At 36.3% G+C, this 72,089-nt stretch overlaps 1 protein-coding gene across 1 annotated transcript; it reads left to right on the top strand.

Moving 5' to 3' along the window:
- The first annotated feature begins 16,007 nt into the window (after window positions 1-16,007).
- LOC125872820 (vacuolar sorting protein 18-like) lies at window positions 16,008-70,406 on the top strand. The gene is made up of 24 exons (XM_049553619.1): window positions 16,008-16,342; window positions 19,636-19,799; window positions 21,955-22,167; window positions 22,291-22,430; window positions 22,619-22,714; window positions 23,742-23,809; window positions 30,503-30,604; window positions 30,778-30,922; window positions 32,339-32,482; window positions 32,573-32,692; window positions 32,856-32,912; window positions 33,433-33,492; window positions 34,524-34,631; window positions 43,173-43,315; window positions 43,713-43,791; window positions 48,202-48,264; window positions 48,568-48,698; window positions 50,841-50,946; window positions 54,492-54,680; window positions 60,643-60,870; window positions 64,470-64,625; window positions 64,880-65,041; window positions 69,564-69,680; window positions 69,852-70,406. Exons 2-24 carry the CDS (start codon window positions 19,637-19,639, stop codon window positions 70,023-70,025), a joined length of 2,964 nt encoding a protein of 987 aa, XP_049409576.1. The 5' UTR covers window positions 16,008-16,342; window position 19,636; the 3' UTR covers window positions 70,026-70,406.
- Window positions 70,407-72,089: the final 1,683 nt, after the last annotated feature.

Below are 72,089 nucleotides of genomic sequence, written 5' to 3'. Positions count from 1 at the left end.
CAAGTTTGGGTTGTACGCCCTTCAATGTGATTCATTCATTTTTTTTATTTTTGTTTTTGTGACTTTTTCTTTAATTAATAAAAAAATTTATCTTTTGTTAAGTTGGATTGTCCGTCCTTCAATGTGACTCATTAATTTTTTATTTTTTGTTACTTTTTCTTTAATTAATAAAAAAGATTTTTTGTTAAATTTGGGTGGTCTTCCCTTCAATATGACTCTCTGATTTTTTTATTCTTGTTAAGTTTTCTTTAAATATTAAAAAGTATCTTTTGTTAAATTTGGGTTGCCCGCCTTTGAATGTGGCTTATTGGTTTTTCATTCCCATTATTTTTCCTTTCAAAAATTCATTTGTTGTTCAAAATATAGGTTTTATGCCATATCTAAACGAATTACGCAAATATGACTCTCATCAATGAGATATGTAGGCAGCCCTTCTAAGGTTTGGTATATTCTTTATTCAAAAGATTCTTATAATTATTTCTTTTAATGTTTATATTTTTTGAAATCATTTTTTTTACTTGGTTGGTGCCAACACAGTTCATGTGTCATGTGAAAAATAATTTGTACAAAAGATTAACTTCTTGTTAAACCATAGATTCTTATGGTACCTTTCATCCATACTTTTGTTACACTTGACAATATTCTGTTGTATACATTCTAGATAAGAACAAAACCAAATTCATTATTTCATGTGCATTGTGTGGTAAGTTTTGAGTTAAATTCAATTGTGTTGCGGTGTTGATCTAGAACTTGGCCTAAATGTTTGTTGAGGCGAAATTATGAGTAAGGTTTGATTTTAAAAATGACCGTAGGTCTTCTTTGACTCGTTTGAGTCGTTCAAACACTACCAAATGACATCAACCCGTAGTATGTCCCCACTTTGAGCCTTAAGCATTTTCTTTGGATAACCACTTTTAGCTTATACCCTTTCTAAGTTCTTATACGCACTATCTCTTTTGGCCTGACTTTCTTGAGCACACTGAAGACATGCAAGTTACAAAGAAGATTCAAAGTTCAAGATTTTCCAAAGACAAAAGTTATCAAAGTCCTTGAAAGTTAAAAATATAAAAATGACTTCAAAAGAAAAAAGAAAGAATTGAAAAGTTTCCATAAGTTCAAACAAGCCAAGTTTCAACAAAAGAAGAAGATTACTCCAAACAATCTGGAGATAATTCAAAAGATGATGAGATGGGAAAAAGCTCAGACAAGCAAAGCTCCAAAATAAGTTCAAAAGTTCAAAGAGAAGGGAAAATAAAGAGAATCAAACACTTAAAGCGTAACAAATGTTGAAAGCACAAATTCAGTGCAATGCTCAAGAAATGATTAAGTCACTTGTATCCCAAATGACAATCCTACCCATCCTTAAACCTACATTACAAGATATTAACAAGACCTACATGATTTCATTTCAAATGTTCTCACATTAGTGGAGATTTACATGAAGGCCAAGCCTATGGTATCATAATTGCATGTGTTGAACATTATTTCTGAGTGTGAGTGTGCTTTTCCAAATGTTTCCAAATCAAAATACTTTAAATGTGTGCAAATTTGGACTTTTTTTGTAGTGAGGATACGTGAAACATGATTTTAGATCTAGTTCAAAGACTTTGTTTGTAGCAAGATGGACAAATCTTGTCGTTACTTGAGTACATTTGAGGTACCACTTCAATCCATAGGAATTACCTCGAAATCAATCTCAGTTGAAAGAGAAATAATTGTGAGAAATTTTTGTACAATACTCCAAGTTAAACTATGTTTCATTGTTCATAAAATAAAAATAGGTTGAAACCCACTTTTCTTATTTGTCCATACCAACTTTGTGGACCGTTTCATTGTTGATGTTTGTCCAAACCAACTTTGTGGACCGTTTCATCGTTGATACTTGTCCAAAGTAACTTTGTGGACTGTTTCATAGTTAAAATTGTATTTTTGGGTCGTCATACCCTTCAAAATGACACTTTTATAGAATTTGGGTTGTCATACCCTTCAAAATGATATTTTCTTAAATTTGGGTAGTTATACCCTCTAAAATGACATCTTTTTAAATTTGGATAATCATATCCATAAAAATGATATCTTTTTATGTTTGTGTAGTCATGATGAGTCCACAAATTGGACTCATTTAGGGATATATTTTAATAGAAATTGTGTCCTCAATTGCTTATTTTATCTCAATATCTGATGAAAACTCTTAAGTTTCAGATATTTGAAGTTTAAAGGAAAGCATGGACACCACGTAGCAAAAAGGGACAAAAAGGGTGAAAAGAACAAAGAAATGAAGGCAAGAGGATCGCCGAGTCCACTTGGCGAATCGCTGAAGGGTCTCACTTCACCTTTTGTTCTAGTATGCTGAGCATTGAAGGAAACGATCAAGTCGGCGGAGATAGGGAGTAGTCGATACATCGCCGAGAAGTTCTGTGAAGCAGTACTATGTCACCCAATGACCCAGAGCACGACGATGGTGAAGGCTAGTGCAAGACCGCGATGAACAAAGGGCAAATCCCCGAGTTTATCAGCGATTCCGACTAACAACGCCAAATGAATCGCTGCAGCACAAATCTATGAAAAATTATAAATACTAGTTAGAGTTGTACTTTTAAGAGTCGAACAATTATTATAATTTTCATATAGAAAAGTATTTTTTGATATTTTTACTCTGAGTTTGAGAGGGTTTTGAAGACTTGAAGATAAAAAGGGTTTCATCTCCAAGGATTTGGACTTGGGTCTTTTGGATTCTTCACTCTTGCCCTGTAAGAAGACTTAAATCTTCATACCCATTTGAATGCAAGCTCATTTAGGTATAAATTTTTATCTCTTTATGTGTGGCTAAAATCCCCAATTCTTGGGGTGTGATTTAGCCAATATGAGTTAAGATAATTGTTGGGTTTTATTTGCTGATAGTTTAATCGTAGTTTAATTATGATTTCGTTTAGTGGCTATGGATGAATTTAATGAATTTGTAGTTGCAAATACAAGTTTATTTATGTGTTTTTTACTTGCTCGAGAGAGAGAGGTCGTAAAACTAAGACCACTAGATTGATGGCCAGTGTGACTGGGTCGATATGAGGTTCAGCTCGAGAGAGTGAACCCTAGTCCCATGTCCATACACTCAGCTCGAGAGAGTGAGTGAGTTTAGGCGTATGTTGGTCTTCATGCGGCAAGTGGGTGTCCGAGAAAAATGCATTTGAAACGAGGTAAGTTGCGAGAGAGAGAGCTTATCCCATTTAAAGTCTAGCCTAGTCACAATTACTCTATGAGTCTTCTATCGAAAGCATGTACCTAATAATCTAGCTTAACCCGTATTCCCATCACATCCCAAGGATGCCCTCTCATTACTTAGAAACCCTTGTTTATTTTCCTGTTTTTACCTTACTTGTGACAAAACCCCACATTGTTAATTAACACTCTTGTGTCCCCCTTATAATTTACAATGTTTTTAATCGTTGATGTCTTTAGCTACGACTAGTTAAAACTAAATTTTATTTTTCTATTAATTCTCAAAACCACTCCCTTGGGAACGATCCCAACCCTTGGTTGGTAACTAAACTATTATACAATCGTAGACACTTGCATCAAAAGTTGTGTCTTAATCACACAAACATCAAAATGGCGCCACTGCCAGGGAGTGGTGTTATTTGAGAAGTTTTAACTTAATAAATTTTTTGTTTCTTAGTTGTAGTCTACTAATTTTATTTTATTTTTAGTTTCGTTTCCCATTGTGTTGTTGTTTTTAGTAATCAATCCAGATTATGTCTGGTAGAAATAGTGAACAACTAGATCTCTCTCTTTTATGGATGGTGTCTCTCAGGGATAAAATAATGAGTTTTAGACAAGTCGAGGGAGAATCCATTCATAAATTGTGGTTGAGATTCAAGGCACTCTTCCTGAAATGCCCAGCTCATGGAATCTTATAAAGTGTGCTGCTGGATTGGTTCTACAAAAGTCTTGGCTCGGAGAATAAAAAAATGGTGGACCAAATAGTACCTGGGGGGATCTCACGACTACCCTTTGCAGTAGTCACCCAACTCCTTGATCACATAGCAACGACTAACAAGGAGGCTGAGAAAGACCATACTCTGGCCAAACTGTTGACTCAATTAGATTTAGTGACCAAGAAAATTATGGAATTGGAAGCATCGGCTAAAAGAAAGGACCGGTATGTTCCACCTCACGAGCGTATGAAACCTAATGGAAGTGAGGACAGACAAATAAAGGAGATACTCTCACTCATGCTCAGTAAAGTCAAAGATCACGACAAAATGTTAAATGAGAACAAGGAGAATGTTATACTGCTAAATGAGATATATGCCTCCCAATTCATTGGAGACTCAATTGGGTCATGTGATGTTCCATATGTTTTTCACAAATCAAAACTAAGTGGAGAAGTCGTGCCACGACTATAACTAAGGCGCTTCTTGGGAGGCAATCCAAGGTTTTAGTCGATTTCAATTATTATGTAGAAAAATGGTGTGTTGATTTTGTAGGTTAAAATGAGGGAAGTGTTAAAAAGTGCATATTGGCGAGCTACAGGTCCAATCAGCGAATCATCAAAAGGTTCGGTGACCCCGAACCAGACCACCGTTAAACTCAAGACCAATTTACATTGGAGTCTGTAAAACTCGGCGAAGCAAGTGGCTCCTTGGCGAAAGGCTAAGTGGTTCGGCAATCCTGAATAATGTCGCCGAATAGGGGAAAACTGGACGGCTTCGCAGGCAAAAGGTTTAAAAGTTGAAAATCCATTCACTTTCCCCTCACTTTTTATCTGCCCAGACTCACACTTGCACTTTAGTTTGTATATATCTTGCATTTTTAGAGTATTATTAGTGTTGATTTGTGCTCGGGATTGGATTACATTGTCGCCTAGTGTTTCAATTTTCTCTTTGTCGACACCAAAGGTTGGTTTTCTATGCCCCGAGTTTATTTTATCAAAATCTATACTCATTTGCAATAGCATGATCTGGTTGAAGTGTTCTACTTCTCCCTGAGAGGATTAGATTGTTTACATGCATTATTTAATTTGATATCCTTGCTCGGGTAGTTGTGACTGTTTAATTCCCGTAATTGCATGCCTTAAACTAGATTAAAATTCGAGGGATTGTGTTTGAGTGTTATGGGTCTTACCTTAATTGTACTAGTGCATGTTTTGATTGTGTTTACGAGAGTTACTGGGTTGAATTCGAGAAGTTGGGCTGAAAATAGGCACGTTGGGCCGTTTGGCGAACTGGGTTGAGCTCGCCAAACCACTTGGTGATTCGCCTAATATCCCCCTCTCGCTTTTGATTTCGTGTTATATTTGATGATTAATTTTGTAATTTTCGGCGAGAAACTTGATGTCCCAGAAAGCATTTGATAACTCGCTGACAGTTTTCTCTTTCGCCCTTTATCTGCACCCCTGAACCTTTATGCACTTAAACTTTCGGTGGACCTGTCCTGGTTCGTCGAAAACTATCGGCGACCCGCCAAAGATGTTCCCCTTTCACCTTCTTGCTAGAGTTTTAGAGCTAATTCCTTTGGCGAGTCTGATCTAGCTCGCCTATGAAATTCGGCGATTCACTATTTGGTTTGGCGAGTTTGTCTACATAAGTTCTGCTTTGCTTTTGTTTTAGTTTTTCTAACTTCTCTTCAAGACTTTGCAGGCATGACTAAACCAAAAGTTGTGGAAAGAATAAAACCAGCCCAAGAGAAGTCAAAAGTGAGTGCGATAAATGAGGAGACAACTACGTCGAAAGGCAAAGCTACGAAACTGACCACAACTACTAGGAAAGGCAAGGGCAAAAGGCCCACTTCCGCCAAGAAGACCATTACCCTGGACCCTAATATTCCATATGGGCCACGGGATTTTGTAGAGCGGTGCATATCTTTCTGGCAAACACACACTCAACAAACCGTGGTGAATTCGGTACCGTTGTTCCCCCTGAGGTGACTTCGGGCACTGATGCCCATATTTAGAGTACTACATCAGGCACTGAGGCCCAGACAGATGGAGCGACTGCTTAGGTATGATCCCTTATTTACCTCCCTCTTGGTCTTCCTTTAATTTACATTCTGGATATTTTCTTAATTGCATTTGAGGACAAATTGTTTTTATTTGTGGTAGGGTGAGGCCCACCTTTGTGTGTTATTTGATGTTTGTATTTTATTTATATTTGGGTTGTTCTGTTTAAAATTGTGTTAAATACTGTTTTTTTTTTATGTTTGAGCTTATGATCTTTTTATTTTAAATTGCAAAATAATTTGGACCCTTCCAATTTTTTTTTATTTTTCACATATCTTCGCCACCCTCTATAATCTCTTGAATGTAGCTATTATTTTGCAAAAATTAGAGTCTCGATTCCAATCAATACCGATGACTTGAATAGTGCTCTCAATCGAACGAACATGAATGTACGACTATGATGAGGCCAAATGAAGTTGCATAGACAATATGTGAACTCTTTGCATCTCGTTGTGATTAGTTATTTATCAAATCGATTCTCTTGTGATGATTATTGCACACTAACGAAAGTGTGGAGTCTTGTTTGACTTATAGTATCAATGACTAGTATGATGAGCTTACGTGTGAACCATGTATGATAGATCCTAGAATTTGCCCCGTTGGTCCGGTCAACTGAGTGATGCTATCTCTTGATATGATCTTAGGCAACTTCTACAAGTGTGAGTCAATTTGACATATACCTCTTTTGTGACCTACCTTGTGAGCGTATGATTCTCTCTTGAACACCCTTTGAGACCTACCCTTCTTTGGAAGAAACTTGATGAAAACTAGACCTTTCTTAATCCATTACCTATTATCCTCTTGAATTGTGGTTAATTAAATAGCCAAAGCCTAAGTTGGAAGTGTGGTGAAAAAGAAAAAGGGAAAGTCAAGAAGTGCAAGGAAAGTCTCTTTTAACCCATGGTGTTGAGAAAAAAAAAATAAGAGAAAAAGAAAGGAAAAGAATGAAAAAGAAAGTTGTGGAATAAAGTACCAAAGAAATAGGGTTTCGAACAATCCATGGGAAGCGAATAATAGGATGACCTATGATGCACTAATGAAAATGATGAAGGAAAAAGAAAGGAAGTATTGAGAGCACCACATTTCAGGAGGATAAAAGTCACTGAACCTAAATGACCATACCTTTGCACTCAGCCCCGTTACAAACCTTGTTAAGACCTTTGTGATCTTGAGAAAGTCGAAACAAATGTTGATTGGAAAATACGGGCAAACCTATGGGTGAAAGCATGCATTGTGTTTATCTTTGTGAGTGTGAGCGTTGCATCTGATTCCTGAACTTTAAATTGATTATACCTTTGCGTGTGAAAATGGAATCATCATTTGTGTGAAGGCATTCGAAGGCTTTTGTTGAGCTTGAACTTGTATTTGAAGCAAGTATTGCAAGCTTGAGAATCTTTGGTAATGGTGTGTCACAACTTGAATCTTTGAGTACATAATTGATCCTTGCATAAGTAAATTGAGTCTTGTTGTGTACATTCATAATTGAGTCTTGTGTAGCACTTTTGAAACATCATATTTGAACGGCTAAACTTGAGTTTGCTTGAGGACAAGCAAAAGTTTAAGTTGGGGTGTTGATGAGTCCACAAATTCGACTCATTTAGGGCTATATTTTAATAGAAATTGTGTCCTCAAATGCTTATTTTATCTAAATATCTGATGAAAATTCTTAAGTTTCAGTTATTTGAAGTTAAAAGGAAAGCATGGACACCACATAGTAAAAAGGGACAAAAAGGGTGAAAAGAACGAAGAAATGAAGGCCTGAGGATCGCCGAGTCCACTTGGCGAATCGTCGAAGGGTCTCACTTCGCCTTTTGTTCCAGTGTGCTGAACCCTAAAGGAAAGGATCAAGTCGGCGGAGATAGGAAGCAGTCGGCGCATCACCGAGATGTTTTGCGAAGCAGTACCATGTCACCCAATGACCCAAAGCATGACAATGTTGAAAGCTGGTGCAAGGCGGCGATGAACTACACCAAAAGGCGAATGCCGAGTTGATTGGCGATTCCAACTAACGATGCTGAATGATTCGCTGCAGCACAAAAACTATAAATACTAGTTAGAGTTGTAGTTTTAAGAGTCGAACAATTATTATAATTTTCATATAGAATAGTACTTTTTGATATTTGTACTCTGAGTTTGAGAGGGTTTTGAAGACTTAAAGAAAAAGAGAGTTTCATCTCCAAGGATTTGGACTTGGGTCTTTTGGATTCTTCACTCTTGGCCTGTAACAAGACTTAAATCTTCATACCCATTTGAATGCAAGCTCATTTAGTTATAAATTTCTATCTCTTGATGTGTGGCTAAAAACCCCAATTCTTGGGGTGTGATTTAGCCAATATGGGTTAAGATAATTGTGGGGTCTTGTTTGCTGATAGTTTAATCGTAGTTTAATTGTGATTTCGTTTAGTGGTTGTGGATGAATTTAATGAATTTGTAGTTGCAAATACAAGTTTATTTATGTGTTTTCGACTTGCTCGAGAGAGAGAGAGGTCGTAAAACTAAGACCACTAGATTGATGGCCAGTGTGAGTGGGTCGACATGAAGTTCAGCTCGAGAGAGTGAACCCTAGTTCCATGTCCACACACTCAGCTCGAGAGAGTGGGTGAGTTAAGGCGTAGGCTGGTCTTCATGCGGCAAGTGGGTGTCCGAGGGGAAGACATTTAAAACGGGGTAAGTTGCTCGAGAGAGAGCTTATCCCCTTTAAAGTCTAGCCTAGTCACAATTACTCTATGAATCTTCTATCAAAAGCATGTACCCAATAATCTAGCTTAACCGTATTCCCATCACATCCCAAGGATGCCCTCTCATTACTTAGAAACCCTTGTTTATTTTGTTGTTTTTACCTTACTTGGGACAAGACTCCCCATTGTTAATTGACACTCTTGTGTCCCCCTTTTAATTTACAATGTTTTTAATCGTTAATGTCTTTAGCTACGACTAGTTAGAACTACATTTTATTGTTCTATTAATTTTCAAAACTACTCCCTTGGGAACGATCCCAACCCTTGGTTGGGTTACTAAACTATTGTACGATCGTAGACACTTGCATCGGAAGTTGTGTCTTGATTACGCAAACATCAAGTCATACCCTTCAAAATGCATCTTTTTAAATTTGGGTAGTCATACCCTTCAAAATGACATCTTTTAAAAATTAATTTGTTATCTCAAATAAAATGATTCTTTTTCAAATTGGTTTGTCATGCCGTTCAATATGACACTTTTTATTTTATTATTATATTTCAAATTGACATTTTTTTTATTCATGATGTTATTAAGTTTGAATTGTTGCATTGACTAATACCTTGTTAATATGAGGTCTTGTTTGCATAATTTATGTTGCATTTATGTTATATTAGTTGCTAGCATTGTTATTGCAGATTTTGTGATACACCGTTCATATTAAGTTCAAGATTGGGTTGTCATCTCCCTTCAAATGGCATATTAAGTTCAAGTTGGGCCGTGCGCCTTTCAAAGAGACACGTTGGGTTATTACTTCATTCAAAGTGACATGTTATATTTAAATTGGTTGTCCGCCTTTCAAAGAGACACGTTGGATCGTCACATCACTTCAAATGACATATTAAGTTCAAGATTGGATTGTCACCTCGTTCAGAGTGACATGTTATATTCAAGTTGGGTCATCCGCCTTTCAAGGAGACATGTTGGGTTGTCACCTCGTTCAAAGTGACATGTTATATTCAAGTTTGGTCGTTCGCCTTTCAAAGAAATAGATTGGGTTGTCACCTCGTTCAAAATGACATGTTATATTCAAGATTGGATTGTCATCTCCCTCCAAATGGCACGTTAAGTTCAAGTTGGGTCGTCCGTCTTTCAAAGAGACATGTTGGGTTGTCACCTCGTTCAAAGTGACAAGTTAAATTCAAATTGGGTCGTCTGCCTTTCAATAGACACGTTGGGTTGCCATCTCCCTTCAAATGGCACGTTAAGTTCAATTTTTTGTCATCTACCTTTCAAGTGACATGTTGGGTCCTCATCTCCCTTCAAGTGGCACGTTAAGTTCAAGTTGGGTCATCCGCCTTTCAAAGAGACACGTTGGGTTGTCACCTCGTTCAAAGTGACATGTGATATTCAAGTGTGTCGTCTGTCTTTCAAGAGACAAGTTAAGTCGTCACCTCGTTCAAAGTGACAAGTTATTTACATCCTCCTCCTTTCAAAGAGGTACACTACCTTCATTGTGCAATTTTGAAAGTAACATTGAAGGTATATGAATGTTGTTCTGTTTACACTTAATCCTTGTCTTTTGTTTGTTATTTTCAGCCCAATGGCGGATGTAGAGTATTGCTCAAAAGCTCTACTAACGTCTCAATTTGTTTTGTTCAAAGTTTATCAAACCAAATTTGGGTTCGTCAACTTTGTTTGACCAAGATCTCTTTCATCGATCCTAATCAAACAAAAGGGCAAGTTATTGACATCAAATTTTGGTCTGATATTTCTAAAGTTAATATACTTTTAAGTATTTTATTTTTTAAATAGTTCAAAATACATGTTTTGTCATTTTAATGCAATTTGTTGATAATTATCCTTATTCTCAAAGTATTAGGATTTTTATCCGTTAATTATGTTTATATTATTTTTTCACAGCCGGTTGAATACGTTCAAATATTTGTTCATTTTTTATAAAATCATTATATATGTTAAATTACAGTTTTTACATGTCATTGGTTACATTCATTACATTTTTCATATTCATTTTCTCTGTTACATTTGTTAATATTTATTTTGATATTTTTGCACAGTCCAGAAATTCATTCTGATATAGATAATATTTCATACATAGATATTTTTATTAACTTGTGGTTTTGGCCCATGGTTTTAAGATAGTGGTATTGTACTATTGGTAGTTTTCAATCCCCTATTTAAAGAATAGTTTGTTCATTAGGTTAAAGGGTGGTGGGTAAGAATTTAGGGGTAATTTTTTCAGATTTTTTAGTCTATTTTTATTGTTCCTCATTTTTTACGGCAAGTAACCGAAGTTCCACCGGAATCCGGCGAGTCCACCACCAAAACCCCCCTTTGTTTTCTTCCATTCTCTCCAGCAAAAAAAGCTCCATGAGCTCCGACCAAACCCATCAGCCCAACACTGCCAGATCTCCACCGGTGACAACCAAAACCCACCTCCGTTTATCACCTTTTTCCGGCCAAACAGCCCCCCTAATTTCCTTCACTGTTTCAGCCACCAAATCAGTAGCAAACCAATGACCAAACCACCACCTTTCCCACCCCATTTCACCATCGCCAGACCCAAAACAGCCGCACCAAACCACCCATTTTCCGGCGAAAATCAACCAGAAAACCAACCAAACGTACAACAACAAAACCCCATCTCCATTCTCTATTTTTCCGACCAAACCACCCCGAAACCCCAGACAATCGCGAGCTCTAAGCCCCAAAATCAGCCAACCAAACAAATCCAAAACCCCAAACCCATTTGCTGCCCAGATACAGCCGCGAGCCACTAGAGCTCGCACTACTGCTTGACACCATCTCTGGCGAACATAGAACTTCAACAACAACAACAGCTAAACAACACCAAACCCATGTCCCTTACCCCCTTTTTGATTTTTTGTTTGTTTTGTAGGCCGGCAGAGAGCTCAAAGCTCACACCATCAGACACGCATCATTGCAACGCCGATTCCGGCAATAACCACGCCAACTCCGACGAGTAGCAATGCCTTCTCTGGCAAAGCTCCAATAGTTGCGATGACCTCTCCTTCGTGGGTTTGTCATTTTATTTTCTTTGTTTTAAATGATTTTTGTTATTTTTCTGTTATACATATAGATTCATTTACTGTTTATTGATTTTTCTAGAAAAATTATGCTTATATTTATATTAGCTTTGTTTGGATTTATTGATTTATGTGATTGTTAANCTCTCCAGCAAAAAAAGCTCCATGAGCTCCGACCAAACCCATCAGCCCAACACTGCCAGATCTCCACCGGTGACAACCAAAACCCACCTCCGTTTATCACCTTTTTCTGGCCAAACAGCCCCCCTAATTTCCTTCACTGTTTCAGCCACCAAATCAGTAGCAAACCAACGACCAAACCATCACCTTTCCCACCCCTTTTCACCATCACCAGACCCAAAACAGCCGCACCAAACCACCCATTTTCCGGTGAAAATCAACCAGAAAACCAGCCAAACGTACAACAACAAAACCCCATCTCCATTCTCTATTTTTCCGACCAAACCACCCCGAAACCCCAGACAATTGCGAGCTCTAAGCCTCAAAATCAGCCAACCAAACAAATCCAAAACCCCAAACCCATTTGCTACCAAGATACAATTGCGAGCCACTAGAGCTCGCACTACTACTTGACACCATCTCCGGCGAACATAGAACTTCAACAAAAACAACAACTAAACAACACCAGACCCATTTCCCTTTCCCCCTTTTTGATTTTTTGTTTGTTTTGCAGGCCGCCAGAGAGTTCAAAGCTCACACCATCAGACACGCATCGTTGCAACGCCGATTCCGGCAATAACAACGCCAACTCCGACGAGTAGCAATGCCTTCTCTGACAAAGCTCCAACAGTTGCGATGACCTCTCCTTCGTGGGTTTGTCATTTTATTTTTCTTTGTTTTTAATGATATTTGTTATTTTTCTGTTATACATATAGATTCATTTACTGTTTATTGCTTTTGCTAGAAAAATTATGCTTATACTTATATTAGCTTTGTTTGGATTTATTGATTTATGTGATTGTTAAGCTCTTTTTTCTTCTTTACTTTTTCCTCTCTTTCTATTATGATTGTGAATTTACATTTTAAATGGATAGATTGTTGTTCCCTTTTGTTACTGTTTCTTTATGTTTTTCATGGATTTTGTGATTATTTTAGTTTATTATTTGTTTATGGCTATATTCTATCTTATTTAATTACGGTTAATGATGATTGTTTCTATTATCTTTTAGTTTATTATATTGTTAATATTTATGTGTTTGAGAAAAATTGTCTGTTAGTTTGAAATTTTTTGTTAAGAAATTAGTTTGCCTTATCTAGTAATACTTTTCATTGCAATTTGTTTGCCACTATATTGGAATGTTATTTATTTTATTCTTTTTGCTTATATTATTAAACTTGTTTGAACATATTTTTTAAATTGGCCGATGAAGAAATTACCGTCGATTTTCAACGCCTCCCATGTTAATAAGATGAGTTTTTATTTTTAAGTTATTCTTTGATTCATTCATTTTTATTCATGTTTATTTACTAGTAACAATTTTATTAAGTGTTTTTACAGGTACACATAGTTGCTTTCCATTGAAGCTATTCGAATGAAGTTCGAATTATACTCTTTATTCATTATTTTGTATATATCAATGTTAGGCAAACCTTAGGCCATTTCTTATATTAATGTTTTATTTTATTATTTGTGTATATTGGATGTTTAGTATACTTGTATATTGTTTTTATCTTCTCCTCAATTTGAAGAAAATGAATTCAGTCGAAACTCACAATTGTGGATTTCAAAGGATGCCTAACACCTTCCGTTCGGAATAACTTGAACCCCTTACCTAAAATCTATTGGTTTTGTAGACATTTCTTTTAAGTTAATTTGTTAATTGGTTTCCTAGTTTTCCTAAAAATTAGGTGGTCACTCCCTTTTACCCCTTTACCCTTTTTAAAATTCTTTTATTCTTTTAAAAGTGAATAACTATTATTTTTTGGTGAGTCACCGCAACATTGCACCCTCTCAAAGGATGTCAACAACACCTTTATGCATCGTTCATTCTATACAACGAATGTCAAGACCCAATGAAACTCCCCATTACAATTCACAAGGACATGAACCTCATCTGTGAGGTGCCAAGGCAGTCCAACAGGTATACCAAACCCTTTGATAGTGCCAACGATTTTATACTCATTTTCAGGAACAACACTGGCATTGTCAATGTATGTTTTGAAAAAATAATTAGTAGTGGAATATCGATATTTAGAATGACTCTATTAATTCGACTTCTTCCGCAAATAGTATAAAATGACATCCACATGCTGCACATATGCATAAACAAGTGCATTTATGTATCAATTTATTTGTATGTATTCATGTCTTAATCAAAAGATAAAATTGGGCATGGATTTACCTCATCAACCAACACTTATTGGGTTGAGACATTACGTAGAACCAGTCCTTCTTCTTTGGAAATGCAACTACAAAATCAAGTTGTTTGAACTCAAGATTCAAGAAATTGGCTAAGTAGTGATTGTCCTTGTCTCTTCTGCAATTGTGTAATCATTATAAATAATTATTTAGTGGACAACAAGAAAAAAATACTAATAATAGTTGAACGACTTTACTTTTTTACATGATGCTTGTAAAAACCCTCGTTTATCCATTGCGAGAAGGATGACATTAGTTCAGTTGGACCCTCGCCGTCAATGTTAAAACATTCAAATGGATATTGTTGCTTCACATCACAACTGACGACTTTCTTCTCTTTCTCTTTCGCTTTCTTTTTCACTTTCTCCTCCTCATTTTCCTCCTCCTCCTCCTCCTTCTCATTCTCCTTCTCCTTGCCTTTTGGGGTTGAGTGTGATACTGGAGCAATAGTCATTGATTTTTTTCTTTTACTAATTATAGATAGTGATTGGATAATCGATTTTTTCAACCTCCTACACTTCAAAGGCTGTGAAATCTTCTTGGATGTATGTACATCAATATTATAAGTCATTTCATTAAAAATATTAGTGAGTTCTTTAACACGACTAATCAAATAATCATGTTGCTACTCACATTTTTCGCATAGACAAGAAGAGCATTTGATGTTAGAAGAGGAAGCAACACCAACAAAAGATTGAGTTGTTGTCATAGATGAAACTTCTTGCATTAGTTGATCTACAAGGTAAATAAAAAAAGGTTGAGAGTTTACAATTGATTATAAAATAATAATGGGTAGCAATTTATACTTATGTTGCCACAGATGGACATTATGTTGCCATAGATAAATCTTCGTTCCCACAGATGAATCTTCTGTAGCCACAGCTGAATCTTCTGTTACTACAGATGACCATTTTGTTGCCCTAACGCATATGTGATATGTTCCAACATATGATAACTCTGTTGGAATATGTACCAATATATCACTAAAATATAGCAACATACGACACATCTTTCAACAAATGAAATATATGTTGGACAACTGAACAAGACTAATTTCTAAAGTCATATGAACAAAATGGTCACAAAAAGAACAATAAAAAACGACTCTCCACTGAATGTTAACAATACATATACATTTCCTCAAAATTAGGGCTTTTTTTTGGATTTGTTGATTTTCTTTCAAAAACAATAAATAATAGGTACCATTACACCATTGTTCAATTTTCACATCTATAGAACGATTTATTGTTCATTAACCCAAAAAAAAGACTTAGTATCAAGAATGTAAGGTTCGAAAATTGTAAAATTTTTCAAAAAAATGACTTACCCATTTTAAGTTGAACACGATCTTCAGTTCAGAAAGAGGAGAGAGTCACGATCAGAGATGAGGAGGAAGATAAGATAATGGAGAGAATATTTGTTTTGACAGTCGGATTTTCGAATTTTCTAAGGAAGAAGAAGAGAAGAGAGAACGTTGGGAGGAGAAGAGAAAATTCTATTTTCTTTTACTTTTTTTAAAAAAATGATTTAGATCGAATTATAAAAGTTGAAAAATGAATGTTTTTATTTTATTTTATAAAAGATTAGAAATTTTTTAAAATGTTAATTTGGTCCCAAATTTACTTAATTACATTTTAAAATGAATTTGACTATTTCTTGATCAAACTGTCACAAAAAACAAAACCCTAACTTAATTGACACATTTCATTTAATTTTCTCATTTCAGGGATAAATTTTTTTAGATGGTTTATTCACAAAAAAAGAAGAGGTTTTCATTGTTTATTATTTTTCCCGTGATCACCGGAGCTCCACCAGTCCTCCACCAACAACCCCTTAATGTCTCCCTTACTTCCATTTCCCAGCAGTCAAACGATTCCCTTTTCCGGTGAAATCTAGCCAAAGACACAGACCCATTAGCCCAACACTGCCAGATCTCCACCGGTGACAACCAAAACTCCTTCTCCGGCGAAAATCAACAAGAAAACCAGACTGGAACCACCAGTAAACTCCTTCTTTTCCGACCAGTAACCAGAGCCACCATTGCTCCTCCCATCTTCTTCCTTCTCCACGCCACCAGACCTCCAAAACCCCACCGGAAAACAACCAACTCGACCCCACACAACCACCACCACCGGAATTCGACGAAACAGCAACCAAAACGAAGCTCCGACAGCGAGCAACCAACAAAACCCATTTCGAATTTGGCTGGAAAACTTATCTCCAGTGAGCCTCTTTTATTCTTTACATTTAATTAATATTTGTCTTGTACTTCGTTTGTTAAGTAATTTTATTCACTAAGTTTTGTTATTGATTCAAATGTTGAGTGGCTTGTTCTTATTTAATTTTTTTTTTTTTTTGTTTAGAATATTAACTTTGATTGTTTTGTACTTCATTTTGGATGATTCACTGATTGATTTTACATATTTTCTTTCATAGTGTGGAGTAGTAATTGTTAATTGTTCATTTTTTCATAATCTTAACTTCTTCATTTTGTGACTTGTTCATATTTTCATGAAGCTCTGTTTTTATTTTTTTTATGTTCATTTTGGTATCTTTCAGTTGATATCCATTTGTTTTATTTTTATTATATATTTTATTCGTTTTGCTTTATAGTGTATATTTGGCTGCTCCTAATTTACTGAAATGATTGTGTTTTAAGGATTTTTAGCAAGTTGGTGTGTTTCTGTTTTGGTTATTATATAGTTACTAGTAAAATTACCCGCGCTTCGCGCGGGAATTTAATATCACGGAATTTATAAATAATACTTAAAACCTATCAGACATTAAAACTAAAACACTATATTATCTTACATACAAGATTACGTAGTAACAAACATTAATAATGAAAAGGAAAATGAAAATCATTACATCTTATCATTTAGCCTTAATAACATAAGCATAAATTATAAATTAATGATTGTAAAAATACATACCAGGATTTGTAACATAAGCAATAGTGTCAGTGAGCCACTCAACATGAGCAAAGTATACAAATATTTAATTGTGAAGAAGAAGAAGTAGAGGAGGAGGAGGTTCAGAATTTTCGTTGTGCTAAATGAGAGAAAATCCCTATATTTATAGACAACAAATGGTAGTGTAGACAAATGTTTATTGTGTCTTATCAGAAATATTACAACTATTTGGAAAAGTTGCAAGCCTTCGGAAATGTCACAACCTTTCATAAAAGTCGCAACTCTTCATAAAAGTTGCAACTCTTCATAAAAGTCGCAATTGTTCATAAAAGTTGCAACTCTTCATTAAGTCGCAATTCTTCATAAAAGTCGCAACTTTTCATGGAAAGGANAGCCTCTTTTATTCTTTACATTTAATTAATATTTGTCTTGTACTTCGTTTGTTAAGTAATTTTATTCACTAAGTTTTGTTATTGATTCAAATGTTGAGTGGGTTGTTCTTATTTAATTTTTTTTTGTTTTTTTTTTTGTTTAGAATATTAACTTTGATTGTTTTGTACGTCATTTTGGATGATTCACTGATTGATTTTACATATTTTCTTTCATAGTGTGGAGTAGTAATTGTTAATTATTCATTTTTCATTATCTTAACTTGTTCATTTTGTGACTTGTTCATATTTTCATGAAGCTCTGTTTTTGTTTTTTTTATGTTCATTTTGGTATCTTTCAGTTGATATCCATTTGTTTTATTTTTATTATATATTTTATTCGTTTTGCTTTATAGTGTATATTTGGCTGCTCCTAATTTACTGAAATGATTGTGTTTTAAGGATTTTTAGCAAGTTGGTGTGTTTCTGTTTTGGTTATTATATAGTTACTAGTAAAATTACCCGCGCTTCGCGTGAGAATTTAGTATCACGGAATTTATAAAATAATACCTAAAACCTATCAGACATTAAAACTAAAACACTATATTATCTTATATACAAGATTACGTAGTAACAAACATTAATAATGAAAAGGAAAATGTAAATCATTACATCTTATCATTTAGCCTTAATAACATAAGCATAAATTATAAATTAATGATTGTAAAAATACATACCAGGATCTGTAACATAAGCAATAGTGTCAGTGAGCCACTCAACATGAGCAAAGTATACAAATATTTAATTGTGAAAGAAGAAGAAGTAGAGGAGGAGGAGGTTCAGAATTTTCGTTGTGCTAAATGAGAGAAAATCCCTCTGTTTATAGACAACAAATGGTAGTGTAGACAAATGTTTATTGTGCCTTATCAGAAATGTTACAACTATTTGGAAAAGTTGCAACCCTTCGGAAATGTTACAACCTTTCATAAAAGTCATAACTTTTCATAAAAATCGCAACTCTTCATAAAAGTCGCAATTTTTCATAAAAGTTGCAACTCTTCATTAAAGTCGCAACTCTTCATTAAAGTCGCAACTCTTCATAAAAGTCGCAACTTTTCATAAAAGTCGCAACTTTTCATGGAAAGGAAGGCTAATTCTGTAAATAAATAAATTAAAAGAAAATTCTGGTTTGTGGTGGCGCCACGTAGGCGTGCCTAATATGATTGATATTATGTTGTTATCTTACTTAGTTGTTTCAAGTTATTTTATTTTATCCTTTGTTAGTGTAATATTAATTTTATGTTTGGAAATATTATAAGTTTTAAATTGGCCAATGAAAAAAATCTCTCCGTCGGTTTTTGAGGCCTCTCCATTTTAAAAGACGAAAATTTAGTTTGTGTTTTTATTCCTTATATGTTAAAATGGCCGATGAAGAAATTACTGTCGATTTCCAAGGCCTCTCATGTTAATAAGACGAGTTTTTATTTTTAAGTTATTATTTGATTTATTCATATTTATTCATTACTAACACTTTTACTGCAGTTATACTTTATATGTTAAAATGGTCGATGAAGAAATTACCGTTGATTTCCAAGACCTCTCATGTTAATAAGACGATTTTTATTTTTAAGTTTTATTCTGAATGATAATTTTGTTCTAAGCATTTTTGCACCTTTTGACATAAAGCCGTGAATGAAGACTACTAAAGTATGATGGGACAAGTAATAAACTGCAGTTATACTTAATAAACCATACTCCAACATGTATAGTTTACTTTTTGCAATACTGATGTGCCTATAGCTCCCTCCCATTAGTTTCAAATTGCAAAACAAGGTCTTCTGCATGTTCAGGGGAGTTGTTGACTTATCATCTTGATATGCTTTGTTTTTTTTTTCTTGATGACCGTGGTGTCCGGGCCAGTTCTCACACACTTCGACTAATTCCACGGAATACCTATCACCTCCCACCAACAATAGGTACCAAGTAACTCTGTCCTCTAAGGCTAGGGTAGATGGGAAGAATCACCTAGTGTTTTTGTCTCTGTTGAGATTCAAATTTGAGACCTCATAGCTCTCAACGACTTCATCAACCACTAGGTCAAACTCTTGGATGCCTTGATATTCCTTGTTTTGATGGCTTAAGTTTAGCGTTTTGATAAGTTTTCATAACTGAAGATCGGGAATACTTTGGCCTGACTCAACTTTTATTTGGTTTGCTTATGTCATCTCATTTTTAGAATGGAAAGAAGACATCACGTTTTCTCTGTAGATCTTCTTGAAAGATATGCCACAAAAGGCCGTGGAGCCATTACATGCATGGCGACTGGCAATGATGTCATTGTTCTTGGAACCAACAAAGGCTGGGTGATCAGACACGACTTTGGAGTGGGTGATTCTTATGGTACGTTCTCATAAAAGACTCGATTCTAATGGAAATTTGTAACAAAGACACCATACTCTTACCTTGTATCTTAAAGATTCGTGATGTGCACATCTGTAATTGCTCTTTTAATTCCTTTTTGAGCTTAATAGTCTCATATTTCTGACACTTTTGTGTCTTTAGCATGATGTTTATTTCTTCCGTTCTTTCTTTTTCTGGATAAAGGTTCAGCTAATGTTTCTTATGCTATACTTGATTAGCTGGAACAGTGTAGACCGGTAACATCCAATATTGTTGTCTCATTAAGGAGTTCAAGTAGCAGTCATAGAATAAAACCCAATGAAATACTAAAATGTGATGAACATGCTTGGAGTTGCACGCACATGCGAATGAATCTCACATAAATAATGCCTCCTCAGTAGATCACATTTAAACTTTGGTGCTCACATTTGGATGCTGATCGTGTCAAAGCTCATTTTCTACCACTTTCAGAATTTGATGTGATGGTCTTTTCATCTTTTTTCATACAATTTCATGACTCTCATTTTATGTCTTTTAGTTCAATTTTTTTCTTCTTTTTTACATTATGAAAGTGTTGAAACCTTTCTCGCAAACAAATTTAAAGTGTTGAAGCTTTCAAGTCGAGCTTCATGACACAGATGATTGTCACAGAGTTTGATGTTGGCTGGGGTGATTGTCGATGGCTTCTGATGGTGTTCATTAAGAACTATAATTTTACATAGGCAGGGGGAGTGAGATATAGAGAGCTGGTGTTCTTCACTTACTATAGTTCTATAGGCTAGAGAGACCTTCTGACTTGCCCATTTAGCTCCTACCCTTTTTCAAAACAACTAGTAGTTAGATTTTGTGACAAAAAAGATTGACCGTGTATGAAGGCCTTATAAACATGAAAGCCTTAAGTTTTTCTTAGAACACTTAGTGATAGTGAGTTCAAATAAAGAGTATACTAAGTACTTCCTTGCAGATGTGATGCTTATTCGTTTTTACGTTGCTTTTGGTAACACAGAACTTTTGCTATTTTCTTATACAACTTCATTCTCCTTCCTTTTGTGGAACATGTGCTTTGTGTTAGGTTGTTGGGTTCAAGGGAGAATTCACTATTTTAACTTATCAGGAAAAAAAGGAGGAAGAATTCACTGTTTTAGCCTTTTGCATTTGGCAAGAGTTGATGCAAGAAAGTTCAGCAAGTAGCTTTGATGCACTTTTGTCTGGAATGGAGAGTGATTAGAATATAATTGCATCCTAACACAGAAGGAACATTTGAGACCTACTGATATGACCTAATGATCGAGAAAGTGGGATGAAAATCAAGAGAAACAAGGCCTTTCTCAAAAAAAAAAAATTAAAAATCAAGAGAAACAAGGGTTCAAATCCCTGTAGTAGTGGGGAAAACACTACATGATTTTCCCCCATCTATCTAAGTGTTGATGGACATAGTCACCCGGTACTTGTGTTAGTGGATGGTTCTCAAAAAAAAAAATTAAAAATCAAGAGAAACAAGGGTTCAAATCCCTGTAGTAGTGGGGAAAACACTACATGATTTTCCCCCATCTATCTAAGTGTTGATGGACATAGTCACCCGGTACTTGTGTTAGTGGATGGTAGCCAGTATACCTGGTAAAATAGTCAAGGGACGCACAATCTGGCCTATACACTACCTTTGTGCCCAAGAAAAAAAAGATGAAGAGAAAATAGGTAATAGCTCTTTGAAGTGTATATTCAAGGTTTTGGATGGCATGTTTTAAAGTTTTCTTATCATGGTTCCTTGTAATTTAAACATCTTGTGTGTTAATCTTTTATTCCTTGGCAAATATGATCTTTCTTATTTTTTTTTGAAATTTTCCTTGATTTAAGAAAGATCATTGGGATGCATTGCATACTGTGAACTTGGTTCTACTTTTCTTTGTGCGGAGAGAAATGGAACTTTCCTTTTCTTAAGGTTATTTGTTTATGAAGCAACTTAAAAAGAGCTTCAATTGAAATTTATAAATGTTGTGCTATGTGACTTCTGAGTAATGCTTTCTTGAATCCAGTGTTGACTGTGATTAAGTTTTGGACCTCTACATAACGAAGCATATCTTGGTGGCACTTATTTTTCACTACTCGTGTCAGATTATTAGGGAAATAGGGTAATTGTATTGCATTATTTTTGCAGATATAGATCTCTCTGTTGGCAGGCCTGGGGAACAATCAATTCATAAGGTTTTTGTTGACCCTGGAGGGAGCCACTGTATTGCCACTGTTATTGGCAGCAGTGGTGCTGAGACATATTATACTCATGCTAAATGGACAAAGCCACGTATTTTGAGCAAACTAAAAGGTCTTGTTGTCAATGCTGTCGCCTGGAACAGACAACATATAACAGAAGGTAGGTCAGTGCTTTCTAATTTCTTGTGTTATAGTACAAGATTTTGACAATTTGGTGATTTACGGACACTCATAATAGTTATTCTTTCTTTCTCTTCATTTTAATTTTGGATAATGGTTTCAGCTTCAACTAGAGAAATCATTTTGGGTACGGACAATGGTCAACTTTATGAGATGGCTGTAGATGTAAAGGATAAAATGGAGAAGTACATTAAGTTACTATTTGAACTTAAAGAACTACCTGAGGCATTCACTGGTTTGCAGGTTGAGTGTTTTCTAGTTTCTTTCTTCCTTATTTTCCTTCTTTTAACTTCTTTCCCCAAAAAGAAGAAAGCATCCAAGCAGCTTACCTGTTTCCTTTTCACTCCCTTCTCAATTTAATCAAGTAGTTCATGTCATTTCATATCGAGATGATGTTAATGAAAGCCTTCCTTTCTTTCATCTTCTTGTAGATGGAAACAGCAAGTGTGCACAATGGTACCAGATTTTATGTGATGGCTGTTACACCTACTCGACTTTATTCTTTCACAGGGATTGGATCACTTGATGTAAGTTTTATTTAGAAGTAATCATTTCTGCAGTTTGACTGACTCCTTCCCCTCAACATCTTCGTTCTTTTTCTTTTGGATCATTAGGGTTTTTTGATTTCACTTTCATCTTCACTTTACTAGCACGTGGTGCTGCCAAATACTAAAAATAGCTTCTTTCTTAGTTAAGTTACAGGTTTTGTCTATGTTTCCTTTGTGCAATTTTCATTGTTATCATGTTGAACATCTTTATGTGTGATTGGAGTTTTGACTGCTATGGGATCATCTTTGAAATCTATATCAAGATTTTTTAGCTTTCCATATTGATGAACTATACTTCTTTAGTTTGTAAACTTGAAATTGTTGGGCACGTCTTGGTACACTTTGCTACTCCTGCTGCCTTGACTTCTTTTGACTTCGTGGAATTTCAACTTGGTACACTTACTTTCTTGTGGTCTTTCTTTTCCTCAGTGACAGAGTACATAGAGTCTTGTGTATTGTTGAAGAGGTTNTCTTTAGTTTGGAAACTTGAAATTGTTGGGCACGTCTTGGTACACTTTGCTACTCCTGCTGCCTTGACTTCTTTTGACTTCGTTGAATTTCAACTTGGTACACTTACTTTCTTGTGGTCTTTCTTTTCCTCATTGACAGAGTACATAGAATCTTGTGTATTGTTGAAGAGGTTTTGAACAGAGTGTAGGACCTAATTTTTATTTGTTCCCAACAGCTCAGCTGGATCAAGTTGTACAAAGCTGTTGATGTATTCCTTTGGCAGCTGTTCCTGTAGATTTTATGTGCTGTAATATCTTTGCTTGACATCTTTCATTCTCTACTTAATTATCTCCATCAGAGCCTATATAGACCTGTCCATGAATTAAAAAATTGTTAATATTTCCCCTAACCCTTTGTGCCGTAACTCTTAATTGAGATTCTGTTTGTTGGACATCAATTCCTGTTATTATTGTAATAAAGTTCTGCTAGTTCATTGACATATCGTGATCTGATGATCAATACATTTCATTGAATTGATGCATTTTGGTTTGCGTAGGCTATTTTTGCAAGCTATGTGGACCGCACAGTTCATTTCATGGAGCTTCCTGGTGAAATACCTAACAGGCAAGTTCCTTATTTATGTGATTGTCAAAAAAATTGGAAGGAAGTCAGTCTTTAAATTGAGTTTTTAGATGATAATTCAACATTGCAGTAGATTATGTATTAGAAAAAAGATAATAAACACTTCCATGCGCTTGGGCTAAGTGACGAATCGGTCACCACCAGAGGGGCCTGCTAAAGACATAATATAAATGAATAAATTTAGGGAGCACAAATTATCAGGCATTATTTTCATTAACTAGATGAAAAATGGATAACAATTTCAGACTCCCATGTGTCGCAAAGCTCCATCATCTCCTTACTGCAGGATGTGTTACTGTGGCAGAAACATTCATATGCTGTGTTCGATCCACTATCCTGAAAGTATAGCTAATGTAATTCATTTTTGGTGTAATGTCCTGCTCTGACAAATTCAAAATGTCTCTAACAATGATTTTGAAACTACAGCAAGTGTAACTCATATCCAGAGAATGTCGTGATAACCTCCACCACCTGAACAAATTAATATAGTTATAATGTTGAAGGGAAACTAGCCTTTGGAAGAGAGAGAAAGATTTTCTTTTCTGTAGGTTATCTTCAAATGTAATAATCTCCTGCAAAAATTCGTGAAAGCTTGATAATGAACTTGATAAATACATTGGTAGGAGATAAACTAAGAAGCTGACTTCCTGTTAGGGGTCCCACATGCTCATACTCACCTCCTCTTAGAAGGGAGATTTATGGGGGACTCAAGCGTGAACATACTTCCAGCAGCTTCCCAAGGAGGAACTTACTATTATAGGAGTTAACTTCTCCTGAATCTCCCCACCCATGTTTCTTCTCATTCTGGTCAACAGAACCATTGCAAACTGATCATTCAAATCTTCGTTCATTTGTGTCCTCCAATGGGCTTTCCTGAATACTATTTTAATCAAATATCAATTAAAATTACTAATTTGAACTTCAATATACAATAATGTCGGTACTAATCTAACATGTCAAAGTTACAATAGAGCTTGTAACTCCCAAACTATTTTGTAGAAACAGAAAGTCTGCCTTGTCTTTGGCCTCTGAATATGGAGAATCTTTCTTCCCATCTCACTCATCCTCTCTTTTACTTTTTAATTGTTCACCTCTTTCCTTGTGATCTTTTCTGGATCATTCTTGATATTCTAGAAATTGCAAATATGGTGAGGAAGCTGCTTTTCATCATAGGTCACAAATCTTTCGAAGTCAGAATGATCCAAACTGAAAATAACTATTGGCTTGAATGAATTGAAAGAAAACAAAGATTTGTTAGTAGCATACACATGAGTGTAAAGAAAATGAAAATGCTCAAAGGCTAACTCAAGTATTAGAATATCTACAGTTTTGGGCACAAGATTTTGGAGCAGTTGGACAACTTTAGCATATCTACTGTCAGATTTTCCATCTCGGTGAATGGTTCTAACCATAAGACTGAATTACCTGGGATGCCTGTGCCCATATAAATCACGGAGCCACCATTAATGGTAATAGAACTCCCAAAGGATGTTCTTCCTTCCAAATGTCAATTTAGACAAGGGGATCCCTGTCACGACCCAAATCCCCTTGGTTGTGATGGCACCTGCCTATCCCAAGCCAGGCAAACCACGGTATTCATCTATTCAAATTAAATAAGCGGAAGTAAATCACTTGGGTGTAACAGTCGATACTCGATAATGATTCTTTTCTAGTTCTCTTTCCCTCAGCCATCAATCCCTGTGCTAGTTACTGCACATAAGTTTGATCAGCCCTGGAATATGTTGTTAGAAAGAACTGCAATGGGTAGGATCTCGAAAAAGTCCTATTACTCCAGCGCTGGAAATTAAGGATTGAAAGTTCAGTGTAAAATCATGCTACTCCTTGATAACTTCTCCTCTTAATGTGTCACTGTGGTTGACCTCAAAAATATAAATTCAACTATTATCATATAAAAGTTTTTAAGTGTTCTTTTAATCCTTATGTAAGTAGTAAGGTGCATTAAGAAAAAAGGCAGCCCAATGCACTTAAGCTCCCGCTATTCATGGGGTCCGGGGAAGGGCTGGACCACAAGGGTGTATTTTACACAACCTTACCCTGCCTTTCTACAAGAGTTTGTTTCTACCGCTCGAACCCATGACCTCTTGGTCACATGAAAACAATTTTACACGTTATGCCAAGGCTCCCTTTCAAAGTAGTAAGGTGCATGACTAACAAAAATTTCATTAAACAACACAATTGAATATATAAACGCAAGTATGTTCTTAACATCTCCTGTGAACTCTGTGTGTTCTGTAATTTGCATGTACATGCATCTAAAAACACATCTTTGGAGGTAATAGTACTTATAACTGTATTTTTGTTTGACAAGGTTGGTAATTTGTTGAAATGATTGAGAAAACTCTGCATACAAGACATATACCCTTGTAGAGAATCTTACGGAATGACTTGGTTCTACATAAACACTAACTCATCAGTATTAACCGAAATGTCAATGATGCTTTAAAATGTGCATAAAAAAAATCAAACAGAATTATTTCTTCAATATGGTCACATAAATTTTCCGTCCCTTGAAAAGCCCTCCTATTCGTGTCTCTATATTTTCCACATGATTGCCAGGAGAACAACTTGTCACTCTTTCCTTTATCCAATTTTCCTTCTAATTTTGCATCCCAGTATTTATAACTTATTCACCCAAACTTAAAATCAAATGTCATTTCTGATGCATAAAATTTGAGGTTTATTCTTGTGCTAATTTTCTTGTTAATCTTGTTGGAAATAGCTAATTGTTAGAAGTGATTTCCTGCATTGAAAGTATCTGGACGTTGTTTGGCAAAGCACACAGTTTAGGAAGAGACATTTGTGGCTTCTCAACATGTGCAAAGTGTTATATTTACCCAATCAGTTGGGCAAACTGTTGCAAAGTTTAGGAGGAAAATGAAAAACAGGCACCTTTCAGTCACGGAATATAGAGCCTTTCAAAAACTTCATTTACTGTTCATACTAGGACAAGTTTCATATGTTTACCAAAACCACTTTGGTGAACAATCATGTTTTAATGAAATACTTTTCCTTTGCATTCAATTATGCCACTTCAAGGGAATGATAGACTGAACCTTGCAAGTGATTTATGAAGTTTGGATTTGGTTGATCAGACATTTGTCAAGAGCTTGGTTCTTTATGGTGGCATGTGCATTGACTGACAAAATACACCCTCCTGTTTTCCACCTACCCTTACTCCAGTTCACAGCAAGTGATGTTCCTTTTTCATCATTGGATATAGCTGTCACAACTTCCATTGTCTGTGAAGACACTTTTGAGCTTGCACCATAATAGATTGACTATCATTTCATATAATTGTTAATTTTTTTTTGAGAACTGGTAATTGTATTCCTTTGCATTAAGGGTTATGCTGGCAACCTCCAAAAAGATATCAAAATGGTCAAAACTAAACAGCAGAAAAAAGAAGAAGCTAATTACAGAAATCCTAAAAAATCTACCAACTGGACAACATCCTCTATGTTTTCTTCTTTGCACCAGAAATGGAGATTAGCAATGCAGTTCCCCTTAATTTTCTGTAGAGAGCTAACTCTATCCTCAAAACACCTTGTATTCTTTTCTTTCCACACTGTCCCATCAAATGCATGCAGGGATCCTCCCCACCATCTCTTCTGTGACTTGCTACCACCTCTCCTAATCCAACAACTAAGCAGGTCTGCAGTGTGTTTTGGCATAGTCCACTTGATACCACAAAGACTAAAAAAGTGACCACAAGTGGCTAGTCACCTTGCAGTGCATAAATAAGTGGCTATTTGTCTCTGCATACTCATTACCAAGAAAACACTGTGATGCTATTTGGAATCCTCTCTTCTGAAGGGCATCATGTGTTAGGCAAGCTTTTCTGACTACCAGCCAAGTGAAGAATTTGATTTTAGTAGGGACCAGACAATCCTACACCTTTGAGCATGGACCTATACTGCCTTCAGGTTGCCCCAAGATTTCCATCTTATACAATCTGTTCATAGTGAACAACCTGTTAGAATATGAATAGGAATAAGAATAGTATATATAACCCTACTTAGAATAGGTATAGGAATATGAATATTATATAGAATCCCACTTGGAAAAGAATTATAATGTAGTGTCCTAGCTGGAAAAGGAGTCTAATGTAGTGTCTATAAATAGGGCCTCAATGTAATAAAATAGGTACACAATTCAATAATATTCTTCTCCTATATTTCTCACATGGTATCAAAGAAAAGTTAAAAACGGGTGTTCATCTTGGCGGGTTCATTTCTAACGGCAACCTATTTGACAGTGATGGATATTTTTGTTTGAGAAATTTTATCAAAGAAACTCTCTGCTTCGAAACATGGATCTTTTGGAGGAGATTTTGAAGATGGAGATGCAACCTATTGAAGATTATGTGAAAAAGGTGGAACAAATTTATTTTGTCAGAAATTCCGGTCAAGAGGAGATTTGTTGGGTGTTTCCCCTAAGCTTCTTACCATAATTGAGTTTTCTTTTAGGAAAAGGAAAACAGAGTCCCCATATAAGGCTAGTCTTTTCTCTTGTAGGAAAAAAAATTATGACTCTATAATGGAGGCTCATTCCTTTTAACTTGGTAACATTCATAATGTAGTCCTAGGGGCTTCAAGAGTTTTGTGTATGGGAGAAATGGTGACAGACAAGTGATATGTGGCCTCTTTTTATTTTGAGTGAATTTGTTAGGTTATTTCTCTCGATATTATGTACTCTCTTTTATATAATGGATTGCTCATCTCCTCTTGTGGATGTAGGTCAATTGATTGAACTATGTTAAAGAGCTTCTACAATCCTGGTAGAGAATCAAGAGTTCCCGCTGGCGGCTATAACCCATATATGCCGCTCGTCTGGCCAATGGTTATGTTAACAAAAGTAGGGCCAAGGATATATGCATGAACCCCATATCTAGGGAAAGAAAACTCGGTCAGACTTGTGACCATGTCAATTTTCGGCGACTTTGAAGGACTATTTTGTGTAAACTCCGTATCCGTTAGTATTTGTGTAGCACCGTGCCATCTTTTCAGTGACTTCTTTCTCATATCTAATTTGTGTAGCACCGTGCCATTTCTCTGGAGATTACTTCTCATATATAATTTGTGTAGCACTGTGCACCTTTTCAGTGACTACTTTCTCATATTTGATTTGCATAGCACCGTGCATCTTTTCGGTGACTACTTTTTGTATATAATTTGTGTAGCACATGCCATTTTTTCGATGACTACTTTCTCATATTCAATTTGCGTAGCACCGTGCCATCTTTTCGGTGACTACTTTCTCCTATCTAATTTGTGTAGCATCGTGCCATCTTTCCGGTGACTACTTTCTCATATCCGATTTGCGTAGCACCATACATCTTTCGGAGACTACTTTGTCATATCTGATTTCTGTAGCACTGTGCATTATTCTGGTGATTACTTGCTCATATATAATTTGGTAGCACCGTGCATCATTTTGGAGACTACTTTCTCATATTTGATTTGTGTAGCACCGTGCATCTTTTTGGTGACTACTTGTAGCTATCTTCGTTTCGGTTGGTGTTGTGCGAAATCTAACACCAACGACCATGTCAGTACCACACATTGGTGTGTGAGCTTGTTCGGCCAGTTTTCCAGTGACTTTCTTGTGCAATATCGACCAGTCTCTTTATTTTGAGACGATTCATATCTTTTATACCAGATTTTGAGCACTTTCCATTGACCATTGCATTGTTTCTAGCAAATCTGAGTTCTCCAATAGTATTTTCTCTCTGTGTCGGATTTACTTTTGTCAAAATAAAGGGTATACATAAATATTTGGACTTGACAATGATACTTCTATCCCCGTGGCTAAAATAACATCTATCCACCTTTTTCTATCTATAGTCTTCGTTCGCCATTGGCCTTTTAAACAGTTGGACATTAAAAAATATTTTTCTATGATCTCGAGAAAGAAGTCTATATGAAGCAATCACCTGATTTTGTTGTTGCTCATGGGGAGTTTAGTTGCCTTGTATGTTGATTGTGCAAGTCATTTTATTGTTTGAAATAGTCTTCTCAAGCTTGGTTTGTGAAGTCAACACATTAATTCAAGAGTTTAGCACGACTCGTAGTTGACTTGATCACTCTGTGTTTTATCGACATTCTGCATCAAATCCAGTGTGTTATGAGAAGACTAAGCTCATTGAGATTGACGGTCAATTTTGTGAAGTCGAGTGATCAACTTGCAAATATCTTCATCAATCCCTTCAATGGTCCTTGTATTAATTACATCTATAACATACTAGGTACATATGACTTGTATGCACCAGCTTGAGGGGGAGTGTTAGAACATGAATAGGAACAAGAATAGTATATACAACCCTACTTAGAAAGGAATAGGAATAGTATATAGAATCCTACTTGGAAAAAAATTATAATGTAGTGTCCTAGTTGGAAAAGGAGTCTAATGTAGTGTCTATAATAGGTTTTCAATTTAATAATGTAGATGCATAATTCAATAATATTTTTCTCCTATATTTCTCACACACCCCATCAGTAGTATGCCTCCACCTATTAGTATCGGGATCTGGAGAGGGGCCTCTGAATTTGTCGATTTCCTTCAACAAACTAACTTGTTAATTTCCAAGTACGTACAAAACATACTGTTTGTTCATTTGCCAATGATGTTAGGAGTTATTGGATTCTCTTCTTTCAGTGAACTGCACTTCTTTATCCAGCAAAGGAGGGCTGTACACTTCGCATGGCTTTCTGGAGCAGGAATCTACCATGGTGACCTAAAATTTGGAGCACAACATAGGTAGATTTACCACCTGTTGCTTATTTCCTTACTTCTTTGGCTTGTTTCAATCCCAAGTTTTTTCATCTCATGGCCTTAATGCTCAAATTTTATTTAAACTTTAGAGTTCTATACATTTTTTTCTTTTTTTTTTTTTTTGATATTTTCTACAATTGTTGAAAACCTCACTGTAGTTCGCCAAATGGGGATGAAAACTTTGTGGAAAACAAAGCTCTTCTGGACTACTCTAAATTCTCTGAAGGAGTTGAAGGTGTCAAACCTAGCTCTCTGGCTATATCCGAGTTTCATTTCCTACTTCTCATTGGTAACAAGGTTAAGGTGTGTTAGTGGTACTTCCATGACTTTGTTTCCATGTCTTTTAACCTTTTAATGGATCAATTAGTTGTAGCAGTTTCTAAAGTTTGAATTATTGTTCATGCATGCCTATGTCTATATGCAGTATATGGCTTGGGGTTTTGCTATGGTCAAACCAAAGACTGGAATTGTATGAAATTTTTTGTTTGGTTGTATATCGTATAATTACGTACCCAAAAATGAACTTGTAGGTTAGATGACATGGAAGCAATAATTATGAGGTATAAATATATTCTTCCATTTTTGAGTTTTTATCACTTTGGCAATTCTTAAGTGTGTCTACCAAATACCAATCATATATGCATTAGCCATAATGTTCTGACGTAAATTTTAGCTGCTTTTTCACTAAGCTTCATGATTTCCTGATATTAAATAAATATTGGTTTGTTGCACATGAAGAAAGCACATGAAGAAACTAGGATATAATTTCCTTTTTCTTTCAACAGAAAGGGCAGCTGATGAAATTCTTAGCTTTAAACATGATTGTGTGGAAGTTTTAGACCTAATAAGGCTAACGATGATATCCTTAAAATTTCTCATCTGCACACCTCTATTTTGTCAGTGTTAATATTGATGACTAAGTTTGCTTCAACTTTTAGGTTCATGTAGTGTACAACACTTAGTATTTTCGATACCAGTATTTGTATTCTCAAAAAAGAAAAAGAAAAAGAAGTGTACATCAATCCTAAGTTGACTTGAAAGACTCCATTTGCTTTTTTGTTTTTTTGAAGAAGTGAGATAATATCATTGATAAGGCATCAGGAAGATTCCAAAATTACAAAAGACAAAATGTCTGTTAGGTCCAAATCAGAAGACCAAAAACAATGTTCGCCCCAATACATGAGTGCCTATGCTAGAACCAGGGAATTTACAAAGTCCAAAAAATTGTCAACACTACTAACAGGGATAAGAAAAATTCCAACTGAATGAACTAACTAGACATCTAGCCTTCAGTGAGTGTGTTGGAGTTGATATTCCATCAAAACAGAAAAACTCCATTTGTCATAATATCTTCTTTTGTCTGCCATTATCCACTTGAATTTTATATATCTTAGGAGAAATACTTTTCATGGTTAATTTGTTCTGCAAGACCACTGAGTATATTGGTTTCTATTGGGTAGTAGGTAGTCTATAACAATATTGCTTATCAGCATTAATCCAATCTCTTGCAATATTAATCTTGTTCTACATTGTTAAATATATGGATGCTAGAGGTCTTCCTTTACCACATGACAGATCACAGAAGACAGTTAGAAGAACAACAATTTAGGACAAGGGCAACCTGACCACCCAATTATTGAGCAAATCACTTGATTCTGAAGAATGGATATTTCACCTTTGAATACCTTGTATAGTTATGCTTTAGCTGATGTCTTGTAGGTGGTGAACAGGATAAGTGAACAGATAGTAGAAGAACTTTATTTTGATCAGACATCTGATGCAGTTTCAAGAGGTATTATTGGCTTATGTAGTGATGCCTCAGCTGGGTTGTTTTATGCATACGACCAAAATTCTATCTTCCAGGTGCGGTAATAGTCATGTCCTAAATCTTATGTGATGTGGTAATACCATTATATTTCTGCTTCAGTTTCTGAATCGACAATCTGAATTTAGGTGTCCGTAAATGATGAAGGTCGTGATATGTGGAAAGTGTACTTGGACTTAAAAGAATATGCTGCAGCTTTGGCTAGTTGTCGTGATGCCCTGCAGAGAGACCAAGTTTATCTGGTTCAGGTCGTGGCTGATTGAACTTCTATTCTGCTGGGATATATGATGCTTTTTTTGAATATTTTGCCTCATTTATAACTGTCCCTAATCATAAACAGAAGAAACTCTTATTGCTTGTGAGGCTAAATATTTTCTTTTGGTTTTTCATCATAGACCTCATGTTATGCAGGCTGAAGCTGCTTTTGTTGCCAAGGAGTTCCTCAGAGCTGCATCATTCTATGCAAAAGTATTTAATCTACTTATTTATTTATTTACTTCCATTTTGTGGTTTCCATTTAGTTGTTGTTTCTTTGTACCTTCGTAAACTTGATCCTTGTCAACCAGCCACATGCCCTTAAGAAAATCTGATCCTTGTTTGCTAATTTCAAATTTCATTATGACCAAAATTTCCACAAACTTCTGTAGCAAATCAATAAATGTCTATGTCTACTCTATTTTACAAAGACCACTAGAATTTTGTTTCCTGATAAATGAAAATACTTTCATCTATCATACCCCAAGGGAAACCCCTGATAATCCACCTTAAAAGGTCCTCTTAAGATAATCCCTTACATTTTCAGTAGTATCAAATTGATTACCATCTTGAATATTTCCTGTAAAAACTACGTCTCTGCATTAAAATTCTGCAACTCTTCATTCATGTCCCTTTTGTTTTCTTTCATGTTTGACATAGGAGGCTTACTAAGTAATCCATATTTATTCCTGGAACTGGAGACCTTTCTAATGCAAGGAAATGAATATTGCAGATTAACTATGTATTGTCTTTTGAAGAAATCTCATTGAAGTTCATCAGCATAGGCGAACAGGTATGAGCTTTTCAATTCTAGAACACTGATTTATGGTTATGCAAGAAAAGATTTCTTTTTTCACTCATTGAAAATAAAAAAGGTCAAATTCATCTAATTTTAATCCATCTTGCTGTTGAAAAAAAAATCCATCTTACTCATTCGAGGCAATGATCTGTAGTAGTAACTAACTCATATCTAAAAAGGAACATTACTTTTTCCATTGTTCCGTTTTAAAGAGACAAGGTTTATTAGTCTGTAAGAACTAAGAAGCTTGTTAGAACTTAAATATTTCACATTTGGAGTCCGTTGCAGGCGACTCACTATAGGTTATTGTATTTAGCTTTGAGTTAATGAAATTACTGCTTATGAAATCCAGGTATATCATACTGAGGATTTATAATACTAAGCATCATTGGTAAACATGTTTATTTGGTAGATCCTGACTGCAAATTTTGATAACTTAGTATCTCTTCTTATTTACAAAGCAAATGTTCTTGAATTCCAGTTATCTTTACAGTTTAGCATATGTTTCCATTTTCTGTACACAGTCTTCACCAGGACTTGAGGGATGCTGCTGCTTTTGTTTGCTGCTGTAGTATTATTCCAGTGTTGTTTTTAGAACTTCATTGTACTGCTGTGCAGTGCCTTCTCAGTGCCGGTTATTATTAAAGTTCTTTCATTGCTTATTGATCTAAAAAATTGTATTAGTTAGAACCACAGGAAGTTTAATTTCTCGTGATTATCTTCTTGCTTAGTAGTCCTATCATTGTCATAATATGAAGTAATGATTCTTTAGGAAGATAATGAACCTATCTTTGTGTAGATATCCCATTCCTTTTTACAACAGATCTCTAGTGTTATCTTGCTGCCTTTGCACATGTTATAATGAGAGGTATTCCTTGGTCTGCTGTTGAAAGTTAATTTTGTTAGTTTTCTGACATGTGACATCTGGAAACCTCGAATAGAAAAACAGCCACAAATAATAGAATCAGTAGAAAAAAGAACTAGTTGAAAATTTCTTCCTGGATATAACACTTCTTTGCTTGCAGGATGCACTGAGAACATTTCTCCTGCGGAAGCTTGATAATCTTTCAAAGGATGAAAAATGTCAAATAACAATGATTTCGACATGGGCTACTGAATTATATCTTGATAAGGTTTATCTCTTTTTGAACTGAGCTTGGTTGATTAAAAGTTTGGTTGCTTTTCTTTTCCTTGGTTTCATAAACTGTAAATTTGTTCTGATGCTACCGTTGGAAATATCTCTGTTTCCAGTTCCTATTATGTATAGGTCGAGCTTGGATTATCCGACTTACAACATGTCTTTGTAACCTGTACTGGTGTCTAGTACAGAGGTTGGAAAAAGTACTAAGCAATATTCTATAGGATAGTGGATGGTGAAAAAGTACCATCTTATTTATTGGGAAACAATGCCATTCCTAGTAAGGGAGGTGTAATGGTTAGGAACTTGTACTGGTCTTCATCAAAAGAGTAGTGATAGGAGTAGGGGCTGTTATAAGAGATAAAGGCCCTAAAGGGTTATTTAAATGAAGAGGCCCAATATCTTTATGCGGATGTGGGTCTGGAGACTCACTGCTGCTGGGCACATGGTCCTTTAGGGGCCCCACATTGTCTATTGCTTTAAGGTTAAAGACCGGAGGATAATCCTCTTCTCCCCTCAGTCGGTAACCTCCTCTCCTCTGTCGATCAAGATGACAAGTCCCTATCCCCCAAATGAAGTACTAGGATTGACATCTTGATTATCGGGTAAACCCAATTTTGAATGTCTGCATCTCATCGGAGGCATGCACCAGATTAGAAGCGTGAAAATTAGATTTCCATCTGTGATCTCAATCAAAGGAGGTATCTTCTCTGCTGGCCTGCTGGCCTCTTAACCCTGTGACGTGCCCAACACAAGTGATTTTTAAGGGAGGTTTCTTCCTCACTCTCTAGCCATCCCCTACATTTATCTCCAATTTCTTTCATAACTTCCACTGACCATAGATGGACGGGTAGACCAAAAACACGAACCCAAAACTAGTTGAAATTAGTCTAGGATGGATAAGCTCCAACAGTAGGAGTCTACCGTTCAGGCTTCTATCGTTTGCCTTGCTTCTTTCGGTCACCTTACATGATGTGTTCCACATCTCTGCTTGATTGGAATGTGAAGGAATAGAATTTCGTTCATGTCGACTGTGAGAAATATATACGAAAAATATTATTGAATTGTGTATCTAAATAGTTACATTGAGACCCTATTTATAGACACTACATTGGAATCCTTTTCCAACTAGGATTCCTATTCTTATTCCTATTCCTATTCCTATTCCTATTTCTATTCTAAGTAGGAAATACTTATTTCTATTCTAACACTCCCCCTCAAGCTGGTGCATACAAATCATATGTACCTAGCTTGTTACAGATGTAATTAATACGAGGACATGTGAGGGACTTGGTGAAGATATCTGCAAGCTGATCATTTGACTTCACAAATTTCGTAACAATATCTCCCGAGAGTATCTTTTCTCTGACAAAGTGACAGTCAATCTCAATGTGCTTAGTCCTTTCATGAAACACTGGATTTGATGCGATATGAAGAGCCGCTTGATTATCACACACAAGTTCCATCTGATCAACTTTGCCAAATTTTAGTTCTCCCAGCAACTGTTTGATCCAAACTAGCTCACAAGTTGCTGTCGCCATTGCTCGATATTCTGATTCTGCACTAGATCGAGCAACCACATTCTGTTTCTTACTCTTCCACGACACCAAATTACCTCCTACTAAAACACAATATCCGGATGTCGAACGTCTGTCAGAGGGTGATCCTGCCCAATCAGCGTCTGTATATCCAATGATATGCTCATGGCCTTGATCCTCAAAGAGTAGTCCTTTACCGGGAGCTGACTTTATATATCGTAGAATACGAACAACTGCTTCCCAATGACTATCACAAGGGGAAGTCATAAACTGACTTACAACACTCACAGGAAAAGAGATGTCAGGTCTAGTCACTGTGAGATAATTCAACTTTCCAACAAGTCGTCTATACCTTTCAGGATTACTAAGTGGCTCCCCCTGTCCTGGAAGGAGTTTAACATTCGGATCCATAGGAGTGTCAACAGGTTTACATCCCATCATTCCTGTCTCCTCAAGAATGTCTAAGGCATACTTGCGTTGAGAAATAACAATACCTGATCTAGACTGAGCAACCTCAATACCTAGAAAATACTTCAATCTGCCAAGGTCTTTAGTTTGGAAGTGCTTAAAGAGATGTTGCTTCAAATCGGTGATACCATCTTGATCATTACCGGTGATAACAATATCATCAACGTAAACAACCAAATAGATACATCGACTTGGTGCAGAATGCCGATAAAACACAGAGTGATCAGCTCCACTACGAGTCATGCCAAACTCCTGAATTACTGTGCTGAACTTCCCAAACCAAGCTCGAGGAGACTGTTTTAGACCATAGAGTGACCTGCGCAATCGACATACAAGGCTACTAGACTCCCCCTGAGCAACAAAACCAGGTGGTTGCTCCATATAGACTTCTTCCTCAAGATCACCATGCAGAAAAGCATTCTTAATGTCCAACTGATGAAGAGGCCAATGACGAACGGCAGCCATAGATAGAAAAAGACGAACAGATGCAATTTTAGCCACAGGAGCGAAAGTGTCACTATAATCTAGCCCAAATATCTGAGTATACCCTTTGGCAACAAGGCGAGCCTTAAGTCGATCAACCTGACCGTCTGGACCAATTTTGACTGCATAAACCCAACGACAACCAACAGTAGATTTACCTGCAGGAAGGGAGACAAGCTCCCAAGTACCACTCTTATGTAAAGCAGACATCTCATCAACCATAGCCTGCCTCCATCCAGAATGAGAAAGTGCTTTACCTGTAGTCTTAGGAATGGAAATAGAGGACAAAGACGACACAAATGCATAATGGGGTGATGATAGACGATGATAACTTAAGAAGGTATAATGTGGGTTAGTATTTCGAGTGGATCGTATACCTTTTTGAAGCGCAAGCGGTTGGCTAGGAGGAGGCAAGTCCGCAGTAGGAGCAGGGTCCGGCGCATGACATGAATCATCTGGGACTAGGTTTGGACGTGGACGGCGATGATAAGTTAGTAGTGGTGGCACTACAACTGGAGATGTAGAAGTAACCGTAGATTCCTCAAAGGTTGGCACAGGTAAAACCTGAGGTATGGGTAAGACCATAGAGACATCAGGATGATCAGAAGATGTATAGTAAGGCTGAGACTCAAAAAATGTAACATCAGCGGACATAAGGTATCGATGAAGATCATGTGAATAACAACGATACCCTTTTTGGACTCGAGAGTAACCAAGAAAGACACATTTGAGGGCACGAGGAGTTAATTTATCTTTTCCTGGGGCTAAGTTATGAACAAAGCATGTGCTCCCAAAGACACGAGGAGGGATAGGATAGAGATGTGACTGAGGAAACAGTATGGAATGGGGAACCTGATTCTGAATAGAAGAAGAGGGCATTCTATTTATCAAATAACAAGACGTAAGAACTGCATCTCCCCAAAAACGCAGTGGAACATTGGATTCAAGGAGAAGAGTACGAGCGGTCTCAATAAGATGCCGATTTTTTCTTTTAGCTACACCATTTTGTTGAGGGGTGTATGGACAAGTAGTCTGGTGAATAATGCCTNATGGGCTACTGAATTATATCTTGATAAGGTTTATCTCTTTTTGAACTGAGCTTGGTTGATTAAAAGTTTGGTTGCTTTTCTTTTCCTTGGTTTCATAAACTGTAAATTTGTTCTGATGCTACCGTTGGAAATATCTCTGTTTCCAGTTCCTATTATGTATAGGTCGAGCTTGGATTATCCGACTTACAACATGTCTTTGTAACCTGTACTGGTGTCTAGTACAGAGGTTGGAAAAAGTACTAAGCAATATTCTATAGGATAGTGGATGGTGAAAATGTACCATCTTATTTATTGGGAAACAATGCCATTCCTAGTAAGGGAGGTGTAATGGTTAGGAACTTGAGGGTATTTAGTAGAGCCATTCTGAGAACATGGCTTTGGAAATTAGTTGTGAAGGATCATGGGTTGTGGTCATTATCTAAAAGATAGAGCTCAAATTGGGGATAGAGAACCAATCAAGTTATGCAACCATATGGAGATCTATGAAGGGAGTATGATGAAAGGAAATGGTGTTGTTCACTCCTAGAAGCAGAAATGGTCCTATGTGGTCTTCTCTTCCCCAAACCCTGTGTATACTGGAAGTTTTAGCGTACAATGCTGTCCTTTTTTAGCCTTACTAGGACCCACCAAATTCAAGTTCTGGATCTGCCCTTGCTAATCCACTTGCTAGCTTCCGACTCATTTTAATAAGTTGTCACTTTTTTTATTTTTGATGAAGTAAAGGATTTCATTAAAGAGCATCAGGGTGATGCTAAAGGCAAAAATGTACAAAGAAAGAGAGTTAGTTCCCTTACATGAGTACTAAGTTAGGATCAAAGAGCTAACAAAATCCAAAAAACTGTCAGCACTATTAACAGGAGACAAAAAGTACCAACTAGACAGATTGGCTAGGCATCTAGCTTTTAGAGTATGGCTTGGAGTTGAGATCCCATCAAAGCACCTGTGATATCTTTCATTCCAAACACACCAAAAAAATTACTGCTGGAATCAGTTTCCAGATCTTCTTGATTTTCTTATCAATTTTCCAAAAAATCCAACTAGAGTAGGCTTCCTTGATGTTCTGGGGAAAGACCCAGTGTAGACAAACATAGTGAGGAAGCAGTTCCAGATGTCTGCTATGAAAGGAAGCCTACTCTAGTTGGATTGTCACTTAACCAATCTTTTAGATCGAATAGAGTACAACTAGTTAGTAGAGTTAGAGTTCTAGGCAGAATGATTAAGAGTGGAAAAGTAACGGGGGTGCTGATGGATCACCATTGACAAACTCAAAAGAGAATAAAGGGTCATTTGGTAGGATACATTAGAAAAAAATAATGCATGCATTAACTTCGTGTATTATTAATACCCTGTTTGATACACTTTTTCAACCTATGTATATAACCAATGCAAGCATAACATGACAAATTATGGTATTAGCAATGCAAGGGTTTTTAATGCATGCATGAGCATGGTCAAAGACACATTTGCCCCTCAAAACCTTTTCCACATGCTTTCCACTGTATTTTATGGAAGGTATTTTTGTGAACAATTATTTTTTTTAGAAATTATGTAATGCATCTTTTAATACATCAGACCAAATAGTGCATAAGAAATAATCTTAGCACGACTGATGTCCATAACTAATACCAACATTACTAATGCACCCTATTCAACACTGTTCTTATATGTCCTACCAAATGACCCCAAAGTGTTCTACATGGCAAACACATATGGGAGTTGAAGATTTTAATCTATTTGGATGTCTTTTCCAAGTTCTCTTCTTTCCACCGTTCCTGTAGTCATTCTCATATGTCCTTCCAGCTCGTCGCACTTAAGAATTTTTGGAAGTGGACTATCTTCTCCCTAAGAGGTGAAAATAGAGTTCATGAAGGGTTCAGGTGTCAAAATTTTCTGGGTCTTCATCAAAAGAGTAGTGATAGGAGTAGGGGCTGTATAAGAGATAAAGGCCCTAAAGGGTTATTTATATGAAAAGGCCCAATATCTTTATGCGGATGTGGGTCTGGAGACTCACTGCTGCTGGCCACATGGTCCTTTAGGGGCCCCACATTGTCTATTGCTTTAAGGTGACCGGAGGATAATCCTCTTCTCCCCTCAGTCGGTAACCTCCTCTCCTCTGTCGATCAAGATGACAAGTCCCTATCCCCCAAATGAAGTACTAGGAAGGTTGCTTTATCCCCCAACCCTAGGATTGACATCTTGATTATCGGGTAAACCCAATTTTGAATGTCTGTATCTCATCGGAGGCATGCACCAGATTAGAAGCGTGAAAATTAGATCTCCATCTGTGATCTCAATCAAAGGAGGTATNAAACTGTATAACACGTCTGGAATGGGCGAAACAAGGGCATCAACTTGGAATCAATAGAACGCCATAGCAGACTACATAATTGAGCATCTACTTTCTCCCATTGTACTTTGGCTTTTGCATCTTCCTCACTAGTCTTTGCCTTTACATCTACCTCATAAGCCTTGTTCGTTAAGTGATCTTGGACACCTTGACCCTTGCACCACAGCTCAACCGAGGAAGCCCAAGATAAATAGTTTGAACTTCCCAATAAAAGTTCTGAAGTGATTATAGGGCTAGAACTTCCAATCCCCATATTTTTGGAACCAAAAACATCACACCCAAAAGACATTATGCTAAATTTGTCTCGGAAAAATAATCTCGAAGAAAAGTCGTCGGAAACTGCCTGGAAATAGCCGGAACCCTAATTCCGGTGATCGGATCTGGTCAAAAACAGTATGGGCCTGGTCGGAATGGCTGGACGACCCCAACTGTCAAAAAAATCTCAAAAAATTTGATCAGAAAAGCCCTCACGAGCCGGCGCGTGAGACAGATCTCGCTGGAAACTACCACTTCCGATCGGCGCGTGAGAGCGCGTGGGGTGGTGTTTTTCGGTGGTTTTGGCTGGGGTTTGGTTGCGGGGGCTTTCCGAGCCTCGTGGTGGTGTTGGTTTTCGCACAACACCCACAGAAAGAAAAAAGAATAACAAACTCAGACCCAACAGTCACCGGAAATTGACATAGACATACGGTGACCTGTTTGTTCTCACCAATGCTCTGATACCATGTGAGAAATATATACGAAAAATATNAGGATGGATAAGCTCCAACAGTAGGAGTCTACCGTTCAGGCTTCTATCGTTTGCCTTGCTTCTTTCGGTCACCTTACATGATGTGTTCCACATCTCTGCTTGATTGGAATTTGAAGGAATTGAATTTCATTCATGTCGAAGATGCCCTTTCAAGCAAGTCATTACGTGTGTGAATCTCGTCGCACCCTGGGAAACTTCAAACCAAATATCTGGGAAGGTCTTTTTCATTTGGAGAAGAAGAAGCTTGAAGATTCTGAACTGGCATAACTTCTGGTTCTCGTTGAGTCCATCTGCTTTTGTTGATAGCACCTATGTAACTCTCACACTCTATATTATGTTGGAAATTTGTTCCCTTGAATCTTGTGCCCCAGAATTGCTGTTTTGTAATAAGCCCCTTATTAATGAAGCTTTCAATGCGATGTACAATCCCCAACCACCCATCATCAAAATTGTCTCAGGTAATATCCCACTGAACTGTGATGATAGAAATGTATATTCCATATGTATTGAACTTGAGGGAGCAACAATTGTTGGTTGAAATTTCTATGCCTCGCCCAGTCTTAAATCTTTTCCCCTTGACATCTGAAGCCTCCTCGAGTCTTATGTAGAGCCACCATAATGCCCTTTAGATAGCACCATTTTCCTTATGTAAAGTCTGGAATTTTCAACTCATTCGAACCAAGTCTCTGAGGTAGACTTAGTTTCAGTGAGATCAGAATATTTCCCCCCTAATCTAAAGTATCCCCTAACCTATAGTAGATATGATTCTCCATAGATAAGAAAAGGTTGAGTAAGAAAAGAGAAGAGAGAGAAGAAGGATTCCGGTTGCCAGAAACCACGGAGGGATGAGAATAAAGGACCAAAAGAGTCTTTAGAGGAGAGTCTTGGGATATGTGCCTGGGAGCATTTTTTTCATGGGTTAATAATCTTACCCACCCTCATAGTTGCCATTTTTTCTTCATTGCCATATTTCACTATTTCCTCGTTAATAATTATTTTGATGTGATGCACTTGAGCCGTGGGTCTTTCGGAAACAGCCTCTCTGGGGTAAGGTCTGTGTACACTCTAACCTCCTCAAATCCCACTTTTGGAATAACACTCTACCACTTATATCTTTTGGTGTCTTTTCCAAGCGTCTTTTCCAATGACACCACTGTTATACTTGGGTGATTATTCTGACGGTAATGCTTCTACCGATGCTATTCGGAGCATTGTGCTTAATTTTAGTGGCCTTTCTTTCTGCACTCCCTGATTCTACGCCTATTTTCATTATTACCGTTTTGGGAGAGGAACGCCTTGAGTTTTTAGTGATGAGATATTTTGACAAAGCCAAGTCAACTGGGAAGCACACCATGTAATTGATTAGAACAAAAGGATGGGTGTATGTTGTTGCGTTGCTTGCCTTAAAGAAGTTCCTAGATAATTGGCCAGATGCAGCACTGTGACAATTAAGGAGTGGATTCTCCATTGAAAGGGTATAGGAGAAGGCTTGGGTGATCATTCCTCACATCTCTTTGCGGTGATTAGTCATTTGAGTGGTTACTTTCAAGGACCTTAGTTGAATTTTTAACAAGATTTTGGAGAACTGAATATTTTTTTTATAGACTGTTCAATTTTAATCGAATATCAAAATCTCGAATGCTTAAAATATTTAAAATTTAGGTTTGATGTTGTAATACAAGTTTCATACTTGTACTGTGTTTGGCACCTTACTTATCAATATATCTCTTCTCTTCTCTTAAGCTATCTTAATGCAATACGAGGAAGCTGAATATTAATGGAATGATTCCACTTATCCATCTTCGGACCAAAGTGTGTTCTTTAAGTGATAACATGGTGGCTGTAATTTGAACATAGATGATTGGCCTTTTTAGGTTTTTGATTTCATACATCTTGCTTGCAGATCAACCGGCTGCTTCTGGAAGATGACGGTGCATTGGACAGTAATAATACCGAGTACCAATCACTCATTAAAGAGTTTTGTGCTTTCCTAAGTGACTGCAAGGATGTATTGGATGAGGCAACCACCATGAAACTACTAGAAAGGTAGCTTATCTGGCAACTGATCTCTCGCTTGGTTTTAAATCCAATTCTTGTAAAAAAAAATTTTTGTCAGCCCAATTACTTATCTTTTCTATCTCTGCTTCCCTCAAGAAACAGATTTTTCATGTCATTCTAATTGCTGACTGTACAGATGCACATGTCAGAGACTCACCTGGTAGAACATGTTTGACATTTAGGTGCTGTGACCTGCAATGTTTTTCAAGCTGAAATCTCATGAAAAAAAAAGAAATTTATGGTCATCTAGGGAAAAAATGAACTCTTCCTTTGTAAAAGTTCATTCATCTTCGCTTCATATATTTATGATTTATTCCTTCCCTAATGTGTTCTAATAGTTTGTCTCTGGCTTTATTGTCTTATGTTGTTATTTTTTCTGTTGCAGCTACGGTAGAGTTGATGAGCTAGTGTTCTTTGCTAGTCTAAAGGAGCAATACGAAGTTGTGCTTCACCACTATATTCAGGTTTGTTCTTTTTATGTATCTTTTGACATGCTGGTATTTCATTGGCTTGTCTTTTTTCTTTGTCAATGTTTTATTTCCACTTTCATGCTGTTCTTTATTTTTGTTAGGGGTTACCAGAGGCATCTTTATGATTTTGGATACTTGTCTTCGTTTTTCCTTTTGTTTGGAGAAAACTGCTTCCTCCACATTCAAAGGTGGATTGTTGTCTTTCAAGCTAGAGTTTCTTCCTAGATCTGGTGTATAATAAAATTCTCTCATATATTCCTTTTGAATGTCATTAGATTGCAAAAAGCGACAATCTTATTAATGGGGCTTTCCAGCCAGGTAGTCCTTCAAATTTTCTTAGCTTGGACTTTTCTTACCCCATCCCATCCCTTCCCTTCTCCTCCTACGTTCCTTCTTTCCCTACACCTCCCCATTAGCATTTAACACTTTTGACTCATATTTTTGAGTAAGTCATAACCTGTAACCATGTTCCCTAGCCTCCACCAGTGTGGATAGTCTCTCCCTTTCTTTGCAAAAGTTTACTCAGGACATATCTTTCATGCTTCATAGGATATCCACAAACCCTTCACATATTACCCCCACCCTTCTAAACAAGTCTACACACCACAAGTGCACCGTATGTTGGAAATATTCACCGCAATAATATGTTTGTTTGCCCTTTTTTCTATAACCTACACCTTCTGACCATCTCTCTAGCATCTGCCTTCAGGTACTCCCAGTTGATCCATCTTTGGCCTTCTTGAAAAGCACTTTGGCTTCCCTTTCTAATACAAATCTAAAAAGGAAAGTAAAGTTCTGAAGCTTTGATACCTTTAACTTCGTTTCCAATTTCCAACCTCTAATGGTGGTGGGGGTACCTTAACAAGCTTAGGAGATGCTGGGAAGATATTAAATGAGACCATGGTAGGGAGATTCGTAAATTGCTGGATTTTTTGACGTTCCTTATTTATGTCGCTTCTGATCGATATTTGGTCAAAACATTGCTAAAATTTTGGGATCCAGAAAGAGTGGTTTTCAAATTTAAAGATTTTGAGTTAGCACCCACCATAGAGGAAATTGGTGGGTTTACTAATTTGCATTATCATGGGAGGATCATCATTGTATCTCACATGCAATCGAGGAAGTTCTTGCATTTTCTTTGATTGAAAGACAATCTCAAATTGGCATGCTTGGACTATGAATGGATCTCGCTGGACTTTCTGTATGAATGCTTTGGTTGTAAGGACGGTTACAAGATATTTGATGGAGAGTTTTCTTGCTCGAACGAAAAGTGAGAGAAGAAGCATTTGAGCACTTTTGCCATTGCATTGCTGGGTACTTTGGTATATTAGAAGAAAATGGAAAATAGATACATGCCTTAGTTCCGTGGTTCGAGCGGTGGCCCGAAAGGTGGGTAGCATTGAGGTAACTCTGGTGCCAATGATAGTAGCAGAAATGTTGAGGGCTCTATCCAAATGTACAAAAGGTAGGAGATCTTTCGAGAGATGCAACTATTTGCTTCAATTGTGGGCCATAGAACACTTCTACAAGCGCTCCAACATGATAGACATTCTTACTGGGGTTGGCAACAAAATTGACACTCATTGCTAGAGTGCACAAATCAACCTTTAGAATCTCTAGCCCAAACTTGTACTCAGACTTGCCGAGCAAGAAAACTCCCTATCGAATATCTTGTAACCATCCTTACGACCAAAGCATTCATATAGGAAGTCTAGAGAGATCCATTCATAGTCCAAGCATGCCAATTTGAGATTGTTTTTCAATCCAAGAAAATGCAAGAACTTCTTCCTGGATTGACTATTAGGTACAATCATGCTCCTCCCATGGTAATGCAAATTGGTGAACCCACCAATTCCTCTATGGGTGGGTGTTAACTAAAAATCTTTGAATTTAAAGACCACTCTTTCTGGATCCCAAAATTTTAGCAATGCTTTGACCAAATATCGATCAGGAGCGGCATAAATAAGGAACATCAGGAAACCCAACAATTTATGAATCTCCTTACTATGGTCTTGTTTAATATCTTCCCACCACCTCCTAAGCTTGTGGGTGTACTCCCACCACCATTCGAGGCGTCCCTTGCTAATACAAATCTAAAAAGGGAAGTATATATACCATGTGGGCATCATAGAGTCCTGCACCTCACATGGGCGTTCTCTTTTATTGTTTTAGAGAAACAAGACAGGGAACAAAAATAAAGGAGCCAAAAGGTGTGTAGAATTAGATTATGAAAATGCAGGAAATTAGGAAAAAATGATCTGAAATAAATAAATAAAAGAAATTAGAAAAAGGAGAATAAAAATGAAAACAAGTATAATATATAAGTTATTGTGGTTACTGATTTTGAGAAAAAAGTAAGACAGTTATATTAAAAAAAAAAAGAAACGAATGAATATTTACTATATTAATTATCTTTCTTGCCCCCAAGGCCTAGCTCAAGTGGCAAAAGGTGGAGGATTTGTGGCTTAGGTCGCAGGTTCAAGCCCCACACCATGCAAAGCGAAGCCCGGTATTTAAGTGGAGAAGGATAGAGGGGCGGGCCCATTATTCACCGATTTTTAGAAGGCTGTGATTGGTCCAAAGGGCGGGTCACAGACAGATTTCTCGGTTATCAAAATAAAATAAAATAAAAAATTATCTTTCTTTATTGTATAGAAATTAATGAACAATAAAGATAGGGAGCGAAAAAAGTGAAGGAAATTATATTATAGAGCAAAAAAAGAAAAAGGAAAAGAAAAAAAGAGTTGANTGGCAATTGACTTGAGCCTTGGGGTTTGCTCCCTTTCAAGGTCTCAAGTTCGAAACCCACTAGGTGCAAACAATTTCTGAGGGCCATCGGACTGGGTAAAACCTGAATTAACCGTGGTGCACTTGCGGGAAACTCCTTGCCGAGGGCCTGTGCACCCCCGGGATTAGTCGGGGCTCAAAGAGACTCGGACACCCGGTGCAAATCAAAAAAAAATATATAAGTTATTGTGGTTACTGATTTTGAGAAAAAGTAAGACAGTTATATTAAAAAAAAAGAAACGAATGAATATTTACTATATTAATTATCTTTCTTTATTGTATAGTAATTAATGAACAATAAAGATAGGGAGCGAAAAAAGTGAAGGAAATTATATTATGGAGCAAAAAAAGAAAAAGGAAAAGAAAAAAAGAGTTAAATGAAATTAGAAAAGAAAAATAAAATTAAGAAAATGACAAAAAGGAAAGAAAAAGGAAAAAGATGAAAATAAGGAAAGCTCAATATGTGTATGAAATCAGATTATGGTGAAAAAAGAAAATAAAGAATAATATGATTTGAAAAATAAAATGAATAGAAAAGGAGAAAAAAGTAAAAAATAAAGAATAAGCAGGAAAATAGAAAAGGAAAAGAGAAATAAGAGGAAAAAAAAGAAAAGAAGTGAATAAATAAAAAAGAAACGGAGAAAAAGAGGTAATTTCCTACTAAAGCTACAAAGGGTAGGTAGGGTAATTAGTTTGACGGGTAGAAGATAAATGGGTAGGCAAGGGTAATTGCTTTACTTTTAATGGGAAGTTCTGCATTCTTACTATTTTCTCTGTTAATATTTTTCTTCTCTTTGCTATTTTCATCTCAGCTTCTTCAAACCTGTTTTGTGAAAGTTTTTTCTTGTAAGGTTGCGTACATCCCACCCATCCCGGACCCCGCTTGTGGAGTCACACTGTGTATGTTGTCGTCGTTGTATGGAATGCTTGAGTGGATGCTAAATAAGGTCATGGATGTTAGTGGTTAAAAGGCATAAGAGTTGGTGCAGATTTAGAATAGTCATGGCAATTATACATTTTTTTTTTGATGATATGATGGCATACTGATAGGTAGAACATTAAGATATGTGAGTTGTAGTTTTTGAGCTGGAGCTTCAGAGCTATTGTTCTTCTAGTGCGTCTTTACTTCCGGAAAGTGAACCTTGTTGTGCTGTTAGAGGTGCAATCTGCCATGGTGTTCTCTTGGGTCCCTTTATGCTCTTAAAATATGCAGTGGAAATGGAATGATGTTTGCATTTTGCTTGGACATCCCAGTCTACAGACTACACTCATCTTCAATGGATTCCTCTGGAGAGTGGCTTGATGCATATAACACATATTTTGTTTACTGATTCCACTACCCTTCCCTATCTTTGGAGATATCTGTCCAACCCCACTGCACCCCCATATAGACTTTTACATTTCTTTCTTTGAGATTGTACTTGGCATATAACATGAACTTCTGTCAACTTGCATGCTTCTGTTTTTTGGATACTTATGAATAAGACCAAGGGAAGAAATATTATCTTTAGATCTATTTGCATATGTTCTGCATTTTGTACTCATAGTAACTCGGTGCATTAATTGATTGTTGGTATGAACAGTAATTTGTCTTTCTTTTTCCATGCAAATACACAGCAAGGAGAAGCAAAGAAGGCGTTACAAGTTCTTCAGAAGCCTAATGTTGCAACAGAACTTCAGGTATGGGTAAAAACTATTAAGTTGGTGTTTGGATTGGCTTATTTTAAGTAGCTTTTGACTTTTAAGCTATTTTTGAAATTTTGAAATGTTTGGCAAACACAAAATGTGCTTTATGCACTATATCTTAGGCCTGAAAGTACAAAAAAAGCCAAAAGCCAAAAGTTGGGTACCCAACTTATGACTTTTAGCTTTTAAATAAGCCACTTAAAAAAAGCCAATCCAAACACCCCCTAAGTAGGGATTGTGCTTTGAATCTACTGTAATCACACCATGCTCTACTTGGATTCTTTTGTTCTATTGCAGTACAAGTTTGCACCAGATCTCATCATGCTTGATGCATATGAAACTGTTGAGTCATGGATGACCACTAAGAGTTTGAACCCGAGAAAGCTCATTCCTGCAATGATGCGTTATTCAAGTGAACCACATGCAAAGTAATGTCAATCTCTACCTTGCATTGAGTTCTGTGATTTTCTTACTGACACGTTCTTCATGACCTTTCAGTTTTATGTGCTAATTCTTTTTCATTTAGTTGTATCTTAGTTTGTGGATAGTAGGGGGTAGTTGAACGGGATTCTTTTTAATGTGTGATCTATTTTAGTCCTTAATGTAGCAATGTGCATCCAAGCGTGTCTTAGTTTACTGATGCTTCACCTTTGGTTATCTTTTCTTTTAGGAGACTTTTTGAGTAAAGGTAACTTTGTATTCACAAAAAAACTCATCAACAAAAGGATGATGAGGATCATTTTACAACCCACAAACAGTGTGCGCACTTTCGTCAATGTGAACTACACAAAAAAAAAACTTTACTAGTTACCTATGAAGTCAACTATATCTACTATGTCCCCCACCATTTCCTGTTTACACCAATAATAAAGTAAACTAAGGCATTGGATTTTGATCTTCTGGCTGTTGGTCCCTTTCCCTTCAAAACATCTGGTATTTTTCTCCTTCCACAATGTCCACCAGACAAAAGCTGTAATGGACCTCCACCAGTCTTCATTGGTTCCTCTTCTTCCAATACCTTTCTAGCTATTGAGTATTTCCATAGTGGACTTACACATTACCCAACCGACTCCTAGGATACATAGGAACATGTTCCACAGATTTGTAGCTGCTTTGCAATGAAGAAATAGATGGTTGTTTACCTCTGCTTCTTGATTGCACATAAAACACTTAGAGCAAATCTGGAAACATCTTCCATGTAACACTTCATGTGTTAGACATGCTTTTCTTAGCTTCCAGGGCCATACTTCTGTGTTGACTTGGTTATTGTTCCTTTCCCAGTAGCATGACTTCACTGTGAAGACCCCTTTGTTGTGTAGTGAGCTTGTCTGCATTAGTGGCAATACCTGAGAAACTATTCAACACTTGAAGAGGCCTGGCAATCTCCACTTCCCAATCATTTAGTGCTCTTCTAAAGATCAAATTCCAACCATGGGGGCTCCACACCCGTGAGATGAGGCATTTCTTTGTGAGCTCAGAATGTAAAGTTTGGGGAAAAGACTTCTCAAGTTTTCATTCCCAACCCAATGCTCACTCCAGAAATCAACTTCCACTCCACTATCCACTTGGAAGGAAATGTTGATGTAAACCTGAGTCCACAACCTCCTGATGGTCTTCCAAACACTGCATCTAAAGGTGACCATGACCTCCTTAGTGGCCCACTGACTTAGCATACCATATTTATCTGCAATAAACCTTCTTCCCAAAGCCATATGGAATTCCAGATGTTTTGTGAGCTTAGAGAATGATGTGTAGAAGATCAAGTTGAACTTCATCTTACTGCTATGTTTTGGGTGTAATCAGATTTACTCTAATGATACTGTGTCTATCATAGATGTTCTAGATTCTTTATAGCTAGAGAGGAAAGACACTAGAGCTCTATTGTAAATATGGTTTCGGTGCTACCCAAGTACTTTCTGAGCATGTGATTTAAACCTTCCATGGCTAGGATAAATAGGAATGGTGACATGGGGTCACCCCATCTAAGCCCCCTTTGTGATTGAAAAAATCTTTCAATGTTTCCATTAATAATGAGGGAGAATTTTACATTAGAGGTACAAATCTTATCCAACTAATCCATTTGGTGCCAAACCCAATATCTTCTAGGATTTATAATAAATAGGACCATTTGACATGGTCATAGGCCTTCTTAATGTCCAGCTTGCACAGGATTCTAGGGGTCTTCTGTCTCACCTAAAGTCTACCAACTCATTGGCCAAAAGGCTGCATCCATTATCTGCCTACCCTTCCAGAAAGCCATCTGATCTTCCTCAACAAGCTTCCCCATAACAATTTCATTATCTCAGTGATCAATTTAGAGATTATTTTACACACTACACCTATCAAACTGATAGGTCTGAAATCCCTTGGCTCATTTAGTGTTCTCTAGCAATATACTGGAATAGTATTATGTCCTGATATGCCGCATGAGTTTCTTCCACGTTGAAGGCTCTCCTGTTTCATTGTTTTCTGCATTCAGGATATCCTTTATCTGGATAGTCCTTGTATTTTTGGTTAATATCATTTCTACCATTTCTTATGAGATCATTTCTACCATATGCCACCTGCAGGAATGAAACTCATGAAGTAATCAAGTACCTGGAGTATTGTGTTCATCGTCTACAGAATGAGGATCCTGGAGTTCACAATCTGTTACTTTCCTTATATGCCAAAAAGGTTCAAGTTATTTAGCTTTTGGAATGCTCATCTGGTCTCATATTTGCTATGCAGGATTTCTCCATCTTTCTATTTTTATTGAGATTTTTTAAATCTGTGAATAGTTACCCATCCATGATATCTTCGAGTACTCCGTCTGCATCTCATTTTACCCATTTACAGAAAATAATCTCGCACATCTGATTCTTGCACATTTTCTGTTGCACATAGCCACGGCAATATTTAAGCATTATGTTGATTTCCTTATTGAAAGCTATTCATTTTGATAAATTGTGATTTCATTTTGTTACTGTTTTATAGTTTATTCAAATTCATAGAAGGTAGCTCACATTTCACCGTAACAAGATATACAAATGTTACTTGCACGAACGGGGAGAAATCAGGATTGCTTTGTGTATATGCTCTACTTTATAATGTGATACTGCCTATTTTTCTGTTCGTCACATTGTACAAATTATACTTGCAAGAATTGGTAGAAATCAGTACTTCGTTGTTATGGTCCCTGTTATGGATCTAGTTATGGGATGCTACAAGACAAAATCCGAAGTTTTCTTTTTTCTACCTATGGTGCTGGTTCGTTAAGCGAGAACCTGCAATCTCTTGAGTTTGAAGTACTCAAAACTTGACTAATTTTCTACTTATCATTTCACTAAATGCAAATAACACTAAATACAACACTAGTGGATTAACCACCCATCTAAAAACAAGGAAGTAACTTCCTACTACCACTGAAATGAGAAAGTAGAGGAATAACCTCCTTACTGCAACTACTGGTACATAGAAATAGGAAAATAAATAACTAANTTCTTGCACATTTTCTGTTGCACATAGCCACGGCAATATTTAAGCATTATGTTGATTTCCTTATTGAAAGCTATTCATTTTGATAAATTGTGATTTCATTTTGTTACTGTTTTATAGTTTATTCAAATTCATAGAAGGTAGCTCACATTTCACCGTAACAAGATATACAAATGTTACTTGCACGAACGGGGAGAAATCAGGATTGCTTTGTGTATATGCTCTACTTTATAATGTGATACTGCCTATTTTTCTGTTCGTCACATTGTACAAATTATACTTGCAAGGATTGGTAGAAATCAGTACTTCGTTGTTATGGTCCCCTGTTATGGATCTAGTTATGGGATGCTACAAGACAAAATCTGAAGTTTTCTTTTTTCTACCTATGGTGCTGGTTCGTTAATAGAGAACCTGCAATCTCTTGAGTTTGAAGTACTCAAAAACTTGACTACTTTTCTACTTATCATTTTACTGAATGCAAATAACAATAAATACAACACTAGTGGATTAACCACCCATCTAAAAACAAGGAGGTAACTTCCTACTACCACTGAAATGAGAAAGTGGAGGAATAACCTCCTTACTGCAACTACTGGTACATATAAATAGGAAAATAAATAACTAAAAACCTATAATAATCTACTGCAAACATTGCTACATAGAAATAAAAAATAAATAACTTATAAGTTGAAGTAATCTACTTTCTAATTTCCTCTTATCTTCCATGTGTAAACCATTGGTAGACTAAAAGGGTGCAGGTGCTAACATTCTTGATGTGCCCTTTTTTTTCTATGCACCCAAGGTTTTCACCTAGTGGTCAATGAAGTAGGATGAGAACCATGAGGTCTCAAGTTCAAATCCTAGCTGAGGCAAAAGTACTTGGTGATTTCTTCTTATCTGCCCAAGCCTTGGTGGGCAGGGTTATCTGGTACCTGGTACCTGAGCAGCTGTGCTTGTTGGAGGTAGCAAGGTACCTGATGTAGTAGTTCAGGTGCACGCAAGGTGTCTCTGACACCACCGTCATAAAAAAACACACTACTATGTGTAATTATTTTCTAAGTTATTGTTTCTTTATCAGAGGAGTGTTGGATATTTGGATTATCTTAGTCCCTGAAGCAAATTAATTACGCTAAAGAAGTTGTCCAAGGGAGAATTGACATTGGGCAATTGCTAGTTAGAATCAGGACGGCCTCCATTTCTACAATTCTACAAAAGGGGTGCAAGGTCTATTTTTCTTTGGAGAATATTTGGATGCAAATTTAGTGATGTGTTGGATGAAGTGGATGTGGAAGTAAGGCTTGCCACACAAACTATTCCCAAGAGAGAGTTTTAAGTATCTTGGGTTCGTAATCCAAAGTAGCGGGGACTTCGACGATGATGTCAAGACATTAGATGAAATGGAGGCCTGCCTATGGAGTCATGTGTGATAAGAAGGTACTACGTAAACTTAACGGTAAGTTCTATAGAGTGGTGGTTAGATTGTCCTTGTTGTATGGGGTGTCTAGCTAGTCAAGAACTCTCATGTTCAAAAAATGCATGTTGCGGAGATGAGGATGTTGCGCAGGATGTGTGGGCACACTAGGCATGACAAGATTAGGAATGAGGTTATCCGAGCAAAGGTGAGTGGCCTTTGTGGCAAACAAGATGAGGGAAACGAGACTGAGATGGTTTGGGCATGTGCAGAGGAGATGTGCTGATGCCCCAGTGAGGCGGTGCGAGAGGTTGGCTATAGGGGATATGCGGAGGGGTAGAGGTAGGCCAAAAAAGTATTGAGTAGGAAGTGATTCGATAGGACATGACGTGGCTTCAGATTACCAAGGACATGACTCTAGATAAGAAGGAATGGAGGTCGCGTANATCTATGTTACTTTCTTTGTATTAAGTAGGATAAAATATATAAGCAGTAATTATCTATAGTAGTTATAAAGTAGAAGTTATTACTAGTAGGCAGCAACAGTTATTTACAGCAGTAACTGTTTCTATCTATCTATTAGGAGTTATATATGTTTACTATAAATAATTGTATTTTAGGAGAATTCTAGGGGAGGAAAAATATTATTATGTCTTTATATCTGGAGATTTGTCCACTCCATACGGACATTGTTATTGGTTAATGCAGTGTTTAAGATTCTTGCACTTTATTCAACCAGTAAAGTTTCATTTTCACATCAGTTTCTATCAACATGACTCTAGATAAGAAGGAATGGAGGTTGCATATTAGGGTAGCAGGTTAGTAGGGGTGGAGTGTTGGGTTGCCTTGTGAAGGTTTAGGCTTGTTAGTGTTTGTCGTTGTACTAGTCGTACCCTTGTAGTTTATGTCATAAGTTGTTTATTGTGTTTTGACTATCACACTATTTTGCTGTTGTTATTTTCTCTTTCTTGTAGACTTTACACTGCTTTTTCTTTTTAACGATTAACGATTATGCTTCCTTCGTTGTTTTCTTCTCCCTTTACTTAAGTTTGATGCACTTGAGCCGAGGGTGTTTTGGAAACAACCTCTCTACCTCCATGAGGTAGTGGTAAGGTCTGCATATACTCTACCCTTCCCAGACTTCACTTAGTTGGATTTTACTGGGTATGTTTTCATGTAAATGTGATGATAAAGTCATTAATCATAGCTGCAGGGAGATCTTGGAATGTCTTTGTGCACTCAACAATTTGCTAGTTGTTATTTTCATGCTTGTCAATTATAAATATGCTTAGTTGCACCTAATGTCTCTCTCTTTCCCTTTTTTTCAAAGTAGGAAGATGAGAGTGCTCTTCTGCGTTTCCTAGAATGCAAGTTTGGTAAAGGGCAACCAGGTGGACCTGAATTCTTTTATGATCCCAAATATGCGCTACGCCTTTGCCTCAAGGAAAAGAGAATGCGAGCTTGTGTTCATATATACAGCATGATGTCTATGCATGAAGAAGCAGTTGCCCTAGCATTACAGGTTCTGTTTTAATACTGATTGCCCTCTGTGTGTTCCTGGAAGCCTGTTGGTTCTTTTAATCTTACTGCTTATATTTAGCAATTCATGACTACATTAACTATTAAGTTGACTGATTTGTCATGTTAACAATTCTCATGCATCATCTAGGCTTCATTTGTTTGCACTTAATGAGTGTCTTAATCTTAATCATGTCAGTCATTAAGTCTGTTTGTTTTTAAGATCCAATTTTCTCATGTTTGGAAAATATTTTCCGAATCAACTCATTTTCCTCAAATTTAAGGAAAATGACTTTCCTTCCAAAAATTAAGGAAAACACTTTCCAAAACCCTCCCCATTAAAAAAAAAATTAAAATTTTTAAATTTCAAATATATTTTTATCCCTAGCCCCAAACCACCCCCCCCCCCCCTCCCCCCACTCAAACAAAAAACAAATTAAAAATTATTTTTGAAAAATGTTTCAAATATTAAAATTTTTTACCTCACCCAACCCCTACCCCCTTCCCGAAAAAAAATTGCTTTTGAAAAATATTTCAAATTTAATTATTTTTCTTTTTATTTTTACACCACCCCCCTAACCCCCATCCAAAAGTCCACGCCTCTCCCCCACGTTAATTTTTTTAAACAAAAATTTTTTTAGGAAATATTTCAAATNCCCCCCCCCCCCCCCCCCCCCAATCCCCCACCCAAGCCAACCCCGCCATTTAAAAAAAAAAATTGTTTTTGGAAAATATTTCAAATTTAAATTTTTTTCATATTTACGCCACCCCCTACCCCTACTCCTCCCCTACCTTGCCACCCCGCACCCAGGCCATTCTGTCAAAAAAAATTTAAGTAAAAAATGTTTTTTGTAGATTTTTCAAATTTAAAAAGTTTTCATTTTTTACACCACTCCCACCCCTACCCCCAGGCCAACGCCATCTTTTTTGAAAAAATATTTCAAATTTTGAAAGATTCCATTTTTTATTTCAAATTCAAATAAAAGTGAAATACAATTACATAAACACTCAACTTTCAAAATTATTATGTTTTCCCATGAATGCTCTACTAATGCAATACGGAGTTCAAAAGAATCAATTTTTTCCTTAATTTTTTTTGTATCTAGCTAAATATTGTTCAAACCAGAGATATTCATCTACCACTATTTATGGCGTTAGAGTTGGAGCCTTTACAACATCTTAAATTGGTGCATTAAGATCACGTTCAACCTCGATTATCATGTTGTGCAGTATAATACATGTAGTCATTATATCATGTAGCACTTTCTTTCTCCAAAAAACGTGATGGTCCTGCAATATTTGCAAAACGTGATTGCAGAACTCCAAATGCACGTTCAAAAATTAATAATAAAATTAGATTATATTACTGACGAAAATTAGAAAAAAATTGAAATATTATTAATTCGGGATGAAAGTAGTATATATTAAATTATATATTTTTAAAAAATATTATATTACATTTTAAAAAGAATTATGAATATTAGATACTTAATTAATGACATTATATGTAAAATAATATGTTAATTAGAAAATAATAGAAATAATAATAAAATATTGAAAAAGTGAAAAGAGAGTGTGAATAGTAGTTCTCCAAATTTGGAGAACTTCTATTCAATTCTCTAAAAATAAAGAATAGAGTCTAAAATAAAGAGGGGTTGGAGTGCCCATTCTCTATTTTACGCTCCAAATATAGAGAATGGAGAGTAAAATAGAGGTGGGTTGGAGATGGTCTTAACCATCATTTGCAATTATTGCCACCAACCATTATTAATTCCACTAATCACTATTGATAATTATCACCATTATATATTGCTAATCGACATCATTATTCACCACCACTATTAGTTATCAGTATCATTTCACTACTAATTATCAGCCGCCACCACTAACAACCACGGTCAATAACTATTGTCAACCACTATACCATAATTTACTGCCCACAATCACCATCATTAGTCACTCCATCCAAATCGACACACACAATAACCATCATTAGTCATCACCACCACTAGTTGTCATATAAAAATTTTAAAATATTTTATTCATATAATATTAGATCAATTTAGTATTTTGTTTGAATTTTATATGTATTATTTTTGAAACAAAGACAAATGTTATACATTTAGATATTGAGAAAACAAAGAGTCTTAACTATTTAGTATTCATATATTAATGCAACATCTTAATATTCAGATGTGTATTAAGATTCAGACCTCTAAATCTCAATGCACATCTTAACATTCAGACGTCTTAATCTTAATGAAAACAAATGATGTCTTATTGTCCTTTGGAATTAGCTGAAATCTGAAGTGCAAGGCATGAGGTTGGTCTATTGATTGTTGCTTGTCACGTGTAGGAAATCAAAACCGAGAGCCAGTTGTCAAGCACAAGCTGTTCTTGTTACTTACACTAAATAAAAAGAAAAAAGGTGTAAAATCCAACAAAAAAACTTATCTGAATTATGTCTTCCTAATTTATTTATATTCAAGTCTTTTCTCTAAAAAAACAAGGTCATTGGTGGTGTGTAGAAGCTTCTACTATTTGATAAATTGATTGTTCCTTGTCACGTGTAGGAAAACAAGACTAAGAGCCAGTTGTCAAGCACAAGCTGTTCTTGTTACTTGCACTAAATAAAGAGAAAAAGGAAAGTGTAAAATCTAACAAAACTTATCTGTATTAGGTCTTCCTAATTTATTTATAATTAAGTTTTTCCTCTAAAAATTAAGGTCGTTTGTGGTGTGTAGCAGCTGCTACTATTTGATAAATAAGGAATTATAAAGATAAAAAGGAATATTTCATCTCAGCTCTTGTACACTGCAATTCTATTTATACTCATCTGGACAGCTGTCCTACACAGGTAATTCCCTAACAATCTCCATAATAAAAGCAACTTGTGTAACCTAATCGCCGTATAGACGTTTGGGATTTAACTGAAAGACAGAAACAAAATGGACTAAAAGTAAGGAATTAAGCACCCAAGGGTGTGACCTAGTGGTTAATAAAGTGCATTAAGCACCTAGGTCTCATATTCAAAAGTTCAAATCCCAGTAGAGACAAAACATTAGGTGAATTCTCCCATCTGTTCTAGCATTGGCGGATAGAGTTACTTGGTATATGATGCTGGTGGGAGGTGATAGGTGTCCCGTGGAATCAGTCAAGGTTCAAACAAGCTAACCCGGACACCATGGTTATTAAAAAAAAGTAACTATGGAACTAAAAATAGCAACTGACTTTAGCTAATCTCAGCCCCACTAATCATATAGTCATAAAATGTCCACACTTTGATTGCTTGGATCACATCTAAAAATTCGTTTCTGCTATTTTCGATTCTATCGTCTTTTTGATCCCAAGGCTTGAGGTGGACCAATCCTCTTTTTTTCCTTCTAATTTTGGCCTTGACTCTTAATATAACTAGGCTTATCTTGCCTTATTTGCTTACAAAAATTTAGAATAATCCTCCGGAAGTTGTATTTATTGTTGAATGTAAGAACATGCTTTCAAGAGTTTAAAGTCAACGTTGTCAAAGGTGAATATTGCACGATTAACCAACATGTTCTAGGTTTTAAGCACCATACACACTTAAGTGGAATAAACTGCGGGAGAAGGAAAAAACTAAAAAAAATGTATGTGTTATGCGGGAAAAAATAGCTATAAATGCTTACAGTAATTATAGAGATCATTATCAAAAAAATAATTATATAGATGAATGAATTAAAAAATTGCAATAACTTCCTATGAATTCGACAGACGAGGCATGGAAGTTTCATTTAGCGTGGTAGGAGACCATCACGCCTCATAAGGGATTGCAATTAAAGATTTAAGGGTGTTCAGTAAGCATTATTAGGAAAATAATTATGGAGATTAGGGATTGAAGGTAAATGCTTTTAGGAAGAGCTTGATAGTAGAAAATTAAGGGATATAGGAAGGAGGTTGGAGAACTAAAAATGTCAACATGCCCTGATGGTGCGTATTGAGGAGGAACATTGTGAGGCGTTGGGAAGAGTTTACGGTCAATGTGTCATTCAAGACAGATATGAGGAGATCATGTTTTTGGGAGCTCATGTGGTACATGAAATATCACTTTGAGGATTACCTTCCCAAATATTTATTGAACTTCATACCAGAATAAGATGGCAGTCTAACTCCAACCATAGTCAGGAGACTGATAGAATAGAGAAGATTTTTCGGGTATGTGGTTTTGGAAGGTGACAGTTTCAAGGCATGGTCATTTGCTCTATAAACAAAGCACTTCATAAGACAAACGATATATTGAGGGGGGGGGGGGGGTTAATGGTGTGCTTTATGTTAAAGTCTTATTATGAAAAGCTTTTGAATAAGGGAAGGTTGCCTTTTCATATAGCTCGATTTGGGTACCTAAAGTACCTCGAGATGTGTTTTTTCACTTGGTTGCTAGCAAGAGGGATAGCTCCATCCCAATTTATGTGATGATGTTTGATTGGACACGGAATTTAAGAAATAAAGGAAGGCTTTTGGATCTTGTGGTCTAAAATAAGCTTTAGATATTTGTTTGGTTATAGATCATGTCATCAAGGATCAAATGAGTATTTAAAGTTAAATTGCTACTAAATATTGAAAGGTGTCATTCTTTTTGGAACAAACTAAAAAGTAGAGAGTGTCAATAAAAATGTAATTTTAATTGTCTAATCCAAATTTGGTTATGACTTCCTTACTCCTATATTCTATTTTTAATCACATGCATATCTATCATAATGTCTTTTTTAATAATTAAGTCATTCTTTTGCCTGTGATTTTATTGTTTATTGCCCTCCTCTACTTGATAGTGCTCTGGAATTTATTTTTGATGGAGTTGATTGAGCTAAGGTGTGTGCTGTTAATGCATGCAATGAAGCCTCACCTAAGTGAGGCGAATCGTTCAGCTGCATAGCACCTAGATTCAATGTTTATGTGCGCCTATAACCAAATTAAGTTGTGTTTACCTCTCTTCTCAAATGTAGACGGGTCATTTTGTTTACCACCATATCTGCTCTCTCTCGTGACTTCTAGCTTAATAGGACTAGGACTAAGTCGATTAAACTTTGTTCACCCTATAAGGACATGTCTGTGCATGGTTCAACGTTTTATGTGGCTTGCTTATGCAGCACATTTTGCTGCTTGCGTTTCTGAATTGATGGAACATTAGTAGACTTGGTGATAGTCTGTTTTAAGGCTTCTCTGTCTTGCACACTCTTGCTTTCTCTTTCTTTTAATTTTTGTTTTAATATTGGTACTATGATTACACCTTATTAATTTTGTGACTGGAGTATGTGCTAAATTTGATTCTTGAAACTGATATTATATCCTCAATTTAACTTTGCGGTCTCGCTCCTTTCACTTCCTCTTCAACAAGATATGACCCTTTTAGTGGCTGTAGTGGCGTACTTAGGTAATGAAATTCTCGACCAAACCTATCCCCTAACCCTCGGAGTCTCCGTCCGCTTCTTNTTTCTGAATTGATGGAACATTAGTAGACTTGGTGATAGTCTGTTTTAAGGCTTCTCTGTCTTGCACACTCTTGCTTTCTCTTTCTTTTAATTTTTGTTTTAATATTGGTACTATGATTACACCTTATTAATTTTTGTGACTGGAGTATGTGCTAAATTTGATTCTTGAAACTGATATTATATGCTCAATTTAACTTTAAACTAATTTCTGTTGCTAAAAGTTAATCATAAACTAACGTTATATGGTGGAGTTAATTTGCAACTGAAGTTATTTGCTTCCTATTCTTTTTTGATGGACAAGATTATTTGTGATTATTTGTTAAGCCTATGGAATCAATTTTGTAAAGAACTGTTTTGGATATTTTAATGATTTTTGGCATGTTCTTGTAATTTTGTGCTTCACCTATAGATCCTGTCGGGTTTTTGCACTTTTCACATTCAAATATATTTCCATAAGTTTCTTAAAGAGAATACACCATTCACTACTTCCCTTTGTTTCAATAGGTTGATCCAGAGCTTGCTATGGCTGAAGCAGACAAGGTAGAAGATGATGAGGACTTGAGAAAGAAGCTTTGGCTTATGATTGCTAAGCATGTCATTGAGCAGGAAAAAGGAACCAAAAGGGAGAATATACGGAAGGCAATTGCTTTTCTCAAGGAAACTGATGGTCTGTTAAAGATTGAGGACATTTTGCCCTTCTTCCCAGACTTTGCTTTAATTGATGACTTCAAGGTAGGTTCCACTGGCGTAATACTTAAATGCTTCAAATATTTATTGGTTTTAAACCTTTAAATTTATTTGCTAGAAAGCTGTAATATAGCTTACCAAATAAAACCTTACCTTGAATATATCTTTCTTTTGTCAGAGGTCAAATAACACAAAAAGCTGTTTCTGATGAATGAGTAGAAGTTTATAAGGGTAAAATCAAAGAAAATAATTAGAAAGAAAGAGATGTGGAATTTAAGAGCAACTGGTAGGTCTCAATGAGAAGTTCAATGGTCCTGCATGTGCCAGTTGACAACACATACTGTATAAATAGAGAAAGAGTTTGAGATTTTGATAGTACCTTGCCTACCATTCTTTGATCTCTCTTTGACAAACTTGTTCACGACTTTGTTACTAAATTTATGATTGGTTCAGAAGGATTCTGGAAATACATTTTTCTTCCATTTTCTTCAGAGTATAGTTCGTTTCATCAAACAAATCCTTCTGTTTGGACAAACAATTTCAGATTCATGATAATAACAAAGAACATCAAGGTGTCTGATTTCCTACTCCTAGTGAAGAGTTATTTGAGCTTGCCTGTCACAGTAAGTTACAGATTGATGATTTATTTTGTTTTGGTACTAAGATCAATTGAGTGATTTTAGCATTAGTATGTCAACCAACAGTGTACATTGGGTCACCTTAAATCTTGATATAATGCTACTTTTAGTGCTTATCTAAACTAAGCTTTTAGTCCTTGTTAGAATCTCATAGATATTCTAGAATATTCGAGGATCTTGTAAATATAGTATAGCTCAATATACACCTGTAATTATGTGTTTTGATTCTTTTTCCCTTCTTTGAATATGTACACCTTATCTATTTTAACCCAAATGGTTTTGAGGGAATAATGAAGCTGTGTTATCTTTCAAGCTTTCTTCTTTCTCACATGAAAAGGGTCTTGGTAAGATATCCTTGCTGTGCAGTAATCAGTGAATCCAAGACAGTCACCGTGCCTTCTTTCCACTGATTTATTTCAGGCTGATTGCATCACTTTTTTCTCCAGTAGGTGTTCTGCTAAAACTGATACCACCACGAAGTTGAGGAAGCTCCTACAAGAAAACTCTAGAAAACCACTTCGCAGACTTGCCATCACGCGCCGGCTGATCCTACTGCTCCGGCTCGTCTGACACACGTGCCAGGCGTGTGAGACCATTTTCAGCCATCTTTTGGAGCAGATCTCTTTCCGTGGGAGTTGTCCAGCCTTTTTGAGTCGTGCTTGCTATTCTTTTGCAGATTTCGATCAATGGAGCCCTAACCTTCCCCACCTCAGACTTGTTTCCCGGCCATGTTTGATTTATTTGGCGATTTTCCAGCCAACCTTTGTCAACTAGTAACTCTTCAGCAATTGTCCAGCCTACTTTGTGCATATTTTTCAGCAACTTGAAGATCGACCTACCAGTTTTCGAATTTGGTTTTGTTTGGCTGATCTCTCTTTACTCGATTATAGTGTCACTGGGATCAGATGCTTTTGGCTCCAAATCCGTTGGATTTAATACTTTGAATATACGGATTTAACACTTTGAATATCGGATTATATGAGTTCCTTCCGTACAAAACATGTAAATAGACATCCTCTGAGAGAGTTTTTTGTCGTTTAGACAAGTCACAGCGTTACTTGTTTCTCTCAACATTCTTCTCCCAGTAGTTGGGTTATTGTTTCAGGAGCGTCTAACCATATTTCTGGTGATACATCTATTGTCGCTACTATTTCTTACTCTCATTCTCTTCCAAAAGTCACAAATGGCCAATGAGTCTCAAACCATGGCAACTGGAATAGGTCAATCTAGTCCATCATGTTCCTGGTAGTCCTTTTAATCTCATATCCATTAGTCGCTTAGCCAAAGCACTTAGCTGCTCTGTTTCATTGTTTGATGACTGTTTTGATACTGGAACACTGTACCTCACGGATCATTGGTACCGGGCATGAATTAATGAACTTTATCACCTTATCCTTCTTAAATAACTCGAGTTTTTTTAATAGGACTCCAAATTAGAAAATAGAAATCATAGAACTCTAGATGGAAATTATCTTCAAATTAGTCACTCGGAAAAGAAACAACTGGAAGAAATCATCGGACAGATCTGTCTCACCAGAAAACCAGGTCGCAATTGTCACTGGCAACTTGTGGTGGTGTTGGATTTTAAAAAAACTAACAGAAACAGAGTTTTAGTCACCGACAACATGAAAAAGCAACCCTGATGCTGCAAGGGATAAAAACTCTCATCAAACGACAACAATGTCTCTGATACAATAACAACACACCCTATGAGATCCCACAAGTGGAGTTCGGGAGGGTGGTTGTATGGTGTATGCAAACCTTATCCCTACCTTTGTGCCTTGTGGGGTAGAGAAACTGGTTCAGATTGACCCTCGGCTCAGGAAAAAGGGACTGTTTTTCAAAATAGTTTTGAAGAATAAAAACAAATGCAAGAGTAAATAAGCCATGATAAAAGTACCATGGAAAGGAAATACACAACACAATCAGTAAAAATAACCAAAGTAATAATCAACAACATTAATAATAAAATTGAAGAAATAGATAATGGCATCATAACAATAATAATACCGGTAGGAGAGCAAGTAGGTTCTCCAACCTAGAACTGTGCTCTACCACGGAGTAAAGATAAGTTGCTCGACTGCTCACTAATTGTCTACCCTATTCCTCAACCTCCATGGTCCCCTATCTAGGTTCAAGTCCTTGGTGAGTTGAAAATCTGCCATGTCCTTTCTAATCACCTTTCCCCAATTTTTTCTTGGTCTACCTCCACCTCTTCTTAGACCTATCACTGCCAATCTCTCTCACCTCCTCACTGGGGCATCTGTGCTCCTCTTCTGCACATGCTTGAACCATCTCAGTCTTGCTTCCCACATCTTGTGCACCACTAAGCCACTCCTATCTTGCCTTGTATATCTTTGTTCCTAATCTTGTCTCTCCTAGCATGCCCACACATCCACCTAAGCTTCCTCACTTGTGCTACCTTCATCTTTGGAAGGTGAGAGTTCTTGATTAACCAACATTAAACTCCATACAACAAAGTCGGTCTAACCATGACTCTATAGAACTTAGATTTAAGTTTCAATGACACATTCTTATAACATAAGACACCATGCGAGCTTCCACGACTCTGATACCATGTAGAATATGAGAAATAAAAAATGCTTCTTTGTATTTCCGTATGTCTTTACATCCCATGAGAAAGGGTATTTATACAAATGAATCTTAATTGATTAAGGAAACATAATGTATTGCAATAAAAAGAAATATCTATGCCTATAGTTATGCTAGAAGAAGGAAAAATAAGTTATCCTAAAATCATGCTATTTAATTAACAAAAACAACATACATATTAACCAATATGGGACACTAAGAATAGTATTATATAAAATAACTATATAACAATATACTCTTAGCTATTCAAACCCCAATGGCTTGAGGGAATAATCAAGCTGAGTTATCTCACAAACTCTCTTCTTTCTTACACTTATGTTATCTTTTCATTCTGCAATGGTCATTTCTATGTTCAGCTGCTTCTAGATTAATCTTTTTCAACAATTTTTGTAGGAAGCAATTTGTTCATCCTTAGAAGATTACAATGAGCAAATTGAAAAACTAAAGCAGGAGATGAATGATGCAACCCGTGGTGCAGATAACATAAGAAATGACATCAGCGCTCTTGCTCAGCGATATACTGTAATTGATCGGGATGAGGAATGTGGGGTAATGTTCTCCTGATGTTTGTTCTTTTGCATTTCTTTAGCATTACCTCCATCATATGCTTGTATATGTATTGCTTTTGCATATGATCTGATTCTGTCGCAGACTTGAGGATACTATGTGTATCCTGCAATTTTGTATTGTTCATCATATCTGCAATATATTTTGTTTCCAGACTGCTGTACATGCATTGCTGTGGTTTTCTTTCTTCTTTTCTTTTTTCTTTTACTAAGCTTCACTCCTATATTTTCTTTTAGGTTTGCCGGCGGAAAATATTAAATGTGGGTGGTGACTATCGAATGACTACAGGTTATATGGCTGTTGGACCAATGGCTCCTTTCTATGTCTTTCCATGTGGGCATGCATTTCATGCACAATGCCTGATTGCTCATGTTACAAGGTGTACTAATCAAGCTCAAGTAAGTAACAGAAGAGTGTCCTTTCCTTCCCAGCTTTTGCTTATCATTTGAATACTGGTTGTACTGCTTTGTCTTCTCGTTTCTTCATATATCATATATGTACGAGAACATGCTTATTTATTGGCACATCTGTTTTTTAAATTTTGCATTATTGATATTGACAAACCATGAAAATGATCTTGTTACTTTTGCTTACTGCAATTCTGACAACCAGAAGAATTAGGTTCTTTGCTTGAATATTCTTTCACTCTTTAGGAATTGTTAGATTCGACTTGTGGGGATGAAGTTGGTATTTGGTTTTACAACCTCCTGGCTATGGCCAAAGTCTTTACTCTTTACCACTAAACCAACACATCCAGATAGTTAATTTGCAGGTTGCCAGGTTTTTGGAGAAAGTAATAGTGTTTCTGATGATAGTGCCTTTTTCTTTCCAGTGTTATGCCGGTCTTCTCAATAATTATCTGTCTAGGAATTTTGAAGAGACCTTGGTTTATCAAGTTTTCATGGATACGACTGGGGGCTTTTAGGCATTGACCTAAGTTGCTCGGACTTGGGTGTGGGTTTCCGATTCGGGTGTGGATCTAGAGGTCTGATCCTTCATGATCTTATTCGGGGATATGGGTCCATGTATGGATACGGGTGAGGGGATTCTCCTAAAAATAATTAAAATATCTAAAGTTAGAGTTATTAAACCTAAATTATGAGATATTATGTGAAGAACTTGAGGAGAATCATGGAAGGAGATTAAAGGAAGAGGAGTGACATAGAAATTTCTATATAAAAGGTATTCAATTTTCTTCAATTTCACCTTAGCTTTTGTATTGATTATAGGAATCATTAAAATTGTCCAAGACTTTCCCCATTGATTTTGGTCAAAGTACCCAAAATCCGTTGGCCAAATCAAACACGGATCCCACACCCACATCCATGTCGTGTTGACACAGGTGCGGCACCAAAAGTGAAGAGTCCGAGCAACTTAGGCATTTACTATGAGTTTCTTAATTGGCGTAGTTTTGGAAAATGTTCTCCGAACCTGGGTGAGTAAACACCGATTCAATCCCTTGGCTTTCATTTATAAATTGCAGTTGTTAGGAAGGAGATGAGAGAATTAAGGGTAATTTTCTGTGGAGTGCAGTGGACAATGGGATTATAGTTCCATGGTGGAAGTTCTCTTCATTTTTTGTTCTTTCGGGATGGTGCAGGAAAAGGTTGGTGTTTTATTTAGGTGATGCAAGTTATAGTTTCAAAGTGAAAATTTCTCCCTTTTATTTGGGTTTTCCAGTGTGCGGTAGAATTGGGTTGGCGTTGCCTTTTGGTAACTTTGTCACTAGAAAAAGGGAAGTAGCATAAAGTGGTATTTTTAAGAAGCTAAACATTCATGGAACAATTGATAAGTAGCTTAATTGATTTAAATAGAGTGAATTGCAAGAGTTGATCTCAAGTCCCAAATCTTTATGTCACAGTATATACTCACTGTGTTTATCAGACATTTTCATGTTGGAACGGAAATCATCTTCTTGGCATTGCTGTTGCAATTTAAATTTTTTTGGCCTAGTGGTCAATGAGGTGGATTGATTCCTCAGTCAAACTAATTGAATCCCAAAGCAAATCAGAAAATGCAATGACCCATAATATATGAGATCAATATATGCTCAAGTTTCAATTTTTTGTTGCCAATTGATGGGTCAAATCTCATTTTCCCTCATTTTCAAGGTAATGTTAAATTTCTACATTTTAAACCTCAAATACCATGTTTGAAAGGTGAAAATATATCCCAATATCACCATTCAAATGTATTAGTGAATATCATGTCCAATATATTAATACTCTTGTCCCAAAATAATACTCCTAACAAGCATACAAATTGAAGTAAATCTGGTACCATAATCAAACAAGAAGCCAAAATAGTGGCACTCAAGTAGAAACAATACATTAGCTTGTGTTTCTAACTGTCTAAAATGATTAAAGTCTGATGATTTCATAATAATTATTCTATACCGAATCATAGTCATCAACTCATCATCGTTACTTTCAATCATGCCATGAAATTAGTTTCCATCTTCCGTTCTTGTCACTTTCCAAGATCAATTTAATAATGATATTCTTCCTAGTCAATTTAATAGGGCAATATTATCCCTGAGCACTACTTTTGAATGCAAGAACTTCCAACTCTCCTAGCTCTAAATTCACGCCACCAGTGAGTTAAAGAAAAGTTCATTTACTGCCACCACCAGCGCCCCCAATACCTCATATTTCTGTGTTCCCTTCCATGAAGAAAACAAGAAACGTTCTAATCCCCAGCTAAAATGTGAGCAACAATTGGGTCTCTCGGCCTGTTCCTTACTTCTATATCATTACTGAAAGCCTTTGATTTGGCCCACATTCTGACTCCTTCAACAAATTGTTTTTTAAGGTTATGTTTAATGTTTTTGGCCCAATAGACCCAAACTAAATTAATTCTTATTGAAAATTGCTTTCAGTTACTGCAATAATTTTCTTTTTGGAAAAATAAGGTGCAAGTGTTAGGTTGATTTGAGTTTTAAATTTCTATTAGGTTTTGGTTAGATGTTGAGATATTTTAGGGTTTTTTTGAATTTTGAATTATGCAGTTATTTTGTTGTAAGTTGACTATTTAAAGCCCTCCTTTGCATAAGAAAAATATTGTGAGACATTTTCAATCAATACTTCTAACTATTTGCTGCACTATCTTTTAAAAAAACAACAGTGGTATCAAGGGCCTCATTGATCTTATGGGATTTTTGAGTTCTTTGAAAGAAATGACTTCAACTCATTTTTAACTCGTTAGGGCTATTTTCAATTCATTTTCGAACCATACTTATTTTTAGTGCATGGCTATTTTCAACCCATGCTTATTTTTTACGTGCAATCTATTTTTAACCTACCTTTTCGACATGGCAAGTAACAGCCCCTCTTTCAATGCGCACAAATTTTTCATCGACGAAAACTATCAAATTTGATCTGAAAATGAAATCTCATTTTGAGACCTATGTTTTATGAGATATTGTGATGGAAGAGAAATCCTTGCAAGAACTCCCTGCAAATGCCATCATTTTCCAGATGAAGCATTTTCAAACAAGACAAGATTATTGAGCGTGCTCTTTAAGCACAAAACCAAAAGAAGAGAAAGATCAGTATAAAAAAAATGTGAAAATTCAAAAAAAAATCCTGGTGCACAAACAACAGAAGCAGAAATTGAGGAACAATTTTTTTAATATTGCACCAATTGAAGGAAAGGAGGATTGTTGAAAATTGTTTTCAGTTACCACAATAATTTTCATTTTAGCAAAATAAGTTGCAAGGTTTAGGATGATTTGAATTTTAAATTTCTATTAGGTGAGTGGCTTGATGAAGATATCTACAAGTTGATCACTCGACTTCACAAAATTGACAGTCAATATTGACGTGCTTAGTCTTCTCACGAAATACTGAATTTGATGCATAATGTCAATAAAACACGAAGTGACCAGCTCCACTACTAGTCATGCCAAATTCCTTAATTATTGAGTTGTACTTCCCAAACCAAGCTTGAGAAGACTGTTTCAGACCATAAAGTGACTTGAACAATCGACATACAAGGCTACTAGTCCCCCCCTGAGAAACTAAACCAGATGGTTGCTCCATATTGACTTCTTCCTCGAGATAAGTGTGGAGAAAAACATTCTTAATGTGCAACTGATTAAAAATCTAATGGCAAACAACCATAAATAGAACAAGGCCGACATATGCTATTTTAGACACAAGAGAGAGAGTATCATTGTCACCAGAAAGACACACGGAACTACGCAAATTAGATCCAACATTCACCCTTTGAAATTTTTTGAAGAGTCCAAACAACATAGGTTCTACAGATTTGTTACTGTTCTCATTTCCAGCAATGAGCAAATTTCTTTTCTTTAATTAATGGAGTAGACCTAGCCTTATGATGTTTAATGCGTTTCACGCATCGCATTACTTTTTTGTTGTTACTGTCTCATTTGTTGATTATACGCTAGCATTTGTATTGGCTGTTATGTTTTATTTGTATCTCTCCNACCCTTTGAAATTTTTTGAAGAGTCCAAACAACATAGGTTCTACAGATTTGTTACTGTTCTCATTTCCAGCAATGAGCAAATTTCTTTTCTTTAATTAATGGGAAATATCATATATGCAAAAATCTTAGCATTGATAAGTTGTCCATGATGGTTCCAAATATAAGTGCTCAAATATTATCTGTTACTTTTTTTTTAATTTTTATATCTTGTTTCTAATAATTGTTAACGAAAAGGAGATCTATTGCAGTTCTGCTTTTCGGCGCTGGCGAATTTAATTCTTCTTTTACTAACAGGACTACTATGCATATGCCTAATCTTGCAGTCGATACTTGCAATTATACATATTCCTGATAGGTCCACATCTGTGTCCTCCGATACCATCTGTTACGTCTTTGGAAGAAATGTCTTTGCTTCTGGTGGTTACTTTGGTTGACAGTCTCTTTAACATTTTCCTTAAATGATATTGCAGGCTGAATACATTCTGGATCTGCAGAAGCAACTTACTTTACTTGGGGCTGAACCTAAGAATGTGTCAAATGGTGGCTTGTCTGAAGAACCGCTTGCTAGCGTGACACCCATGCATAAGGTTTGTCTTATGCTTGTAAAATATCACTTCCTTTAAGTGGCCAAGTAATTATAAAATAAGGTTTCTTCCAGTCGATTCGTATGAGCTCACTCCATGTTGATTCATCTAGAAAATGTTGCCCTAGTTTTCTGGCATTCCGTATTTGATAGTTTGCCAAACTGGATTCTTCAGATCCGGTCGCAGCTGGATGATGCTGTAGCTAGTGATTGCCCATTTTGTGGCGACCTTATGATCCGAGAGATTTCCTTGCCTTTCATCTTACCAGAAGAAGCAGAAGAATCCGAATCGTGGGAGATAAAGCCGCATAATCATCCTAGTCAGAGAAGCCTTTCTTTGGCTGTGTGATTTTATCATCTATTAGTGCAGGTTTCTCCCTGCAGTTCTTAGTTTGATGTTTTCCCCAGAAAAGGTAAAAAAACATGTTTGAGGTGTCAAAAGAATTGCTTGTTTGCTGTGCTAATTTATCAGGTTTGGTAGTAATTATTGCAACATGAAGCTAATGCAAGCAACAGAGACATGTTGATTGTAGGGTTAAGCCCGACGATATTTCACAAATCATTGTGCATGCCAAGCATCATCTTGGAAAAAGCTGCTTATTTTTTTTCTTTTGCATCCTATGTCCATTTTATCATCTTCTGATAACCTATGTTCTTCCAATTGTTGTATTATGGATGAAATATAAACTTGTCTTGAGAAAAATATGATCACTTTCTTACAGATTTAAAACACTTGTGTCAAGTTTTCAATGTTGGTGTTAAATTGATGCAAACAGGAAGGGTGTTATTTGTCTTCTAATTTCTTGGTATCTTTCTGCTAATGTTTTGATCTGAAATTCACAGGATGTAGAAATGTCCATTTTGGGTGTTTTCCGTTGGGAAGAAAATATTTTCTATTTTTTCCCATCTTCAGTTGACTAATCTTTTTTGGGAAAAAAAAAACGAAAATACGTTCCGGAAATTGATTTTCCTTATGGAGGTAGGAAAAACAAGTTCCACAAATGACATTTTACATGGATTGTGGCCTCTCCATCCTCCAACACCTCATCTTCACTCCACCCCCTAGCCTACTCTCACCTCATATTATTTGTTTCGATTACTTTTAGAACAAAATATTTTTTACTTGCTTACCAAATGCAACAAAATCAGTAAAAATCGATTTTTCCTGGAAAATATTTTTAAGAAATCATTTTCCTTTATACTGTACGTACACCTTTTACTGCTGCTGCTTTTCCTGAGCAAGTATTTTCCTTCTATCTTTCTCTCCTTCTATTTATCCTCTCAAAACAGTCTAAAATATGATGAGCAAAGGCTGGAACTATGCATTTTGGTCCTCTTATATTTGCTTCAAATGAGTTCACCTGTCGAACTGCTGCAGTTGCTCCATTTTGAACTGATTTCTCCTTTCTTTCAGTAGGCTACGGGGTACAGACTTCTCCAAGAATGCTCGAGTAAATTGCTCCCAAGACAAAGGAATAGCCCCGATTCGTCTATAGTTTAGATATACGGTTTCCACCATTGCTTGATTGAGCTAATCATCTGAAATGCGGTGTAATTAACTCCATGGGACTCAAGTTCCTAATCATGTAACCTTTCATGAGAACTGATATGCATCCTCTCCTATGACCACCTAAACTGGGAGGATCTATCCTCTTGATTCAATCAAACATCTTCCTTCTACTCCTCCATAGGCATAGTAGCCCTAGAAACTAGGGGTGGAACAATGTCCGGCAAAGGCATACTCCCATTTCTAGGAGCTACTGCCTCAGTTGGCTAACCTTCTTTAGACTAAAGTTTTGGAGTTATTAGATGATTGGGAGTTTGACCTCCTACTCTAATACAAGAACCATTTGTTGTGTAAGGTAGAACACCATCATGTCTCGTCTCATCTCATCCAAACAACTATCACTATAGACATGAGTGTATTGAAGTAGCAACAAATTCAGGTGGTACCTAATCTAAGCTCATCCCTTCAGTATGAATCTGATCATTTCAGTGAGACTTATCTCTAATATATGAGCCTGAGCAACTGCCAATGCTCTAGCTCTAGTCGGCGTCCCAACTCCTTCCTTGCCGGCTCTTGGTGTCTAGTCATCGTAAAATGACTTCTCAATATTTTTGAGTGAATGAAATAAAAAAGACTTAGTATTTTGATAAGATCAAATACACATCATAAAGGAAGAAATAATAGAAGTTCCATAATATATCGTAGCCTCTCGATGATAAGTAACAAATATATTTGCATCGATCCCCAAGACTTTATCAGACTTGTACTTATGGGACCAATAAATATTCTCTAATATCAAATTGTCACAATTCAAAATCTAATCATCATTGGCCACATGGACAAAAACTCTTATTTTAGTTAAAGATGATGCCATGGATAGGTACTTGGTTTAACAGAAATGATATA

This window comes from Solanum stenotomum, chromosome 8 (assembly GCF_019186545.1).
Source record: "Solanum stenotomum isolate F172 chromosome 8, ASM1918654v1, whole genome shotgun sequence".
NCBI classification, from domain to species: domain Eukaryota; kingdom Viridiplantae; phylum Streptophyta; class Magnoliopsida; order Solanales; family Solanaceae; genus Solanum; species Solanum stenotomum.
This window is presented reverse-complemented; position numbering and strand designations above follow the sequence as displayed.

Bases quoted from the DNA above. Each gene is read 5' to 3' on its own strand.
- LOC125872820 (XM_049553619.1), top strand. From the start codon at position 19,637: ATGGAAAGAAGACATCACGTTTTCTCTGTAGATCTTCTTGAAAGATAT. The intron at 32,693-32,855 runs GTCGTGGCTGAT...CATGTTATGCAG, and splicing joins ACCAAGTTTATCTGGTTCAG to GCTGAAGCTGCTTTTGTTGC. The intron at 60,871-64,469 runs GTAGGTTCCACT...CAATTTTTGTAG, and splicing joins CTTTAATTGATGACTTCAAG to GAAGCAATTTGTTCATCCTT.